We start from the raw sequence: 63,301 nt of genomic DNA, 5'->3' as shown, positions 1-63,301 counted from the left end.
ATTTCTGATCCAGTAAAAATCCAATCCGATCCCTTTTCATTTCCTAATTTTTAGATTTTTTTTTTGCCCCTTCCCACATTTTTTGCTTTATGGGGCACATCTAAGTGATGTGCGCGGCTACCGGGAGTGATGTGGACACCAGGGGTTTCATCGATAGAGGTCTGCATTAGGGCTGGCTAAATTCACACCCATATCAGTCGCAACCGATGAGAACAAGGTTTTCCCTTGACTTGGCCAAAAATTATATATATTGACATAGTTTATACTTTATATCATCTAACTGGTTTGAGTAGAGCGCCTACACTACAAGAAAAACCCTATTCAACGACGAACATTTGCGATGAAAAAAACCCATCACAAAGTGCCATCGGATTAGCGAGAGAATGATATTCGTCGGTAAAATATCATTTATTTCTGATTTTAGCGACAGAAAATATTCTGTCGATAATTCGTCGCAACGTAGCGATGAATTTTATTCTGTCGCCATATCCGTTATAACTTAATGACGGATCAACTACAGACTTATTTTGTCACTGAGTTATTGCCAAATAGCGATGGCTTAGCGACGAAATTTGGCTATCACGAATTCATCACAAATTTCCCTGTAAATCCCTAATTTTTCCCCCTTTCTTTATCTTTTCTGTTTCCTCTCCGCCGCGTCTCCCGGGCCCGCCTCCCATCGCCCCCTGCCTCGCCTCCCGTCGCCCCTCTGGCCCGCCTCCTGTTGCCTCCCGGCCCGCCGGCCATCACCTCCCTTCCCACCGCTATCGACCCCTTCCCGCCTCCCGTCGGCTTCCGGCCGGCCTTCTGTTGCCCCACGGCCAGCCAACCATCATCCCCCTTCTCGCCGCCTGTCGACCCCCGACCCGCCGCCCCCCTTCCCATCTCCTCTCACCCCCCTTCCCGCCTCCTCTTGCACCCCAGTCCGCCTTCCCTTGGCCCCCCTTCTCGTCGCCTGTTGACCCCCAGCCCGCCACCCCCCTTCCTGCCTCCTCTTGCCCCCCATCCCGCCTCCTCTTTCCCCCCAGCCCGCCCCCCTTGTCCCCCCTCTTCGGCAGCCTTGCCGAGCCCCTTTCACCGGGCACCCGACCTTGGCCGACACCCCCGTCCGGACATCCCCTTTTTCCCTCTTTTTCGCTCGTGTTCCGAACATCCCTGACACTTTTATCCCGTCTCCGACGACCTCGCAGGTAACCCCCCAGCTCGCCTCCCCGTATTGTATTGTATATTTGTGCTTCGCAGATACGTTGCTGCGCCAAAGACACGCGAAGCTTAGTGCTAAGCATCGCATATGGCTAAAAATGCAATGCAAAATCGGGTAAATACCCATGGTGAGTAAGTGATGCAAGCACATCACACGTTATTTAATTTATTGGATGCAACATTTTTCACCTAATTGTGGATATCTAAGACTATTTTGATGGAGTTTGGAGATCATGCTAAGCATGATTTTAATATATGAGTAGAAGTGTTCTTATTTTTGGAGTACGGATTTCATGCTCAGCATGATAGTAGTTAGTGGGATATTATAGTGTGTTTGATGCAGGCACATGTTTGATATATGTTTTGATATGAATGATTTGAATGTATTGCAATGTTTGATGTTTTTGTATTCATGCTTGCACGAAGTTATTTTTTATTTGATTATACCATCCATGTGGAATTGTATCATGATTTTATTGTTCAAATGAATGTATCCTTATATGTAATGTGATTTCAAATTTCTAAATATCCTCTTGATGTGTATAAATATGATGTGATGATGTATTGCACACAAAAATCTATGTATTATTAAGATTTTTTTTTAACTAGTGATGATAATACATGTAATATTATAGGACAAAATGATTGCAAACCGTGAATGGATGTATCATAGGATAGTTGATAATGAGGTGTTGCATGAATATATAGATGGTGTTGACAGTTTTATTGAATTCGTAATGGCAAGTGTCAGTACAGTGGATCCCACCGGTCGGATCAGATGCCCCTTCATGATGTGAAAGAATAATAAATTTGTAGAACCTCATGGCATTAGACATCACCTATAGAGGAAAGGTTTTGTTAGTGGTTATCAAAATTGGACACTTCATGGTGAAGACTTTTGGAATAATTTTGACGTACGGGTGGATGTGGTGCACAATAATATATATATTAATTTGATATTTGATGTTGTAGGACCAAAAATGGGTTCTACTGTGGGACATAATGATGCACCAACTAGGGTAGAAGAAGAAACAACAAACGATGCAGCTAGTACATTTTATGGCTTACTTAGAGATGTTGATGAACCACTGTGGAATGGTTGCGAGAGTCACACTATCTTGTCTGCATTTCTTCAACTATTGAATTTAAAGTCCGAGTTTAATTTTAGTCAATAATGTTTTGACCGTCTGTGCTCTATTGTGAAGAGTATGTTGCCCAAAGATGAAAAATTGTCACAAAATCTCTACTGTGCGAAGGTTATGGTTAATGCTCTAGGTATGGGGTATCAAAAGATAGATGTTTGTTCCAATCACTGCATGTTGTATTTCAAAGATCAAGAAAATAGCAGATCATTTTCATCATGTTGACATCCTCGGTTCAAGCTAAAGACAAAGGAAAATGGTAGCACAAGATCAAAAGAAGTGTCATATAAGTCACTCTACTACTTCCCTCTCACCACTAGATTGCAACGTTTTTATATGTCTTCGAGAACAACAAAACAAAAGATATTGTATGCAAATAAAGTTCGACATGATAAAGACAAGTTCACACATCCTGTTGACGTAGAAGCTTGGAGGCACTTTGATCGTACTGATCAGAACTTCGCTTTGGAAGTGAGAATTGTTAGGTTAGGTTTATGTACAAATGGATTTAATCCATTTGGGGGTAGATCAACTTTATACTCATGTTAGTTGGTATTTGTCACCCCATACAACGTACCTCCAAGCTTGTGTATGAAGCGTAAAAATATTTTTTTGTCTCTATTGATCCCTGGTCCGACGTCTCCGAGCCAAAATCTCGATGTATATTTGAGGTCATTGATTGATGAATTGAAAATACTGTGGGATGACGGTGTTCTCACATATGATGCCCACAAAAAACAAAACTTCAATAGGTAGGTTGTTGTTCTATGGACAATCAGTGACTTCCTTGCATATGATATGCTATCTGGTTGGAGCACACATGAGAGGTTAGCATGTCCGTACCGCATGGAGGATACAAAATCATTTAGATTGACGCATGAAAAAAAGTCGTGTTGGTTTGATTGTCACCGTCGATTTCTACCCAGTGATCATCCGTTCTAACGACAAAAGAATGTGTTTCAAGCAAGCACAAGTAAAATGAAAGGTCCACCAACAAGGTTGTCTGGCATAGAGATTTTAAGAAGATTGTGATACTTTTCATGTGAATTGACATATGCTTGTATGCCAATGCCCTTTATTGGATTTAGAAAGAATCACAATTGAACAAAGAAATCTATATTTTGGGAACTAGCATATTGGCCAACCTTATTGATATGACATAATTTGGATGTCATGCATGTAGAGAAAAATGTGTTCGATAATGTGTTTAATACAGTAATGAATATGAAAGGAAAAACAAAGGATAATCCGAAGGCACGTATGGATTTAAAAGTGGTATGTAAAAGACCAGAATCTAAACTCAAAGAGTACAATGACAAAGTACTGAAACCAAAGGCAAGGTATATGCTTGGATCAGATCAAGTAAAGCTTGTATGTCAATGGTTGAGATAGTTGAAATTTCCAGACGGCTACGTTTCTAACATTGCTCAGGCTGTGAAGATAGATGAGGGACAATTATATGGGTTGAAGAGCCATGATTGTCATGTCATTATGCAACGGTTGATACCCCTAGCATTCCATGATATGTTAGACAAACTTATATGAGGGGTAATGTCAGAGTTAAGTAAATTTTTTAGAATATTATGCGCAACAGAAGTTGTAATATCTGAGGTAAAGAATCTCAAGAAATCTGTCGTAACTACTATTTGTCAGCTAGAGAAAATATTTCCACCAATATTTTTTAATGTTATGAAACATGTGATCATACATTTGCCATATGAACTTAGGGTTGGTGGACCAGTGCAATATCGGTGGATGTACCCATTTGAAAGGTATATGTTTATTTAAATTTTTCTTTTCAATGCTGTTGAGAAATTTATTGTAATTCAAGATGTATATTGTTGAGAGATGCATGTTTGACCTCAAAAAAAAGGTTCAAAATAAAGCAAGAGTAGAGAGTTCTATTTGTGAGGCGTACACCTTAGAAGATTTCAAATTTCTCATCTATGTACTTTGAAATTCACATTCCAACATGTTACACATACCCACCTCGTAATGATGATGGAGAATAATTAACTGTAATTGACAAATTGTCTATATTTCAACCACTTGGGCATGCATTTGGCAGTTGCTGGTCAAGACTCTTGGAAGATCGAGAGCAAGACGCACATGTTATATCTCTATTGTCTGATGGCACATGCATGGAAGAATGTGATCCAAATGATATACGAAGTGGATGGACGCTAAATGAAGAAGAAGAAGGTAATGACAAAGAGGAGGAGGAAGAAGAAGAGTATGAAAGTCAGACAAGTGATGATGAATCATTCACGAGCTAGTGAAATACATCTTGTAATATATACCTGAATGATCTGAATGATTAGAATGATTTGAATATATTGCAATCTATAATATTGATTTGAATATATTGAAATGTATTGCAATGTTTGAATGTATTGCATGTCTGGGATATTTTTTTAATTGATTATGTATGTTCGATAGGTATAGAGTTATGAATTGAATGCACATGTAACTTGTTAGAATTATTTGAATGTATAGCATGAAGTTTTTTTCAATTTGATCTGAATGATTATAATAATTTGAATGTATTGAAATGTATTGTATTGATTTGAATATATTGAAATATATTGCAATGTTCGAATGTCTTGCATGAAGTTTTTTTCAATTTGATCTGAATGATTAGAATAATTTGAATGTATTGAAATGTATTGTATTGATTTTAATATATTGAAATGTATTGCAATGTTTGAATATCTTGCATGAAGTTTTTTTCAATTTGATCTGAATGATTAGAATGTATTGAAATATATTGTATTGATTTGAATATATTGAAATGTATTGCAATGTTTGAATGCCTTGCATGAAGTTTTTTTTTAATTTGATCTAAATGATTAAAATGATTTGAATATATTGTATTAATTTGAATATATTGAAATGTATTGGAATATTTGAATGTCTTGCATGAAGTTTTTTTTTAATTTGATCTGAATGATTTGAATGTATTGAAATGTATTGTATTAATTTGAATATATTGAAATATATTGCAATGTCTGAATATATTGTTAGTACATTTTTATTTGTTAGAATATGGTTCGTTGAGGACACACTTGTCGAGCACCCAGTGGTAGCCAGTCTGAGCCTTCATCTTCACGGGCTCCTTCAATAGGTATATCATTTAAATAATTGTATACTTGATTAGTTGAAATATACATTATGTGAATTTCTAACTCATTATTCTGTGGGTGCTGTTTCGCTTACACATGACCCACCTACGCTGGATGCTGGATCTTCTCAGTGTGTCCCACGACAGGTAATTCAAATAGTGTATATCGATGGTTGACCATAAGTATTTCATTGTCACTTGTCTAATATTTAACTTATAAAAAGTGTATATTGACAGTCGATTGTTAATATATATCTTTTCATGTGCAGTGCGAGGTTTGAGCATCAAGAAGTAACACGAGGAATTACGAAGTCATTACTGCATCATCTTTCAGGACCGGTAGCGCAATGAAAAGAGTACCGGAGAGTGGTATTGGACAGATTAATTTTCTCATTCTTGGTATGCAATCATTTATCATAACAAGAAGTCTTTTATATTTATGTGTGATAACTTTCTAAATGTATTTGTAGGTTTCCCACCGCTTCACGACTGCAAACAAGGAGAAAGACGCGAGGGTAGTGTGACAAAATGTGGTTGCCAATCGTTTTGCCGGCATGTTGCACAATATGAAGACTGCAGTAAAACAAGCAGCTGGTGGGATAGATGATCCACTGCAGTGGAAAGGCCATGGGCCTCCTACTGTCAGGAGAGATTATTGGGAGGGCATGTGCAACAAGTGGGCGAGCAATGAATTTCAGAACCACTCAGCAAAAGGCTGCACAAAACCGAGCAGCGATGCTCGATGCACAACTACACGCAGGTGAATGTAGGACTTTTTGGAGCCAATAGAAGAAAATGGTAACTCATCAATATATATATATATATATATATATATATATATATATATAATGTCAAATTTGTAAGTATTTTTGCATACTTATTAATCGATTTTTTTGATCATGTAACACTGCAAGAAGCAGAAAAAGGAGGCATTGTGTCTTACAAGGATGTGTTTGTTGAAACACATAAAAGTAAGAGCACGAGAAATTTTGTATCAGAGAAGGTGATAGCGACAACAGTATTATTTATTGTATTAATAAACATTATAATATACAAGTTACTTTGAATTATGTTATCATAAATATTATAATTCTTAATTATTAATTCATATTTTAATTATTACTTTATATGAGTCATACGAGCAGCAAATGATACAACGATATGACAATGACTCTACTCAACATCCGACTTTTGATCCCGCAGCATGGGTGACTGCTACAGCTAAACCCAAAAAGGGTCATGTGTTTGGGTTTGGAAGTAACATGAACACCACACAAGTCGTTGCCTTCTGCAGCCCGGGCTCACAGAGTTCTCCCGCCAGCATCAACTTCCAATGTTCTATTGACCCTGCTATGTCTTGGGATGGTGTCTGTCAGCGTCTTGAGGACAAAATGCAACACTTTTTAAATGAAGTCATTCCCAACATTGTCCGTAATGAGTTGTGCAACTTTTTTCAGGACAAGGGAACTTCATCTGCATTCAACATGAGCTCAGGTGCCCGTCAAGTATGCATGATTGAATTACTATAAATTTTTGCTTATAATTTTGTTAATGTTCTTCAGTTTATTACTAGTCTATGTATCATTCATTCAGCCATTTACTTTGTTACATTAGATTAGGTGGATTGCATATAAGTTATTTTATTATGTTTTGTTTATAAATACTAACATTTTGGTTCTCTTTTGTAGGATGCTGGAGATGATCAGCGTAGAGGAGCTGATGGAGGCATGGAGGGAGGGGCGGATCGAGAAAATAACGAGGATGATGCCCAAAATCTTGGCAAGGATTAGATTTTTTTGTTTAATTTGTTTGACAAACATGTAACTAATTATAACTTTGCAATGATTGTACTTGGTTGTTAAAGTTTGCTTAACTTAGCATTTGTGTTTAATTTGTATGTATTTTTTATGTGTACTATTTTTTTACAAGCAGGATATATGAATTGTACGAGAAATTTTTTTCGAGTTTCAAAATATTTCAAAAAAAAATTAATATTTTTATTACAAATTAGCGGCGGAGTAGCGACGGATATTATCCATTGCTACTCCGTCACCAATTTGAAGGAGGCATCGGTTTGCGACGGAATTTAAACCGTCGCTAATGTTCGTTGCCACATTTCGACAGGAATTAGCGATGGATACTTATTTGTCGATAAATAGTAGCGACGAAAATAGCGACAGATTAAATTACGTCGCATAACCAAATCGGTCTCCATTTAACGATGAATTCGTGACGTACATCATCCGTCGCTAAGTCATCGTAATATAGTGACGGATTGATGCCAGATAAATTCTGTCACAATTTAGCAACTAGGGTTATGCGATGGGTGATATACGTCGCTAGTCCATCGCAAAGTCCGTCGCAAAGATGTACAACGACGGATTAACGACGGACGAGCGACATATAGAATCTGTCGCCAATACACATTTTCCTTGTAGTGCTACTGTTAAATCAAATTTATAATCTAGAGAGAACCTCGTAGGTTTTTTATTAATGAGTTTTACTTTTTTTTGGGAGAGGGAGAGAGAGTTTATTAGAATTAGGGACGTAAATGGTTTGGGTACAACCCGATACCCCAACCCCAATCCAAGTCCATTAGGTGGGATTGGTAGTTAATTAAATTTGGATCCGGTTACTAATCAAATCCAGGTTAGGTATTAAGTTTTGCATTCAAACCGAACCAGAATCCAACTAAAAACCTGACCCAATTAAGTGTAAGCAGCTGGTTTTAAGCTAGTTGGAACCGGGTTTGGTTTTATCTTTTATCCGAATCTGACTTCAAACCTGATTAGTCGGACTTGGTAATGCCTAAATTCGAACTGTTTACATCCCTATTTAGAATAAAGTAGTTCATAGATGGCTGCAGCTACCAGGAAGCAATTATACAGCAGCTAAAATATATGTACGGGTCCCATCATTTGACATATAGGTAAAGGATTTCATCTTACATTCAATCCTAACCGTCCAATCAATGGTTAGGATTGGTCTACATTTTCATTTGGATGTTGATGATCATAGTCATCTCATCCAGATGCTTCATCATCTGGACTAGTACTTTATAAAGTATTCGGACCACACAAAACAGCAAGAATCACTACCGCATACAGCATTTTTGTGTGTCGAAACACAAAACAGAGAAAATTGCTAACACCTAAAATGAATTTGTGTGTTTTGTGTGGCCCGAGTATTTTGTAAAGTACTTGGCCCCGATCATTGGATCTGCGCAGCGGACCTGTGGGTTTCAAACTCGTGACATCCGATGAGCCTACTGATGTTCAAGAGTCACCCTTATAAGGCTGGTTCTTCATAGCTAACTACCCAATTGTGGGCTTGGATTTTCTACATCTCCATCCATGGGATGATTCCACCATGTTAGCAATTTTCTGTGTTTTGTGTGGCCCGAGTATTTTGTAAAGTGCTCGGGCCCGATCACCTGACCTGCTGAGTGCACCCGCGGGTTCAAACTCGTGACATCCCACGAGCTTAGTGATGTTCAAGAGTCACCCTTATCAGACTCATCCTTCATAGCCAACTGACCAATTGTGGGCTTGGACTTTATAATACATCTCCATGGAATGATTCCACCAACTTAGTTTGCCTGAGTAAAAAAAAAAAAAAAAGTTGGTTTTAGTTTTAGGGCATCCCATGGGGTTTGGCTCAATGAGACACATTCTGAACTGAAATTGTGGTCTAGACACTTAGGGCGTGTTTGCGTGTCAAGGATAGTGGGTTTGTTTTCTGCGGAAACGCATCGACGGTCGTGCATTTCCACGAGGCTCACAGTGACAACACAAACAACAGAAACCTGCGTTTTCGTGGAAAACCCTTGACAGGCTTGTCATTTTACACGCTGGAGGTGGGTTTTCCGTGGTAACGGTTCCCGTGGGAGGGGGGTTCCGATTCCATTTCCGCAGCAGTGAAATCCACTAAAGGGGGTGCTGCGGAACCCCATTCAGTGACATGCTAACGCCTCCTTAGAGTGAGACATATCTCAATCCACGAAAGAGGGTGCCGAGGCACCCCATTCAGTGACATGCAAACGCAGATAGTACATGGACAGAAAATATGAATAGGCCAAAATCTGGCAAACTACAATCTTAGCCTGTGATTTGCGAAACAATGAAACATAACTCAGATGGTACATGGACAGGAAAAATTGCCGCAATTAATAGCGTTATGGCCAACCTTTTTTGTTTTTCTGTCTGAAACAGGAATAAAGTAGCAGCAAGAGGCTCTTGTTAGAGTATAACTGTAAGGAGTGGTCCTACTGCTACTCTTCAACCCTCCCTATACATCCCTTATCCATTTTTGGAATCAAGCATTACCCCACTCCCATCTCCCCTAGAATCTAGCCCCAACTCTATATTTACCTCCTTTTCCTTCCCTCCTCAACCCCCCCCCTCTCTCTCTAAAATATGACCACAGAGCATTAAGAGGTGAGGACAGATGACAAGCAACCATTTGTGAGGGTAGAAGCATTTCATCATTATGAGAGCTGCTTGTGGATTCTTCATCTGCTCTATCCTGCTTGCATTCTTCAGTGGCTCTTGTCTCATGAGTATTATACCAAAGATCATCTCTTTATTTTATTCTCTTCCATCTTCTTATTTCTGATTGGAAGTTTGGAACTCTTGTGTGTACTAAACCCCAGTATCTTTTGCTTCTCTCTATTGCACAGATCCTTCCAACACACATCTACACCAAGTGCCGCAGAAGGAAACAGCAGGGCACTCGAGAAGCAGGAAGTTGGTCACATATGGTAATCATTTTTCTTGCTTGATTATGAATTTAGAATCACAGTCACAAATCTCAGTATCGGGATTTTCTCAGCAAAGGAAAATCTTGCGAGAAATTAAAAAAATTTGTTTTATCTGACAAATATGAGTATATTTAAATTTAAAATAGAATATATGAGAAAATATAGGAAAGGCACTAAATATACAAAAACATGGTGTTAGTAACACGATAATGCAGCAATAAAACCGTGATATTTTCAAAATAGGCTGCATTTCAAAAATATCTCATATTTTCTGGAATGTATCGGATTTTTGAAAATCTTGCGACAAAGTTCGCAATATTTTGGAAAAAACAGCGATATTTGCGACTGTGTAGAATCTAATTTCATATGTCTGCCACTCTCTAAAGGTTCTCACTGTTTCTTTGACACAGGAATGTGCACTAACAGAGACATAAGCATCTCTCAGATCAGGGAGTCATCAACAGGCATCCCACAATACATAGTCCAGATTGTGAACACTTGCATGTGTGGGTGTGCACCCTCAAACATCCACCTCCACTGTGGCTGGTTTGCCTCTGCCAAGATTGTGAATCCCAGGACATTCAAGAGAGTCTCTTATGATGATTGCCTTGTGAATGAAGGTAGACCCCTCAAGAACAGTCAGGTCATTAGGTTCACATACTCAAACTCTTTCATGTACCCTCTTCAATTCAAATCTGCTAGATTCTGCTAAACAATAAAAAAAAGTTGTTTTTCATTAGGTTTTTTTGGTAAAATTCATCCATTTCCAGCCTACCCACAAAAGGAAACAGAATAGACACAAACAGTATATAATTTTTCTGCTTTTTGACAGGCCTACTGTATGTAAGAACACACTTATGTGTGCACTATGACCATGAATTATCAATATTTATTATTGTTGTTATCATAAGAATGTTAATATGCTGAATATCAGATGTCAAAAGCTGCCATTTTTCTCACTGGATGTCTTAAAAGAGTAAGAAGATTAACTCTAGGCTCAGCAGACACACAGGTGGCAGAGTTGCAGATTTTGTTGGTGGATGAATTATTCTTTCAATTTTTTTTCTTTCTTCTTCTTTTTTCTGAGTTCTAGAATTGAATTGTCGGCCAAAGCCGGCTCTTTTTGTCATGGGTGATTGGGGCAACTCAGAAGCGTGTCAGTGTGGTTTGGTTGGCTAGAAGCAATACACCCCTGTGTAGATTCCTAATGGGAAAAAGGAAAAGATAAACAATTGATATGCAACTGATTCAATACAGAAATTTCTAAAATACCAACTTGGATTTGTCCAGTAATTTTGAGATTATTGTGCTGTTTGACGCTTCTACTGCACTTGTTTAACAAGTGCCATACAGGAATGCAAACGGTCCGGTGTTCTTCCTGAATCCAACTCATTTGCAACCCTAGAGACATACAACAGCCCCAAGGGGGGTTGGCGTAGTGGGGTTTGGGCAAAGGATGAGGTTCGAATCTTGCATGCATCATATTCTCTTGCATAAGCCGAAACCCAATATAAACCCTTGGGTGAGGGTCCTAGCCCTAGAGTTTTGAGGCCCGAGCCCAGCCTGACCAGTTACAATCAGGCTCGGGTTGGGCCCGACCTGACTTTATTGAAGCTTGGGCTTCACTTTGCAGCCCGAGCCCAACCGGATTCGGGCCAAATTCCACTTTCATAAGATGTTTTAGTGATTTTACATTGGTTAAGGATGGCACAGCCACCAAGACAACCCATCCTGAGGGTGTGTTTTCAAAGTCAGACTAATTTGCAGACAGCCGTCTAACTTATCAGCTATTTACAAAAAAACTGCATAATATTTGAGGTTAGTAAGGTTTAAAATGATATTTTTTGTTTCTTTTTATAGAAGAGTTCATCTTATGTCATTTTATGGTCTTTTTGTTATACAAATCATCAATGAATGAGGGCATAAACTACAAATGCAGGCAATGGTCAATTGAGTGATTTTAGTACCATTGGACCAATTTTAGGAAGATAAATTATAAAAGCAGGTAGCAACACGTGATTTACTGAAATGTTAGGTGCTTTTTTTAAATATCTGATAAATTTTGTGGATTTTTGTTAAATTACTCATAAAGTTATTTAAGATACCCCTGAGCATTTATGCAATGTGGCTGTAAAGCTTGTGGCAACTTTGTCATTTCCTTGAACTAGGAAGGCCTAAATTAATGAGTTCAAATATCACATATTGGGTTTAATTAAAGATAAATGGTCTGTAATCTGGATTATGTTTGTCACAGTTTTTTTTTTTTACTCAAAGAAACCACTCCAAGCACATAGACCTAACCCCACTGGCTCAGCCTGCCATACTTACGGTCTCTGTTCATGTCAGCGTAAAACTCCGAGGGCTTACCTCTTAACCCCATAGAGTCGCCAAGCTTAGGCTTACACAAAAGGCGATGCCCATGGGATTTGAACCTTAGACTGCCCATCAAACGGTCTAGGCCCCCATCCAACTACGACCAAACCCCTTGGGTCAATTTGACACAGTTCTTTTAGAGTGACCTCCATGCATGACCAGTGTCACCCATGAGTTAACAATGTCTAAACCTTTTTATAAATTGTAACCTTTCTATCATAAAGCAACAATCATTTTGTCAATAATGAAGCTTAATTTCATGATCAGGTTGATAATTCCAAAGCGCAGTTAAACTGCCCTGACCCCTAAGTTAGCCCACGACTTGAAAATCCCCAGCTCAATTCTGGTTTCACATTGACTTCAAAACATATTCACAAATATTGCCAATATTTTGAAAAATATTGTGATTTTTCAATATACCCATATTACCCAAAAAAATATTTTCAAAATATTGCCTATTTGAAGATTAATATCACCTTGCTATCATGATATAATTAACATGCTAGAATGACTTTTGTAGACTTTTTTTTATATATTCATTATGTTTGTATGTATATTTATATGCATTTTAATTATATGTATACAAATATTTTCTGAAGGTTTTCCGAAAAGCTAGTTTTTTCAAAATACATGACATTTTCTCTCGCATGTGTTTTTTTTTTTTTTTTGAGAAAGAGGTTTGTAACTATTCTTCAAAATCCAAGTGTGCAATGACGATGGAAGGGGCGGCTAAAGAGAAGTTGAGGCCCTAGGCATATTTCATTGGCCGACCATATTTCTCTACATATAATTTTTTTCATTGGAGGCCCTTAGCATATGAAATATAAGCGTTATGTATTTTTTTCATTTAAGGCCCTAGGCGGTGGCCTCAAATATCAAAGAGGCCAGCCCACCCTAGTCGCTCACTACATCTATGCAAATTAGGATTTTTTTTTCCCATAAAGGATGGAGAGACCACCCTTGATGTAAGAGACTTGGTCACACTAGATTCTCCCGGCCATATCTACGAGAGGGTGTTGCGTGTGCACCCCCGGAACACACACAGCTACAGTGCATGTTTCAGGGTCCCCACTGAGCGTCGTGTGCCGCTTACATCAGCCTGCAGGATGTACGACAGTATGCGGCTGCCCCATACATCCCACTGAGTGTCACGCAATGCTCAGTGAACACCTAGGAACATGCACTGTAGCTACAGTGCGTGTTCCTGGGGAGAACATATAACCTGCCTGCCATATCTACGATCACTTCTTTGTTGGCGTAAAACCATGATGCACCCTTTACCCGTGGGATTTGAACATAGACCTTTCGTTTAGGGGCTTAGCCCCCCTCCTACTATGCCAAACCCCTTGGGGCTATGGAAACTAGGGTTTTACTAGAGCTTTGTCAATGCTAATTCAGAGTCAGATTGTTTCTCGTGTGTTTAAGGTTCTCTTGATCCAGCAAAGAGAAAGCCAGTGCTTAAGGTTATGTTAATTGTTATAGCATTGAGTCCTTGGGGTCGAGGGGTAAGCTCTGACTCTAACATGGGCAGAGATCGTAGTATGGCAGGCTGAGCTAGCGCGGCTAGGTTTATGTGCCTGAAGCGGTTTCTATGAGTAAAAATAAAATAAAAAATTATATCATTGAGGTACAAATAGGGGTGTCAACGGGTCTGGTTTACCCGGACCCAACCCAAACCAAACCCTATAGGGTCCATGTATGGTGATAAATAAGAAGACCCGATTAAGACCCAGGTCTGGACCCAAAGGTTCAATTAATACATGGACCCAACTATAGTTTGTGAAATTTTATACCAGACGCAGACTCGACACCAGAATTCGAATATGACCCATAATTTTTAAATATAAAAATGATAAAAAATATGGTTTTACCAGGTATGGTCCGGGTTTGGTTTATGTAGTTCTTATCGGGTCTGAGTATGGTTTTTCTTATAGTAGACCTGGATCGGAACCAAAAGCGACCAGTTGACACCCCTAGGTACAAAGAAGAAAATTTATTGAAAACTATGGGGGTAGTAATTTGTCTCTATCGGTGAGGAGAAAGCATGTTTCCTTTTCCTTGCTGTTGCAGAACGTTAGCATTGGGTGTGCAAATCGAGGGGGAATAAACAGAGACAGACTAGAAACCCTAATTCTCTTTGTTGGGATACAACCACCCTTGTAAACCAATTCAACCATAGTTTTATAAACCTTTGTGCCTGGTGCAGACTTGATAAAAGTTTAAATCGGCAATATAACGTGCTTTAATTCTCTTGAAAATTTGAAATTTTCTGTTTTTCTCGTATTTTTTTTGGTATAATACTAAAATTTTGTTTTTTCTTAATATGGCTGATAAAAACAAAACTAATGTGATAAAATTTGCAATATTAAAAAAAAGGCCATGCATGATCTTTTAAAATAACAAGATATTTTGAATGCTTTAAAATGCCGGCAAAATTGTACGATAATTTAGATAATATCGTGATATTTGTCACATTGGTTGGACAACGTACACATAGGGGGTGTCAACGGTTCGGGTTTACCCAGACCTGACCCAAACCTGACCCAAACCGGGTCTGGGTATGGTGACAAATAAGAAGACTCGGTTAAGATCTGGGTTCGCACCCGAAGGTCTGATTAATATATGGGCTCAGGTATAGTTTGTGAAATTTTATACCAGACCCAAGCCCCACCTGTTCCGATTAAGACCCGTAATTTTTCAATGTAAAATGATAAAAAATATTATTTTTACCGGGTATGGTCCTCGTCTGGTTTATGTAGTTCTTATCGAGTCCGGGTATGGTTTCTCTTATAGTAGACCCTCTTAGAGCGGAGTTCCCATCGATACCATACTCAAAAATCTGATCCAAATCTGGTTCTACCTGGGTTCAAACCAAACCCGATCCGTTGACATCCCTACGTACACAGAGTTGTACAAACAGCCACTCAAGATATTGCTCCATAGCTTTCAAGATTTCCAGCAGGGAATAAATACCAAAATCGACGTCAGCTCATAGTCAAGGAAAGGACTCAAGCTAAGCAATTGAGGGACAACTTTACTTGCTGCTTTTGTTTTCATTTTGTCATGTCTGGTTACAAGGGAACATCTAAGTTCAAATTTCCATACCTTGGCTTTCAAAAATAGGATGTATAATAATAATAATAATAATATTATTATTATTATTATTATTTGGGCGAAGGAGAAGGTATATTATGATTATATTAGCAAAATATTCATGCTGGTCATAAAAAAGAACTAAGATATATAGCAATGCTAATCTGCTATATCATCGTTTTAAGTATAACTATTATAATGATTTTTTTTTTCATGAAGGACGGAAAGACAGCTAAGTGGTATCCATAGTGACAAATATCCTGAGATTTATGAAAAAATCTCGTGATAATTTCATGAGAAATTGCCTGAATGTTGAAAACTGTAATTTCTTGTGAGATTTTTAAAATATCGTGAGATTTATGAAAAAACATATATACCACAATTTAAACATGATATTTACGTTTTAAATAGCTACTTATCATGAAAAACCAAATATTTTTATTTTTACTTTTTTTATTAATATTTTATTATAAAAATAATTTTATATATTTTAATTTATTTTTTTTATTACCATTTTTTTTCCAAAAATGCTAGATTTATGAAAAAAAATCAATTTCTAGCAAGTTTTTTGAAAAATGAGATTATGCCATTTTTCACGTTTGTCACTATGGTGGTCATGCATGCAATGAGCAGAGAAAACGTGGATGCAGATGTACGTGGTTGGGCTTGGGAGCTTACTGTTGGACTATGTGGCCATAAACCACATAGTTCGGCATCATCCACGAACAGGGCCCATTCGTGGATGTGCATGGACGGTTTTACAAAACTGTTTTTTGAAAAACTAAAGTCTATCCTTATCTAAAATTTTTGTCCACCGTGATTCTTTCCCGTTTGGCGCAACTGCTCGCCGAGGTTGAGAAAATCCAAGAGTAACAAATCTATAAATGGCATAGCTCGGCATACAGAGAAAATACATCCAAAAAAGCACAGAGATCTCTCTTGAAGCAAGCCTCAAAGTTAATCCATCATCTCCCCTTTTCTTCTTTTCCTTTTTTTAGTCTTCTTCATGATCAGTTCACACTGTGTTTGAGTTATTGTTGTCTTCATACTCCATTAGTGGTATCAAAGTCAGGTTCAGGTCCTCAACCACAGCCGGCAAAAGACTCGGCTTGAAGCAGACGAACCCACTATCGGTTTCTACACTTCAGTGACTAAACACCTGCAATTTGGATTAGCGAATACATGTGAGTTCTTTTTTTTTAGGTTAAAGGGAAAACCCTTGAACTGTGTGTGTGCGAATCTGCACACCTACGTTTTTATTTACCCTGCACATTCTTCTGTGTAGACCCCGACATACTAAGGTCATCAATCTATTCCGACCTGCAAAGAAAATTTGTTTGCATTATTTGACAAAAAAATCGAAAGAATAAAATAGAGAAACTGAAATGTTAAAGCATGCTAGTATGATATAGAAAACATGTTTTCCATGAAATTATTGTTAGTTGTTTACTTTCCTGCCCGCAATCACAACTAAGTTACAAAAGTATCACAATAAACAGAAGGAAAACTAAAATAAATTATATATATATATATATAAGAGAGAGGAACGTTGTGTTGTCGCCAGAAGGTGCTCTGGCCGACGCTGATTTTTCCAGCGTCACCCTAAAACCAGTGCCTCTTCTTTGGCAGCGTTTTTCATCCTAAGCCTCTTCTCGGTACCTCTCTTACAGATCAACATCTGAGACCGGCTGGAAGACAACCACCGGCATACACCTCACAGACTAAGTTTCAACCTCGAAAAAAATAAAATAGAATAGGAAAAACTCATCGAAAAACATATCGCCAGACCCTAGAAACCCAGAAAACCTCAAACTGACAAAAAATGGGTTTCTCGAAGGTGTTTAGAGTTGGGTTTTTCTCTGTGTGTAGCCTGCGACGAGATTTGTAAACCCAATCTATCTGCAGACCGGGGTGTCGCTGAGAACGACCGAGAAAAAAAAACTCTGGCAGCTCTGTCGTCCCAGAGAAAATCGAGAGAGGAGAGAGAGAAAACGAAAAAAAAAGTTCTAAAAACTAAAGAAGGATATTTATACCTAGACTGAGTAAAAGGATTGTCTTACCTCTGAACCTTTTGGGTATTTTTAGAAAAACGGGTTGAATTTTAAAATCTTTTAACCAGCCACCTTTTTCTTTTTCAAAATTTCTAAAAGCGGTTTGTGTGGGTTGAAATTTCGTTAACAATTTTATTTTTTACCAAAATTGCTTTTAGGTACCCAGGATTTTATGAAAATTACAGAAAGAGGTTTGTTTCTTAAAGACACTCGATTATCTTCTAAATCTCTGAAAAGGGTGCATTCTTTGTTCCGAAATTCATTTTTTTACGGTCTAAGTTTGTGGATTAACTCATTTTTTCTCCTTTGTTTTTCTGTCTAATTGTTGAACTTATCTAAAATTAATAGTTTTAAGAAAATGGCCAACCGAGTGTGTGCATCTGAACTAGCCAAAATTGATGAGTTGAATGAAACAAACGTTGCTATTTGGAAAATGCATATTCCCTTAGCCCTTATCTTAGAAGGACTAGAGTACGTCATAAATGCCCCTGTTTCTAAGCCTGAAGAACAACCAACAAAAGATGAAAAAGATAAATATGAAAATTTTTTGAAGGGCGATTTAATGGCTAGAACAATCATGCTTACCTACATAAATGATGACCTAATTAAGGTTTTTGAAGACTTCACCTCAACCAAAGAGATGATGGAGGCGATTGCTGCAAAATTAATATGATACAGCATCCGAAGTCCACATCCAGTTATTGTTAAAGCAATACAACTCATATAGAATGAAAGAAAGTGAAAGTGTAGTGGACCATGTTAATAGGATGTGTTAGTTATGGCTAAAGACCTAGTCGTAGCTGGAAACATCATTCCAGACCATATGCAAGTATCCACTATCCTTAATAGCCTACCACCCTATTGGAAGATGGTAACTACGACCCTTAGGTTAAACTCTAAAAACCTTAACCTAACCAAGTTGCCCCTGTAGTTAGCCATAGAATAAGAACATATGGACAAAGAGAAAAAGTCTGAGTGGTTGATTGCTCAAGATACACTCACCAGTAGTCGAGTACATTTTAGAACCAACAACTTTAAGAAGAAAGGTAATGGCAAGTTCAACAAATAACAGGGCTCAAGTTTTCGCAGACCATAGAGGAACAACAACCCCTAAGCCAAGTGCTTCAAGTGTGGCAAATCCGGTCATATCCAGAGGAACTGCAGGACCAGGTTCCCAAACAATAAGAATTGTAGGAACAATAACAGATATAACAATGACAACCATAAGAAAAATGACAACAAAGAGGTTGTTTGTGTTGTTTCAGAGTGCCACTTTGTGAATGAGGAGCTTTCAGGGTGGTGGGTAGACTCAAGAGCTACACATCATATAGCCAAGACCATTGATGAAGTTGTGGATCTAAAAGAGCTGAAACCTGGTGAGCATAAAGTCTATATGGGAAATAACTCCTATTGCGATGTGCTAGGAGTTGAATCCTATAAATTGAACATTGGTGGAACAAGTGTCTTGTTTAATGATGTTCAGTATGTACCTTCAATGAGAAGGAATCTAGTGTCTGTGCCAGCCCTCACTGAGAATGAATTTGAGGTCAGGTTTGTTCCTGGCAAAGTTATTGTGGGTAAACATGGTCGAGTCTTGTTTGAGGGTAAGTATGTAAAAGAACACAACATATTCAAATTATGTGACAATAAAGAAACTCTTTTTGTCTATATTGATTATGCCTTTAGTGTTGATGTAAATACACGGCATACAAGATTAGGTCACATAAGTATTAAAAAGATGAAGAAAATGGCTCAACACGGCATTATTCCTGCTTTTGATGAGTCTCACTTTGAAAAATGTGAGTCTTGTATATATGGAAAGATGACAAGAAAATCCTTTTCATCTAATGTTGTTCGAGCTAATGAATTATTAGAAATAATACATATAGACATCTGTGGACCATTCAAAGTCCAAACTCACAGTGGTATGTTATACTACATAACATTCATTGATGATTTCTTGAGGTATAGATACTTGTATCTTATCAGACAAAAATTTGAAGCACTCAAAAAATTCAAAATATATAAAAGTGAAGTTGAAAAACAACTTAAAAGAAACATAAAGAAAATAAGATCAGATAGAGGCGATGAATACACCTCCAATGAATTCTGTAAAGATTTTGGCATTGATAGGAAAAGAACCATACCAAGAACACCACAACAAAATGGTGTTGCTGAAAGGTATAACAAAACACTCTTGAACATGGTCAGATCCATGTTGGCAGGAGCACAATTACCCAAAGTATTTTGGAGAGAAGTTGTGAGTATGGCTATGTATACAATGAATCGTGTTCCCGGCAAATGTGTTCCAACCACACCCTATGAAAGATGGACTGGCATGAAACCAGAGTTAGGCCATCTTAAGAGGTGGGGATCTGTAGCACGTGCTAAGATTCTAGAACCTACTATGGATAAACTGAATAATAGATCTGCTAGATGCATTTTTATTGGCTATCCTAAAAGATCAAAAGGCTACAGGTGATATCATCAAATATTGGGATTGATTGAGAGTAGAGATGTAGAGTTCCTTGAAGAACTCAATAATGAATCCAGTGATCCAGTTGATGACTTGCTTGATTTACTAGATGATGATGAGTAGTTAGACAATGAACCAATTGCAAAACAGTTTGATAATAAACTAACTGTGGAACAGTTTGCAATGGACCAACTGATTCTGGTCCCTCTACTTCTCAAAGATTGAGTGGTCATAAAAGGTCTAGAGCTCCTCCATCTTATTTGGATGATTATTATGTGTATTTGTCGGATGAGCTATGTTATTCTGTAGACCTATATGAAATGACTGATAACTTGACATATTCTGATGCAATAAAATCACATGAAGCATCACAATGAAAGAAAGTCATGGATGAGGAAATCGAATTCATTGAAAAGAATAAGGTCTGAGAATTGACCAATCTTTCTGAAGAAAGAAAACCTATTGGATGCAAGTGGGTTCTAAAAAAATTATATAAATTTGATGAAACCATGAAAAAAATTAAGGCTAGATTGGCTAAAGGTTTCTCCTCAAAAAAGGTAATTGATTACACGAAAACATATTCACCAGTGGCTAAGTTTGCATCCATAAGGATAATTTTGTTCATAGCGGCTTTCTTCAACCTTGATGTATGGCAGATGAATGTCAAAATTACCTTCTTGAATGGTGACTTAAAAGAAACCATTTATATGGTTCACCTAGAGGGGTATGTCACAGATAGTGACAAAGTGTACAAGTTAAAAAAATCCTTGTACGAACTTAAACAATCACTAAGACAGTGGTATTTGACTTTTCATAAAGCAATAACCAAGATTGGATATGTAGCCAATCAGTTAGTCCACTGTGTATGTTTGAAAAAAGTAGGAGTCACTTTTGCATTCTATCATTATACGTAGATGATATATTGTTGACCCAGAATGACAATGAAATAATAGTCAACACAAAAAGTTGGTTGTATACTAACTTTGAAATGAAAGATATGGGTGAAGCCTTCATATATTTTGGGAATTAAAATTACCCAAAACAGAAAATCAAGAATTCTCAGCTTGAGTCAAGAAAGATATATTGACTATATCTTAAAGAAATATAGAATGCACGACTCAAAACCCATTGGTACTTCTGTCACCAAAAGAGTGAATATGAGTAAAAGTGACTGCCCAGGAGAAGGTCAACAGAGATTGGATGTGCCATATGCGCAAGCTGTTGGAAACTTAATGTGTCTTATGTTGTGTACAAGACCTGATATAAGCTTTGTTGTTAGTCTTGTAAACCGATATCAGAGTAATCCTGGTTGGCCTCACTGGCAAGAAGTTAAGAGAATAATCTGATATTCGAAAGGCTCAAAGGGATTACAGTTGCGCTTTCAGTCTGATAAACTTGATTTGATCGGATATTCTGATACAGACTTTGTCGGTAGCAAAGATGACAGCAAGTCCACCTCTGGCTATATTTTCTTGTTTGGAGGAGGTGCAATAGCCTAGTATTGTAAAAAGCAAGGTTGTGTGGCCTTGCATCCTCAAGAAGATGAGTATATTGCATGTAATGCAGTCACAACCTTTACAGTATGGATTAGTAGGTTCATAAGTGATTTAAAGATAAATCTAGTAGTTGAACCTGTACAATTATTTTGTGATAATCAGGCTGACATTTTCTTAATGAAAAGTGGAGCTGATAGCTCAAAGAGCAAACATATAATGGTAAAATATCATTACATACATGACATGATTGAACGAAATGAGATAATTGTTGATTATCTACCCACGTCGAATATGGTAGTTGATCCTCTTACAAAAGAAATTCCTGAAGATCTATTTACAAAGCATGTTGCTCATATGGGTTTAAGATATTTTTGTGATTACGCTAAAAATTCTTAAAGGAAAAAACTGCAATCTTTAGATAGAAGGCCACAAAAGTGAGAGCAAACCCAACAGTTTTATCCAAAACACTAGGGCGTGTTTGCGTGCTGCAAAAAGCTGGGGCTTTTCGTGGAAACAAATAGCTTTTGATGTGTTTCCACGGGGCACATCGTGGCAATGCAAATGCGGGGCTCCCTTTCTTCGATATAAAGGAGCCCTAAAATCAACGTATGACTCCCTCTTTCAACAGAAATGTTTCTCATTGGAAGAGAAGGTCTGATTCATTTATTGCGGAAGGAGGCTCCGTGCGGAATGAGGCACCAAGCCGCCTTCCGTGACAGTCCAAACACCCTCTTAAGGAGCAACATGCTTAAGGGGTAAAATATATATATATTATATATATATATAAGTCTGATTTGTTTATTGTGGAAGGAGGCTCGATACAGAATGAGAAACAGAGCAACCTTATGTGACATGCAAACACCTCCTTGAGGAGCAAGATGCTTAAGGGGCAATATATATATAGAGAGAGAGACTATGCGCGGAATGAGACACAGACTTCTGTGACATGCAAACATCACCTTAAGGAGCATATATATATATATATATATATATATATATATATATATATATATATATATATATATATATATATATATATATATATATATATATATATATATATATATATATATATATATATGGGTTAATCTAGCATTAAACTATTTATGTTTAATATTAGATAAGTTCAATCATATTTTAATGATTAAAATACCCTCAAAAGCGGTATTTTTAAAAATACGTGGTTACTTTTTTGGGTCAAAAAGGTAAATTTAATGTATTCATAAAGTTTTTTTTTTTGGGATAAGTATCACTCTTTAAGAGTATTTTAATTATTTTCATAAGTTTGAATTTATATAATGTTAAAAAGAACTAGTTTAATGTTAGATTAACCTATATATAAGAAAACCCGTAAGAGTGAAGAGTTAAATGCTAGACGAGTGTAAAACATGTGTCCAACATTAATCTCAGACAATTAACGTTGGTCATGACCACCGCTAATTGTCATGTCTAAGAAGAAAAATGATAATTAGCTAAGGTCACAACAATGGCTAATTGTCATGTTTAATTAAAAAAAATGTTCATCATTGATCAACACAGATCAACAATGGACCTTTGTTCGATAATAGTGGATGATTTGCACCTAAAATATATATATACATATATATATATAGAGAGAGAGAGATGGGTCCGTGCTAAATGAAACATGCTAAATAGGTTTTTCTGCTCTTTAAATATTTTTTTTTCTTGTGACCTCCTAAATGTGTTGGGCATGGCCGATTTACAAGGAATCCACCCCTGGATCATGTGTTTTGGAATAAAAAAATGATATTTGAAGCCTCAAAATTTTGTAAATATTTTAGACCATTGATTTTTCAAACATTATAAAAACCCACCCATGTGTCGGAATCAAACACTTCAAGAGCTGATCCCTATAAAATCAAATACATAGATCACATCTGAATGGTCACAATTTAAAAAATAATGAGAAAAACCTGAAAAACTCATTTAACACGTTTCATTTAGCATGGACTCATTACTATATATATATATGGGGTTGGGTCTAAAATGAAGGCCGAAACCAGGCCCATAGCATGCTGGGCCGGGCTAGTTCGCATGCTGATGCCCACCACTAATAGGCATAGAATGAATCTATACAAGATTGTAAGACCTAACCAGGTATTGTATACCCAAAGTAACATGATATGGTCATACTAGGACAATCAAGATCTACATCCAAATCTTATCCGATCCAACACAACGGATTCAACCACTTTAACAGGGTTATAAATATTAGGGACACAATCAGTTTGGATCCGAGACTAACTTACAATATCTTCTAACCAGGTATCCCTCGACCCGAGGGGATGCTACATTCGGATCCAGGCACAGGCCCCGAATATATACTGAACCTACTCGGAGCCAACCTCTATTTTTTTAGAGGATATGTCTATCTATATAATCTAGCTGGGGCTGTCTCCAGAATTGACCCATTAACAGCCTCAATATCTTTTTTAAGGGGGTTTTGTTACACTCTCACTCAAGAGAAACCTCTTTGAAAGAGCCACTTTAGAGGAAATGTGTTTAACCAGGAAGGGAGCTATAAACCCATTTTGATAGGAAATCCCCTTTTTACATTTATTATATGTATTATATGGGTCTTGCCATCTATTTCTCATATATATGTTTGTTTCTCTTTTTGAAGGAAAGCCAGCCTCTTTTCCAGGAAATTACATGAATCAAATGCCTTATAAGGCATGTTTGTGCATCCCTTTTCGTGGAATTGGTAGATATGAAAAAAATGGAGGTAGCCATCCAAAGGGAGAGCGGATCCTATCAAAAGCTGGGTGAGATTAGCAATCTCACCCTGTTTACAACCACATACCCCACCCCTTTGTACTACAGCCAAAATAACAATAGACCCTTAGATGCAGTCAAATTCATTCCAATTTTTTCCTTGAATTCTTGTGTAATGTGTTATCTGTTCGCCTACTCGGATCAACCTGAAATTTTAAATAAAAAAAAAAAAAAGCTTAAAGCAACTTAATGTCTCATATTATTCCACAGATCTTTAACCTATCTCTAGCATGCAACATACATAAAGCATATAAGGTTATCATTCATATTGAGGCATGACAATTATGCATTTGACATGAATTGATTTGTATTTTTAATTTAAATTATTTTTGAATTTCACGGTATGCTTGCAATCATTAAGTGATCATCCTGATTCAATTCTTGAGGCATCATTCAACCATAAAAAAAAAAAATTAAGAGGCTTGCACCATAGTCCAAAAAAACATAAAAGTCTGTTTCCACAATAAGAAAATGATCCTCCCTTTGAGTGAAAGCTGATCCTGTCAAAAGTTGGGCGTTTACAACCACAAACCGCACCTCTCTGTATTGTAGCTCAGTACAGGTGGGACTTGCAGAGGAGTGGGGTTTATGGTTGTAAACCCTGGGTGAAATTGCTAATCTCATTCAGCTTTTGACCAGATGGACTCTTATTTAAAGGGAGATTTCAAATTTTCAATACAGGAAAAAACTTCATTTTTACTTTTTCTTTCTCTGTCTGTCTGTCTCTTTAGTTTTTTGAAGTAAATCAGAAAGCCATCCAACTTTTGGGCTATTTACAAAGGTTGCCCAAACTTTTGTTTATTACATTTAACCACCTTTTTTGTCCACTTTGTTTGAAGGTCACTCTTGATCATAAAATCTCACAATTGACCATTTTTGCCTCCTTAAACAAAGGAGACTAAGATATGATATTTTTAATAAAAAGAAGAAATGATAAATTTAACTGACAAAGAACTAAATGGCACTCACTTTTGGCACAATTCCGTGTTTTGGCCTAGACTGAAAAAATGACATGCATGGTCAATTCACAACTCAAAATATGACAAATTTATCCAATCAATTTTTTTTTTTTACATTTTCGTCGCTTGAAAAATTAAGCGCCTTAAGTTGAACTACTTATCTAAGTTGCCGCGTGAAAAAATCAAGCACCATGTAAGTTGTCGGAAAAAATCATAAGTCACGATTTCGACCAAACAAAAGAGCAAAATTGTCAAGAGAAAAATAAATTTGTTATGTTTGTCCTATTTTTCTAGTTTGTGATCAGTTATGGTATTGTGCTAAAATTTAGTGCCATCCTTGTCCCCATTTGACTGAAAAATTTAGCACCATTCCGTGTTTTGGTCAAGGTGGTCATTTGACATGCTTTAAGAAAAGATACAAATTACAAAAAGGAACCCAATTTTTTTTATATTTATAAGAAACAGTTTAGTCTATCTCACGTTTGGCCTCGTACTTTTTTTGTTGCTCCTACTTCATGCTTGGTCTTAAAAATTAAAATAAAGTGACTGACCATTTTTTTAGAAAAAAAATCGATTAAATTTTCCTGACCTTTCGTTTATTTGACACAACAAAATTATTCAAAAATATTTAAACATTATACATAATTTAAGTTGATATTTTGAATGTAGTAATAGCAGTAAACTGGACAACTTTGTGACAAGTGAGTCTTTTCCAATTTGCTTAATCAACTAAGTATTTTCTTAAATCTGGTAAGTTGACTAGTTTTTCATAATATACTTTCTTCTTTTTAGAAAATTCTATTTAGAGGTCAATCTTTTGCACTAATCTAAAAAAAGCTCTACTTTTCTGAAATTACTGACATAAACCATAGATTTCTTAAAAACTGTCAAGTAGGGACTCAGATTAACTTCCATCTAGGGATGGCAGTGGACCGGAAGAAAACGGGCCCCGCCTCGCCTCGCCCTGTTTGGACTGAGGATAGAAGACATAAAACGGGGATGAAGGCGGGGATTGAGGTTAAAATCAAAATCCGTGCGAGGATGGAGGCATGGACTTACACTTTTCCCCACCCCGTCCCGTCTCCGTCTCCGTCTCCAATCCCTGCCCTGCCTTGCCTTGCCCCGTTTGAACAGGGGACAGAGGACATGAAATGGGGATGGAGGGCAGGATTTTGAGATGGGGCAGGGGCGGAGTCCACTGCCATCTCTACTTCTATCATCTTGAATTTTGGTTTCCTATACTATCCTTTGAAATTGAAAAATATTCATTCATCTTCATAAGAAAAAAAAGGATAAATACTTTGAACATTTGATTATGAAGGTGCAATAAAACGTGATTTAATTACCTTGATTTAACAATAGATAATAATAATAAAGGTAAGCTTGTGTTTGGCAGTTTATAAGAAAAAATAGGCTTATATCAGATAATTAATTACAAATTGTGAAGCCCATATTTGGAATTAAGGGTAAAAAGATGGGCTTATAAATGGATTTTTTCTTTTTTTTAATAATCTATGCCGTCGTCTACCATGCATGCCTTGTAACTGTAGGGCGTGTTTGATTCCTTGTCCAGGTTAAGACAGAACATCTTGCCCAGGACAATTGTCCTTTCCAGGACACATTGTCCAGTTTGTCCTGGGCAGAGTTCCTTTTTCTGTTTTTCAAAAACTGTACCGTCCCCACCATTCCAGGAGGGGGTGGTCGGTAAAAAAAAAAACAGTGTGCCATGCATCGGCTGTTTGATTGGGGTGGCATAACGTGTGTCAGCGGTGTCCCCTGCGATGCGCAATCAAATGCACCTGTGAGGTCGGAACCAATGCACCAAAGGGAATATTGAAGTCAATTCATAATTTGTGTGCGTAGATGACTTAGCTTGACCGAAAAAGGGCATTTTGGTCATTTGGCTTTGACCACAAGCTTCATGTCCCCCCCCCCCCAACAACTCGTGTTGGGCTCGGCTTGGCTCGGCTCGGCTCAGGTCAGCTCATGTAAACTTGTTAGGTAATAATAAATAGAATGGTAAAACATGCTTAATGAAATGCAGAGTGTTTTAGGGTATTTAGAGTTTTTTCACAATTCTGACCACACACATGTTTGATTTAGTAGGAAAGGATGCCGGAATTATGTATTTTAAATGAAAAAAAGACAAGGGGTAAGCCTATGGAGCATCACTCTGTTACAACTATTGTACATAAAAGTTTTGTCTGAAACCGGATCAGGATCTATGGATTTTTTAAGCCAGGTCTAGATCCATTCAGACCGACTCTCAGCATATACTGGACGTTTGACTTTGTTAGCCCTCATGTAGGGGTGTTAATGGGTTGGGTTTGGTTCAGATTTAAGTGTAACCAGACCCAAACATGAATTGAAACGATGGTACTATGTTGATCATTTTTATATTGAAAAATAACAGATCTTAATTGAAACTAAGGTGGAGCCCGAGTCTGGTATGAAATTTCACAAACCATACCCAACTTTATATATTAATCGGACCCTTCAGGTCCGACCCGGATTCTAATCGAGCCTTCTTATTTATCACCAAACCCTAATCCTATAGGATTTTGTATGGGTCGAGTTCGAGTCAAACCAGACATTGACACAATTACCCTCACGTAAGAAGCCATAACAATTGACAAACCCAACAGTACAGGATGGAGGAGAAAACAAATATATAGAGCCAACATTTTTTCCTTATTTTCAAATATGAGTATTAGATTTATAAATTTCTTGATATAAACCTTTATTTTTCTGAAATTTGTCAAACAAAAGTCTTCCTTATTGTTGTCTATTCAATTCAAAGTTAAATTAGGTATCAAATTACAATAATAGCCTTTATAAACAAATGTTGAAGTGATGAATTTAAGCTTTTCTTTTCTTATGAGGATGATTGAATATTTCTCAATTTCAAAGGACAATATAGAAAAGCAAAAAAATTACTTTTCTTTTTTCAAAATAATGGTGTTAACCTTAGGTCCTAATTGACAGTTTTCAAGAAACCTATGACCAATATCAGAAATTTCAGAAACGTAATGTTCATTTTTCAGTTAGTTATTTATATTATATGACCGATTTGCATTTTTCAGCTTGGTCTCAAGAAAAATGTCCTTTTTATATTATATATATTTTATTATGTTATTTTTTGAAAATGTTATTTTAATTAGTTATTTATTTATTGCAGTCAAACGCTTTACCAGTAAAAAGGACAGGACATATAAAAATTGAAAACTTTACAGATACACGGCTGACCTCTGTGCTATTTACAAATACGGACTAACTTTTAAAATTTACGAATGACCTGCTAGGTTAACAAAATAATTCATAAAGACACAATTGACATAACTTTGGAGCTTGAACTTTAGTAGTTTTAGTTAGACTTTGGTTAGGTCATGCTCAAAGGTAATTTTACCATTGAAGCCTCTCTTCTACCCACAACTGTTTCCACCAGATTACTGAAAAAATCTGAATGCTCTTGTAGCACTCACTTTTTTCTTAGGGATGGCAGTGGACCCAGGCCGGGGCGGGGGACAAGGTCTCCAGCTCGCCCAGACTCAAAATTCTACCCTCCATCCCCGCCTCCATCTCTGCACATGTTTTTATTTTAACCTCCATCCCCGCCTCTATACCCGGTCCAAACAGAACAAGGCGGGGCGGGGCCTCGTTTCCCCTCGGTCCACTGCCATCTCTAAAGAAGGATAGGGAATGGGGCAGGGCGAGGGAAAGCATAAGTCCATCCTCGCACGGGTTTTGATTTTAACTTCCATCCCTGTTTCATGTCCTCCATCCTCGATCCAAACGGGGCGAGGCCGGGCGGGGGCCACCCCCCCCCCCAGTTCACTGTCATCCCTACTTTTTTCAAGGAGCATGACTCCTTAACCACCAGCTCAACAGAGACTGAAAAATCTATTTGCTAATCTCCAACATGATCAAGATAAGTATGTATCGGCAGAAAATCGATATGCTTTACCCTTGAATTGATTACTTTTTAATAAATGTAAAAATATTTAAAATTACTTTTAATATTATTTTAATAGCTTTAACATGTGTCATTGACACATAATATTTTTTGGTACTGGTATCGGCCGATTCACCTGAATCGTTGGCCAAACTATACCGATACTGACAACATTTGTCACAGTCTCACACAATAAGCAAACCTCATTTATCTCTCTCTCTCTCTTGCCGTATCCTAGAATTTTACCCAATATCAACCAGGGGGAATCACCATATAAATTATGGCTGTCATAAGCATATTGACAAATATCGCGAGATTTATGAAAATCTCATAAAAATATCGTGAGATTTATGAACATATCACAAAAAAATTACCCGAAAGTTTAAAAATGATAATTTCTCACGAGTTTTTCATCAAAAACATAGATATTGCATTTAAAAAGCAATATTTATGTTTTTATCGGCTGTATATAATGAAAAACCATGTGGTTTTTATTTTTGAACATTTTTTACTTATATTTCCTTGTAATTTTTTCTATATTTTTATTTCACAAGAATGTTCAACCATTTAGTTCACACTTCACAGACCTAACCCTCATGAGAGTTTCTTCACAGCTTGTGGATTCTTTTAGTGTTGCCAAGGGCAAGTAATGAAATATGAGATTTGGTTCTAACCTAAACAAGTAGGTGAAGGAGAATGAAGGATACCAACATGTTACCATTTCTTGTCTACAAGATAAGGAGCAAAAAGATGATGACGAGCCCCAAAGGGGTGTTTGGCGTAATGGGATGGAGCCTAGGCCGCTAGGCAGGCTGTCTAAGTTCAATTTTCATGGGCGTTACCCCTTGAGTAAGCCGAAGTGTGGCGACTCCTAGGGGCAAGGGGTAAGCCCATGGAGTTTTACGTGGTAAGAATAGCGATTGTAAGTATGATAGACAAAGTCAGCATAAGCATTGCTTGTCTTCCACCACCATTGCCCCTATATATATATATATATATAGAGATAGATAGATATATATATATAGATAGATAGATATATATATATATATATAGATAGATAGATAGATAGATAAAGAGAGAGAGAGAGAGAGGTAGCAAGAAGTAGGGGTGTCAACAGGTCGGGTTTGGCTCGGACTTAGGTAGAATCGAACTAGGACCAGATTTTCGGGTATGAGGTCCAGACGCAAGTGTAATCAGGTTTACTATAAGAAAAACACCAATAAGAACTACATCGACCATACCCGGTAAAACCATATTTTTTAACATTTTTACATTGAAAAATTGCAGGTCTTAATTGAAACTCAGGTCAGGTCTGAGTCTGGTATAAAATTTTACAAACTATACATGGGTCCATGTATTAATCGAACCTTTGGGTTCGAACCCAAGTCTTAATCGGGTCTTCTTATTAATCACCATACTCGAACCCTATAGGGTTTGGTTCAGGTCGGGTATGGGTAAACCAGGCTGGTTGACACACCTAGCAAAAGGAATGTATTTTGAACGCTATCTAAGGGTAGAACCATATTTTGGCATAAGTTAACCAAGGTCAAAGCTTTAAGGTTAGAACATGAGGTATTTGAAAATTATTTTGTTAACCTAACCGATCATTTATAAAATTTCAAAAGTTTGGTGGCCATCACCGCTAATTTCTCACACCTATTTGCATGCCGAGTGGATAGGCTCCCTACCTCCTACCTTAGGCTACCCCTTGACAATCGGTTGATTCGCGCTTCCCATTGGTTGCCGGTTCTGGACAAAATTGAGTTCGTAGTCATGACTAAGCAAGTATCTTTCTTGAGCAGGTAGGCTCACTCTAATCAAATTGGTGCTTTCGGCTCTTCCCTCCCACTTTCATGACAAATTTTTTTTTGAGATAAAATAAAAAAATGGCTACAATTATTAATAAAAATTTATTTCATATGGACAAATCAAACTATTTGCTGCAGTCAGGGTTGGGCTAAGACTGGGCTACAAAAATGGATAAAAAACTATTTCATATGAAATTAGGGCTAGGCTAGGACTGGGCTTTAAAAAAAATAATTAACTGGGCTGGGAGGCAGGACTAGGCTACAGCCCAATTCTGCCCCCCCCCCCCTCAGCTCCGCCTATGTAGTAAGGGGAAGGGGAGATGGGCATCATCTGGGATACAACTTCATTGGCATCATGTTTGGCACCAATTCATATTGGGCCTGAGACCACTGGATGGCGGGCGTTATGATTGTACCTGGACTTATTCCCTTGTAGGTGTAGGGATGGCAGTGGACCGGGGGACAACAGGGTTCCACCCCGCCTCGCCCTGTTTGGACCGGGGATGAAGGTTAAAATCTATCCCCGTGCGGGGATGGACTTAAGCTTTTCCCCGCCCCACCCCATTCCCGTCCCAATCCCCATCTAGCCCCGCCCCGCCCCGTGTCCAATCCTTTAAGGGATGACTATAGATTAAGGGGAAACGGGGGCACGCCTCACCCTCGTTTGGACTGGGGATGGAGGTGGGGGTGGAGGTTGAAATCCATCCCCGTGCAGAGATGGAGGCGGGGATGAAGGTTCGGATTTTGAAATGGGGCAAGGGTGGAGACCTTGTCCCCCGCCCCGGTCCACTGCCATCCCTATGTAGGTGAGTACTTCATAGCCTCTTCTTGTCTTGCATTCGGGGAAGACGGGGCTGACCGCCTACCAAGGACTTGCGTGTGGGCTTGGGTTTTGGACCCTCAAAAAATTATAAAGATTTTGGATCGTTGAGTTTTGGAACCTTATAAAAACCCACCCATGTGTTGGAATCAAATGCTCCAAGAGCTAATCCCTGTAAAATCAAGTACCGAGAATATTTGTACGATCAAAATTTAAAAATAAAACAGAAAAAGCTAAAAAAAACTCATTTAGCATGTTTCATTTAACAAGTTTTCCTTGGCTATGTTCTAAGGTACTTGACACTCAAGTTGAATCCGTGCTAGCTTTATTTGACCAATTTGACCCTATGAATGCATTCAAATACTTCATTTATTAGGAAATGCATTTTGGTTTGAACAATTGAATAAACACAATTCTTTAATAGTGTTTTTTTTTAAATGCAAGCTAGGGTTAGGTGGACCCCTACCAGAACAACAGCCACGAGATTCGATCCCCGGCCTTCAGCTTGATACAGGACCCGCTTACCACATAGGATACCACGTCGATATAATAGTGAAATTTTGACGTATTGTACACCGTTGAATTTTGTAACCCTTACAAAATCTACTTATACAACAAGATGGGATGATCTAAGACATGTTTTTGTACACAAAATACTAGAGAGTAAGGTACACTCAAGGGTAGCCAATATTTCCCCTGTATTTGTTGTGCTTGTGTCTTTGTAAGTAAGGGGGTAATGTTTGCTACCCTCGTGGGGGCAAGAAACCCCTTAGTGAAAAAATGTAATCTTTTATTTGTTTTTAGTTTTTTTTTCTCATATGACTCTTCAAATGTGGGAGTGTCGATGGATCGAGTTTGGTTTGGATCCAAGTTAAACCATACCCAAACCTGATTTGAGACAATGGCACTGGGTTCGGACCCAAAGTCCAATCGAACCCATCATAAGATAAGTCATACTTGGATCCTATAAGAATTGCATAAACCAGACTTCTGGTAAAATAATAAGTTTTTTATATTTTTTTCATTGAAAAATTACATATGTTAGTCGGGTCGGGCCTGGGTTTGGTATAAAATTTCACAAACCATAGCCAGTTTCATTTATTAATCAGACCCTTCAAAGTCAGACCCAAATTCTAATTAGACCTTCTTATTTATCACCTACCCCTAGCTACGGGTGTCAACGGGTCGGGTTCGGTTTGGACCCAAGTAAAACCTGACCTAGCCCTGGATTTTGGGTATGATATCGGTATTGAGAAACAATGTTTTGATGATGAATATGTGATGTGATATTGATAAAATATGATGTGTTTATGCTTAACATGATGATATATAAAATGTTATATTATAACTTGATATGATATGATTTGCTATGTATCTAACGTGTATTTGATGCAAGGTTCTTTCACTAAAAGAATAGTGAAGACTATATGATCACATGCAACATTTGAAGCAATCATACTTAGATTCTGAAGGATAAGCTTGATTGGCCAAATCTTCATAAAATCTCTCAAAGATGAAAATCTTCATAAAGACTCTCAAAGATGGAGATGATCGGCTACCTCAAGAATGTTTTCTTCTTTAGAGTCATTTATAACATAACCTTCATAAGCATGCATATTTCATATTACAGTATATGTTTTAATCTCATTCAATAAACATATAAGTCATTTATATACAAAAAGACAAGTTTTCATAAAAAATAACCGTTGAGTATGTGTTGTATTATTTCAAAAAGACCTTTTAGAACAATCATTGTACTTCTTAAAGCATTTATGAAAAAGACAAATTGACAAGATATAAAAAGCTCATGATTTTTAAAGTATTTATGAAAAAAGACAATTATTGATAAGACATAATAGCTCATGACTTCAAAGCATTAATTGTACTTCCTATAGGCATTTATGAAAAAGATAAGTTAACAAGATATAAAAGCTCATTATTTCTAAAGCATTTATGAAAAAGACAACCACTGATAAGACATAATAGCTCATGATTTCAAAAGCATTTATGAAAGAAAAGATAAATTATGAAAAGATGTATTGGTTCATAATACACAAATATTTAGGTAAGAAATTTTGGTTCATACTTTAAAGCATTTATTCAAGAAATGACTATTTGAAAAATAATCATTACTTTAAATCACTTAAGCATTAATTGTATTTCAAAATAATTAATTGAAGAAATGACTATTTTTATTTATAAATTACTTAAAGCATTAAATGTAATTTCAAAAATACTCACTCAAGAAGTGACGACTTGTATTTGAGAACATTATTTATTACTTAAGCATTAATTGTACTTTCAAGTATTTATTCAAGAAATGACAAACTTATAGTATAAGTCTTATTTTTAAAATACGCAAACATTTAATATACTTCAAATCATTTATTTCAGATATGACGATTTGTAAAAAGAATCATTTTTTTTATTATGCATTTAATGTACTTCAAATATGACGATTTGAGAAAACAATCATTATTTTATTTTACATAAACATTTATGACTTAAATACATTAATCTAAGAAATGATGACTTATGAAAACGTGACATAGTACACACATTATTACATTTTAAAAGATGCACAACCTTTCATAAAAAGGATGTTTTGAGATGACTAAGCATCTCATATCAAAAAGGACAATCATTTCAAATGGTATTTTAAAAAGACACGACTTTTTGAAATCCTATAGATACAGACAAAAAATGTGTTATTTATATAAGAGTTTTTCAAAAAACACATAGTGGATTCAAATAGATACACTTATACGACACACAAAAAAAAGCATAGAAAAGAAAGAGAAAGAGAAAGAGAAAAAGACAAGAAAAAATCTTTGACAAAAATCGAGTGTGTGTTTGAGAAATAGCAAAAAGAACATTGTGTTCTCCTGAGTGATTATTCTACCTATTTTTTAAAGAGAGAACATTCTGTGAGAATCTTCAAAAGAGTGATATTTCAAACATGCATTCATCTTTTGCATAACATTATGAAGGTTCTATAAGAAAGTGTTGTAACTTTCTGTTGGTGTGTGCTTGTATTATTTATCCTTGTTGGATTTAATAAGGAGTAAATAGTGGATTACTCAAGTGGTAAGACTTGAGGACTGCATGTAGGTCACTAACTTGACTGAATCAGTATATATCTTGTGTTGACTGTGTGGTGCGTGTGGTGCTTGCAATTATTTTTAATTCCTGATATGTAATTAATTTTACTATTCAACCCCTCCCCTTCACCCCGCCTTCTAGTGAAATTTCAATCGGGTCCAAAATCAGGTCTAATCGGACCCATCATAAAAGAAACCATACCCAAACTTAACAAGAACTATATGAACCAGACCCGGGCCATACCCAATAAAACCATATTTTTTATCATTTTTACATTTAAAATTTGTGGATCTTAATCAAAACTCGAGTTGGGTATAAAATTTTACAAACTATACCCGGGTCCAGACTTGGGTCTTAATAGGGTCTTCTTATTTATCACCATACCTGGATCTATAGGTTTTGATTGGTGTCAAGTCTGGATAAACCCGACTCATTGACACCCCTGACCCTATAGGGTTTGGTGCTCGTGAGGTCCCAGTTAAACCCAACCCAACCCATTTGCACTCCGATTCAAATGTGATCTACATATTAAGATTAACAAAAACTGACCTTTGAATTATGTTTTCTGACATATATTTCAGATTTTACGAGGGTTGAAAAATCAAAGGTCTACAGTGTGCAAAAATTTCAAACCTCGATAAAACACATTTATAAGTGACAAAGCTTAAGGTTCAAGGAGGTCGATTCTTTCTATTTTGTCATTGACTAATGTTGCCTGTATCGGCCTATACGTATCGTATCGGCAAAAATCTGATGGATCAGCTATTTTTTAATAAATATAAAAATACTTAAAATCAATTTTTAATATTATTTTTATAGTTTTAACACTTGTGCCGTTCTGATTGATACAGAATATTTTCAAATTATTTTTCAGCCAATTCACCTGAATCGTTGGCCAAACGATTCAGGGCCGATACCAGACAACACTGCCCGAGACACAAGAAGCATGGTCTGACCGGTGACTACAATAAAAGAGGGAAGATCAGGTGCAATCACATTGTACACTTTGAGTGCCGCTCCACCTGGTCACCCTCCACATCTTTGGCTGACAGTCTGTTACAACGGCTCAACAGCAGATGGAGAGTAGACAGATTCAGTGGCACAGTCTAACTGTGCAATGTGATTGCACCTGATCTGCCGTCACAATGAAAAGGCATTTTCGTCTTTTTATTGAAAAAGTAAAAATATTAAAAAATAATAGAAATCGTCTGGCGGCCAGTTTCTCTCTAAAAAGCTCTCCAAACACCTCCTCTCTGTCCAACCATGGCGGCTCCTTCATGTATGAGTGTCTAATGACGCACATCACGTGACACATACGTCCATCCATCCATTAATCTGTCGACCATAAAAGACTTTGATCACACGAAGATGACGAAGAGGGTGGTGATGATGGGTGGTATGGTGATGATGATGATGGTGGCGGTGATGATGATGATGGGGAGAGTGGAAGGACATAACGATGCGGGGGAGGTTGACCACTGCGAATCGAACCCAGAGTACCAGATACAGGCGGACTACAGTGTGGGGCTGATCGACGTCGATGGGCATGCCGATGATTGGAGCGATGTCGATGGGTTCTCCTTCCCTCTCCTCCCTGCGTTGGATCCAGATGAGGATAAGGAGTATCCTGGAGGGTCCATCACTGTCAAGGTAGAGAGAGAGGATGGTTTTATTTCATTCGGTGTTTTTAGTGGGGTTCTGAGATTTGTTGAATTGGGTTTGGCTTTGAATATTGTTTTCCTTGCTGATAATTGAGAGAGAGAGAGAGAGAGAGAGCTCTTTATTGGGATTTGATTGATTCTGGTATTTGTTTAATTGGGTCTGCTTTTGGATATTGTTTTCCTTGCTGATAATTGAGAGAGAGAGAATGTTTTTATTTCATTAGCCTTTTAGTTGGGTTGCCTGATTATAGGATTTGTTGAATTGGGTTTCCCTTTGGATATCATTTTTCCTTGTGTGTGTGTGTGTGTGAGAGAGAGAGAGAGAGAGAGACGAAAGAAGAACAACATTAATACTCATGAAGATCAACAAAATGTTGAACCCATGAACCGAACACAGAAGAAACAAAACTAAAATATAGAAAAAACAAAGCTAAAGAAAATTGAGAGAGAGATGATGTTTTTATTTCATTTACCTTTTAGTTGGGTTTGCCTGATTATGGGATTTGTTGAATTTGGTTTCCCTTTGGATATCATTTTCCTTGTTCAAAATTGAGAGAGAGAGAGAGAGAGTTTTCTTTTTGTTTTTTCTTTGGGTTTTGAGTTAGATTTGCTTAGTTTCTGGGTTTGTTGGTTCGGGTTTGGCTTTGATTTGTCACTTTGTTTTGATGGCCTTTCGTTTGGTGGTTTCAGGCTGTGCACGATGGTAGAGATGTTTTCTTTATGCTGCAAGTCAGTGGGGATTACGCATATGTAAAAGGGTGAGCCTCATCCCCTTTCTCTTCTCCTCTTTTGGTTCACGTGGTTTTTGGTGTTTAATTCGTATCTATGTGGCTTTTCTTTCTTTTTTGTCTTTTGGGTCGTATTATTTGGTGCTAAAGATATGCCTTGCAAACTATACTTAGCTGTTCCTGTGGCAAGAAGAAGAAGACACAATTCATTTTACTAAAGAGCAGAATTAAGAGCACCCTAAGTGGGGACTTCAAACGAGAACACTAGGCTGTAATGCTTAAAATATTAAAAAAGGAACAGGAGGCATCATTGCCTTTGTGTTCATGCCCGCTTATCGGATAGACATCACTCAAAATCAGTGCAAATGATGTATACGGCAGCCATCCAAGAATCCAAATGAGAATTTTGATCTGCCTCTAGAGTTCATCCATTCATCAAGAAACAGCCGTTAGTGCTAATAATAGTAGTTCTGCTAATGCTTTCTGGCCAATTCTCGGATAGAGCTACTGGACTCCCCTCTTGTAACCACGATGCCAAATGTTCCTTATGAAATTGAGAGTGTATACCTATGTCACATAGGTACGGGTACGGGTACGGGTACGGGTACGGGTACGGGTACGGGTACGGGTACGGGTACGGGTACGGGTACGGGTACGAGTACGAGTACGGGTACGAGTACAGGTACGGGTACGGGTACGGGTACGGGTATGGGTACTTGTATGGGTACGGAGGATACAACAAGGCAATTTCAAAAAATGCGGGTACGGGGACACAGCTATATATATTAAATATCATATAAATACAAAATAAACTGAATATAATCTAAATATATATGCTATATCTAAAATATATATTATATACTGAAAATATAAAGTTATAAACTGAAAAATATAATTATAAATTATAAATTGAATACAAACTTGTATGTACGGAGGGTAAAATGGTGTGTCCAGGTATTGACATGGGGACACGCATGTCGATACGGGTTAAGAGGGCGAAATGGAGTGTCCGTGTGACATAGGTGTATACTTGTTAGTCTTGGAAATTGCAGACTGTGCAGCATATGTTTATGAAAATGCAATAGTGATTTCATTTGCTATGTGGTTTACATATAGCTGCTTTTTCCTTTATTTATTGGTTTTTATTTTTTTACCTTATATGGACAAGTACGTTTGTGAATCTATTCATAGTGAAGGCAAAGGCTACCCTTAGTTTGCCTATTTTCCTGTCAAGCTGGAACCAAAGACTAGTTAATCTCAGTTTGCCAATCATTAAAACCTCTATCTTCCTTTTTTTCTGTAATTTCTTCTGAAATATGAGCGTTGATTACTTATGCTTCAACATTTCCCAAGTTCACGGCACTCAGCAGTGATTCTTTCCCAAGTTTCACATTTTCTAATTGCACTTGTACTTTGTGTGCTGTTTTGAGATTTATTTTGGATTGAAAGTTCTAAAACATCTTTAGTAAACTTTAACATCAATGAAATCTAGCAGAACTTATGCAGGTCTCTATGAATATTTGAAACTAAAAATAAAAGTTTCAAACCTAATATGACTAATCTCCCAATTGATGCATAGAATTCCACAACTTATTACACAAGTTTTTCTCTTTTCGCCTTGCAGTTTAGGTGTGTGCCAGTGATATTTCTGTTATTCAGTATAGTTTCATTAATTGTGCCTTCAGTATGAATATTGGAAAGAAAGTTCTATATTGAATAAAAATAAAGACGATGGTGAACAAGTTCTTTTTAGAAATTCAAAAATATTAATTCTGCAGTTATTATTCTTCCTTGTTTTCTATTTCTTGTTAATGGTAAACCATATCATGCAGTATAATTGTTATGCAACTTTTGAGGTATTGGATCAACATCTTTTGTTGGTGTCATTTAGTTCAAACTCTGCATATCGTAATTATCATCATCATCATGCCTTATCCCAACTACATGCAGTCCTATTTCTCCACTCCTTTCTATCCAGAGCTACAACTTTGGTCACTTTAAAATCCTTCATATATATATATATATAAATGCTGTGTGCATGTTTCATTTGTGTATATCCAATTATTTTTTTCTTATGAAGCATGCATCTTTTATGTTTCTTCTCCCAGTTCTTTTGAAGTTGATGTGGAATGACAAGGATGACACAACCATATTCTGCCATGGAAGGATATCAACATTGACTGCAAGATGCTCTTCTAAATCCAAAATATAGTCCTTGTTCTTGTTTGGATTTTAATCCAAAATATATATTTTGTTTCCTTTTGGATGTTGCAAGTGGGAAATTTTCATAAGTAAATGTATTACCAAATTTCAGCTGATTTTTCTTGGCACGGTCATGCTAAATTGTACATGTTTCTGATGGCAGTGACAAACATAGATGCCCATCTGTTGCTCTCATGTTTCAAGTAGGAGAAAATGCTACATATCACAATGTAAGTTCATTCATGGCAATTTTTGTTTCTTACTTTCCTAGAAAACTTTAATGCTGCTCTTCTTACATGTTTTTCCCCCCTAGAGTGTCATTACTGTGTATTTTGGCTCATGTTCTTTTAGGGGGGTGTTTGTTTCTCCCCCTTTCATATGAAAGAGGGCCTCTTTTATGCAGGGGATGAAACAAACACCCCCTGGGAAATATGTGGCAGGGCCCACATATTAATGCCAAATCCATGTTTTCTTATGAAAACCAAGTCCCACCTCCCCTTATTGTCATGTAGAGATGGTTTCAAGAAGCTTGCTTTTAACCATGATGACTTTTCTTTATCTGCCATATTACTTCTTTTGGGATATTAACTCAAAAAGTGCCATCCCACAAGATGGGTGGCTGTGAGCACATGCCAGATACATGTACCAGCAAAACATGTCGAGGTCATGAAGTTGACATCATGCACTTCTCCATTGGAACAGCTGTGCCAGGACGGCTTTATGGTGGCAATTATCTAGATAATGGAGAAGGGACTGGAGGGGACAGGTAGAGGTTATGTTTGAGTTTACGTACAGATCACATATGGTAGCAACAACCACATGTTTAGTTATTTGGGTTCCACTAAAACTTCTTATTTTCCCCAAATTGATAGGTTTGGTCATTTGGTTGATCTATATTCATGGAATCCGCATTGTCGGTATCTTGATGGAAAGGGCCCCTCTGGTAAGTTCAGCAGATGTGCTACTAATCATTTCACTTTCTTAATTTTGTTTGTCCACCTAATCGTATCTGCCATTCCTAAATATCATCAATGGGATGAATGGATTTCTAGGGTTTGACTAATTATGTTCACTACTTTCTAATGAGTAGGGTGTATCATGTTGGGTTAAACCACCACGTTGTTGGTGGTTACCCACGATGTGGGTAACGCTTCCCCACATGAATGTGCTCCTTCCGTTAAACCTGCAATCAGAGGGAACAGTTACTCAATCGTTCCCATTTTGAGCTTATAAAAGGGTTTCATGAGCAACCCTTTGAGTGAGCGCAAATATACAGAAACAATAAGAGGGAAGAGGTCGACTCACCGGTAGCATTCGGAGGCCTGCGCTTGTGGTGGCTGCAGACCGGCTAAGTTGAAGATTGACCCTATCCGGCAAGCACAGCAGCTCCATCAATGGCGGCATCAGGTACGCATGCGCTGTATGTTTTGCTATTGCAGGGGCTTTTGTCGGATCCTATGATGCACCGCTACCGGCGCACCAGCCCGCCGGAGGAAAACCCCAATCGACCCATCTTTGGGTTATGGGCCCACACCCCGCTTCCGCTGCAGGGTGTGCTCTGGGTCGTCCAGCAAAGCAGGTCACTGTGGGGTGACGTTGCTGCTGGTCACCGACGCATGTCGCCGGCACCGACGACTGTTGCCGTTGGGCGACAGACAGACAGATTAAAAAAAAAACCGTGTTACCTCTGTTTTTGGGGTTTTCTGTCAGCGAGGACACCGTCGGAGTTTCCTTCTCCATCCGCCATTAAAAGGCTGCAGGAACCGTCGCCGGCGACTATTGAGTCATCGGATTTCTGAAGGCTTCTGCGTTTTTGGCCGGCGGATGGCTGCTTTCGCCGGAGAAGAGGCGCCATCAGCGGCGGCATTGGTCGTCGACTGACAGGCGGCGTGGGTCGCCGGTGGGCGACATTGGTCGTCGGCAATGGAAATGGGGAAAACCCCTCTTTTCTGAAAGATCGGGGTTTTCTGCCCTTTTTTCAATTTTTTTTATCGGGTCCGGTACTGGGTCGGATATGGATCCGGCCCGGATCTTTTAACCCCGGGTCTGACCCGGATCTAGCTTGTACCGAGTCAGACCCGGATCTGGTTAAACCCCGGGTCTGACCCGGATCCGGTTCCTATCGGGCCGACCCGGATCCGGTTAAAACTTGGGTCTGACCCGGATACAGTTCCAGCTGGGTCCGACTCGGATCCGGTTAGTACCGGGTCCGACCCGAATTCGGTTTGTACCGGGTCCAACCCAGATTCGGTTTGTACCGGGTCCGACCCGGATTCGGTCTGTACTCGGTCCGACCCGGATTCGGTCTGTACCCGGTCCGACCCGGATCCAGATCATACCGGGTCTGATCTGGATCCAGTTTAAGTCGGGTCTGACCCAGATCCAGTAGGGTCCAGGCACTATTTGGCCTGAACCGGATCAGGGACTGATTCGGCCTCCTTTCGGGACCGGTTCAGAGCCATTTTTGACAGGTTCCTTCCAGTTTCTCACTGGTTCCGAGATGCTAAGACCATGTTTTCTTAAATATAAGAAAATACAGGGATTTTGGCATGTGGTTATAGGGTTTTTATGAACTTTTGTTCATACTTGACCCGGTTTAGACCCTTGGATGACCGGTTCGGGGCCGTTTCAGACCGGTTTATAGTGCTTTAAGACCGGTTCGTGATACATATGACTGGTTTATTCAGTTTTAGAACCATTTCGAGGGTCATATGTCTGGTCCATTCGGTTTACAGACTATTTTAAGATATTATTTTGTATATCATATTGACATTAAGGATAGTTAGATAACTTAGTGTATTCATGTCACCAAAGTGACTGAATGCACGTATATTGTAAAAAATGTTGTACTATCATATGGTTTTAGTCAATATTATTGTTGTACTTAGATTCATGAAACGATAGACGATCCAAAGGTAGTTTTATCGTGTTTAGAATTTAAGTAGGGTAGAATAAGGTAAATGTGTCGAGATACATCACACATGAGTATCCAAAGGTACCTTGTTTGATGGTCTAACTTCATAAGAACTTTAGTTTCACCGAATATGGTCGGTAGGCGAAGTGGTTTCGCGTGTCGGAGCTCTTACCAAAGTAGGACTCCGATGACCCCCTTCACTCGCCTGGAAAGAAGCACATCAAGAGCCTTTATTCTTTTGTTTTTTCTATTAAAGTTTAGTCTCGTATGAATACTTCTTGATACGTGTCTTTTGTCATGCAGTTTCTAGTTCTGTGATTTTAGATGGCTCAAGCTCTATACATTTTCTTGATGGATCTAATTTTAGTGATTGGAAAGAAACAGTTCTTTTTGCATTAGGGTATATGGATCTAGATCTGGCCCTAAGGATAGATGAACCCGCTGCCCTCACTGATCAGAGCACTGTTGATTAAAAGATTGCTTTTGAGAAGTGAGAGCATTCGAATAGGCTTAACTTGTTACTTTTGCAATCTAAAGTAGCTAAGAACATTCGTAATGCTATCCCACAATGTAGAACAGTGAGGGAATTCATGAATGTCATTAAGGCACAGTTTGTGAGTTCAAACAAGGCCAGAGTCAGTACCCTGATGTCAAAACTCATATCTATGAAATATACTGGAGGAGGAAACATTCGTCAGCATATTTTGGAGATGAGGAACATAACATATCAGCTGAATGACATGAAGCTCACCATCTTTGATTCTTTCCTAGTGCATTTAGTCCTAACATCCTTACCCTTGGAATACAGACCTTTCAAAATCTCGTACAACACATATAATGATGAATGGACATTTAATGAACTCATGTCCAAGTGTGTTGAAGAAAAAGAGAGGATGAAAGGTGAGAAGATGCAGAGTGCACATATGGCTTCTCATACGTCCAAGGTAGGACCAAGGAAGAATGCATTTAAGAGAAATGCTAGGAAGAAGCCAATTGGGGATAAGTCATCCCAAGACAAGCAATCCAATACTGCTCTCATAAAGTGTTTCTTTTGCAAGAAGAAGGGACACATAAAGGCAGATTGCATAAAGTACAAGAAGTGGTTGGAAAAGAGAGGTAATTTGTCATTTGTTTCTCATGAATGTAATTTATTACAATTTCCTGAAAATAGCTGGTGGATTGATTCTGGTGCTACTGTTCATATTTCCAACTGTCTACAGTTGTTCCTGAGCAGAAGGGAACCAACAATGCATGAGAAAAGCATCTATTCGGGAAACAAGATGCATTCACATGTGAAGGGTGTTGGAACATGCAGGATTACTCTAGATACAAGCGTAGTTTTAGATCTTCATGATGTCTTTTATATTCCATCGTATAGTAGAAACTTAATTTCAATTTCAAAGTTGGATAAATTTGGATATTGTTTTAAGTTTGAAAATTCCAAAATGTTCATATTCAGAAATTCAATTGAAATTGGTTCTGCATCAGTTTATGATGGTTTATATAGATTGAATGTGAAGATCCAAACTCAGGAGTCTCTGACTTCTGAATACGCATTGGTTGGAAATAAACGTAGCATGACAGATGATAAATCTTACATTCTTTGGCATCGAAGGTTGGGTTATATCTCTGAAAAGAGAATAAAAAGACTTGTAAATGAAGGGATCTTGCAATCTCTAGATTTTACTGACAATGACCCATGTGTTGATTGCATAAAGGCTAAGCATACAAACACATATAAAGAGGGTGTCAAACGCAGTAGTGAGATATTAGAAATAGTTCATACGGATGTATGTGAACCGTTTTTCCCTTGTTACACAGGCGAAAAATATTTCGTTACCTTTATTGATGATTATTCACGGTATATGTATCTCTACTTGATTTTTGAAAAATCTGATGTTTTTTAGATGTTTAAAGAATTTAAGAAAGAAGTAGAGAAACAAACCGATAAAGTTATTAAGATAGTCAGGTCTGATAGAGGTGGAAAATATTATGGTAGATTTACTGAGATGGGGCAAAGGGAAGGACCATTAGCGTGATTTCTCAAAGAGGAAGGCATTGTGCCTCAATATACCATGTCTGATAGTGCCTATCAGAATGGTGTAGCTGAAAGGAGAAATCGTACGCTTAAAGAAATGGTCAGGGCCATGTTGAATTATTCAACACTTCCCATAAAGTTGTGGGGTGAAGCCTTAAGGACTGTTGTGCATATTTTGAATAAGGTTCCTACGAAATCTGTACCTAAAACTCCTTACGAGCTGTGGACAGGTAGGAAACCATCACTGCCTTATATGCACATATGGGGATGTCCTGCAGAGGCTAAACTGTATACCCCCACATTAAAGCCTTTGATCCAAGAACAACCAGTGGATATTTCATTGGTTATCAAGAAAGATCAAAAGGGTACAGGTTTTATTGCCCATCTCATTCACCACAGATTGTTGAAACGGATAAGGCAAAATTCCTAGAAGATGATTCAGTAGGATTGAGTGCACTTCAAAGCCTTGGTTTTGAGGAAGTACAGGATTAAGTTTCGTCACCTGTTAAGGAAAACATCGAAAGATACCATATTATTATTCCTAATGATGATGTGGTTGATCATTCGATTGTTAATGCACAAATCTAAAGTGAACCTATTGTGGACAATGCGGAAGAGCACGAACAGGATGATCATGTTCAATCTGAGCCTGAGGAACGACCTGTTTGGAGATCCACAAGGATTAGGAGATCTGCCATACATCCTGATTATGTAGTGTACCTTCAGGAGCTTTGTGATTTCATAGATATGGATGATGACCCGTTGACTTTTATGGATACTGTTGAAAGCAAACAATCTTCGCACTGGATAAAAGCCATGAAAGAAGAGTTAGACTCTATGGCTAAAAATCAAGTGTGGGATTTTGTCATGTTATCTAAAGGAGTAAAGCCCGTAGGGTGTAAATGGGTCTTTAAGACCAAGAAGGACTCCAAAGATAACATAAAACAAGATTGGTTGCTAAAGGATTCACACAAATAGAGGGCATTGACTATAATGAGACATTTTCTCCTGTCTCAACTAAGGAGTCAATGAGGTTAATTTTGGCCCTCGTAGCTCATTATGACTTAGAGCTACATTAGATGGGTGTGAAAACAACGTTCCTCAACGGGGATCTGAATGAAGAGGTATACATGGAACAACCTTTTGGTTTCTCTGAAAATGATCGTTTGGTTTGCAAGCTTAACAAATCAATATATGGACTTAAAGAGGCCTCCCGACAGTGGTATATTAAATTTTCCCAAGTCATTATGACTTTCGGGTTTACAGAAAACATTATTGATCAATGTATATACCTTAAGGAAAGTGGGAGTAAGTTCATTATATTGATGTTGTATGTGGATGACATCTTACTTGCAACCAACAATATAAAGTTACTTTCAGAGACAAAACAGTTTCTTGCATCACATTTTGATATGAAAGATATGAGTGAGGCTGCTTACGTTCTTGGCATTGAGATCCGTCGAGACCGAGCAAAAGGTTTTCTAAGCCTCTCCCAAAGATCCTATATAGAAAATGTGTTAAAGCGATATGGAATGGAGAATTGCTCTCCTAGTTCTACACCCATATCAAAAGGTGATAAGTTGAGCCTAAAAGATTGTCCACAGAACGATATTGACAAAGAACAGATAAGTGCTTATCCATATGCATCAGTTGTTGGCAGCTTGCAGTACGCGTAAACATGTTCTCAACCAGATATTTCTTTTGCAGTAGGGGTACTTGGCAGATTTCAGTCTAATCCAGGTTTACCCCATTGGAAGGCTGCCAAGAAAGTCTTGCGGTATTTGCAAGGGACAAAAGACTATATGTTAACGTATCATAAAGTTGATCACCTCGAGGTCATTGGCTACTCAGATGTGGATTTAAGAGGATGCCTTGATAGTAGAAAGTCTACTATTGGGTACGTCTTCTTACTTGTTGGGGGCGCGATCTCTTGGAGGAGTGGAAAACAGACGACCACTGCTGCCCACACCATGGAGGCAGAATTCATAGCATTGTACGAGACTACTTCGCAGGCTATATGGTTAAAGAACTTCATATCACAGTTAAAGGTGGTCGATTCCATTGGGAAGCCACTGAAGGTCTACTGTGATAATGAAGCTGCAGTGTCCTTTTCGAACAACAACAAAAGTACTACGTCATGCAAGCATATGGAATTGAAGTATTTTGTTGTTAAAGAAAGGACGGAGAATCATTTAGTGCATATTGTCAATATTGGTACCAAAGAGATGATCAATGATCCTCTTACTAAAGGGCTAGCACCGGGATTATATTCCGAACATGTAATGAGGATGAGATTGTTAAACTTTTTTTGACATATGCATATAAATAAAGTGATCACTTTCAGTTTTTTGATTCTCATTATGGTTGTTGTCAATCTCCTAAGGATTAGAGATTCAACTAAGGACTTTTAGAATAGAATAAAAAGGTCATTCTATTCATCAAGTTATTCCCATAAGGTTTTCTGGTTAAAGGGTTTATCGTCGGAACAAGTGGGAGAATGTTGGGTTAAACCACCACGTTGGTGGCGGTTACCCACGATGTGGGTAACGCTTCCCCACATGAATGTGCTCCTTCCGTTAAACCTACAATCAGAGGGAACGGTTACTCAACCGTTCCCATTTTGAGCTTATAAAAGGGTTTCATGAGCAACCCTTTGAGTGAGCGCAAATATACATAAACAATAAGAGGGAAGAGGTCGACTCACCGGTAGCATTCGGAGGCCTGCGCTTGTGGTGGCTGCAGACCGGTTGAGTTGAAGATCGACCCTCTCCGGCAAGCACAACAGCTCCATCAATGGCGGCATCAGGTACGCATGCGCTATATGTTTTGCTATTGCAGGCGCTTTTGCCGGATCCTATGATGCACCGCCGCCGGCGCACCAGCCCGCCGGAGGAAAACCCCAATCGACCCATCTTATCACCGATGATACACCGGACGAATGCGCAGTGATCAACAACGCAGTTTTTTTCGGAAAATGTCCTGGACCGCCGGTAAATGTCCGTTTTGCGGAAAAAATATGTAGATGCCTCTGGTGTGTTCGCCGTCAGGGGCGTCCAGTGTTACTCCCGATTCTATAATATCTTTTGAAACTATGGAATAAAAAAGTAGCTATTTGATTTCTTGAGAGACAGAAGCTTTTGTCATGCAATTTATTGCTCATAATATATTAATGGTAGTTTCTTTTATTCTAGGAAATGATTCTAGTGCGCAAAATGACTGGAAGGGAGCATGGTGGCATGGCAGTTTTACCTCTCACTCTGGTAAGCATTAGTTGTGAACTTTTTATTTTCTGGTGATTCCCTCTTAGATATGTCATGACTTGTAGGAGATGCTAGTATCATTCAAGTTAAGTTGATCAACGTACTAAAAGTTATGGAATATTATCCTTGACAATCTTCTTATATTCAACCTTCTGAAGGAGAAGAATTTTTCTGGGGCATGCACTTTCAATTCTGTTTCTATCTCAACCGTTGCCAACTTTGAAAAATCCCTATTTCTTTTTCATGCAACTTGAGCAGTTATGACTGCTCAAATCATCTCACAGATTTGTATTTTTCTGTAATCCTCGTAGCTGTGTGGAACACATTGCCTCCTGCATCATCAGCATCACATTTAATTTTCTTCATCACTTTTTAATCTGTATTGAATTTATCCATATATTTATACATTCAAATTTGATATACAATCTTATATGAGCTGTCCTTCCTCTTTCATTTGAAATAACACTGATTCCCGTGGTCTTGAATATATTTTTTCCCTATGGCTTCTCTTAACCATTTATCTTGCCAACTTTCATGCTTGGTCAAGCTGATCTAAGAGGTTTTTCATTAGGCTATCAGAACCAATAAAAACATGTTTTCATGTGATCTCGTCTTATCATTTTATTAAGTTTGTCTCAATGTGTTTGTTTTATATAACACATTTTTTATTTGATATCATCTTGACACATTTTTTGGTCATGTCTATTTTAGCACTTGTAGTAGCTTCAGCATAATTTGATAAAGAGTCCTGGCCTTGAAGATGATCATGACTGAGGCAGAAGTTGAAATGCAAAATCCATCCACTTGTAATTTACTTGATGCACCTATATCTACTTTTTATTCAGTGTAAAGAAAGATAGGTTCGTCAATACAACATTTAGAAGCAAAGATTAAAATGATAGACCTGGGTTGGGACTCAGATAATGGCCCTTGCCCAGTTATAGCAATAGGGACAGATACCAATATGAATCCTGAGGTGGTTTTAGTTGCACTCAAATGATACATCCAGCAGCTCTATTCTGACTTCGGTCAGACTTGATTAAGCTAGAATATCATACTTCATACTTGGCTGCTCATTCAAGATATCACCTGAAACCATAAGCTTAATCCTGATTCTTTCTCGTCCACCAGAGTTTTGCAATATTTCACTTCATCCTTGTCATGCATGTGTCAACCTCCAGTTTATTCACTATCTTACAATATATGTGTCTGTCTAGGTTTTGTTGAGGAAGACAGCCCATATTCAACAAATGGCCAGAAAGGCACCTACTATTTTGAATTCTCAAGGCCCTTAAGGACAATGGATCATTTTCAACAGGTAAGTTTGTGTGTGTGTGTGTGTGTGCATGCGCGCAGCCAGCAAATGTAAAGTGTGATGCTTATGCTTATCATGTGTTGTCACAACTTGAAACTGTAGGACGTTCAATTTACGGTGGGTCAAACTTCAAAGTTAGCAGTTGCATTCTGGTATCCGGTCGATGGGAAACCATGGAGTGGGTCCCAGCACTATTCTGCCAACTGTGATTGGGTGCCACTTGATATCGCCTTACCATCTGCCGATACTACTACAAAATTGTCCTCCAGCCATTCTAGTTCAGGAGATGCAGTGAGCACCTTCTCTCTTCTCTTCTCAGTGTTGGCGTTCTGCATCTCTGTTTTTGTTGCATGTTGGGTTAGGAAGTCTAAGGCTATGCCCTTCACACCCATTGACCATCTTTAGTCTCTCTCTCTCTCTCTCTCTCTCTCTCTCTCTCTCTCTCTCTCTCTCTCTCTCTCTCTCTCTGTTGTAATTTAATTATTTTGGACTGGACAATGAATCTCAGAGGCACTTGTGGAAGGTAATCGAACGCTCGTGGATTACCAATTTACCATCTCTTGCCAAACCCTTTGATTTGAAATGAAATCCGAATGGAGATTTTCTCTGCCTGACCAGTGAACACCATCTTCTCATCCTTCATTCATTTAATTCTGTGAGAGTTAGGGCGGCAGAGAGAACGATCAGCCTAGATTTTCAGAAAAAATAAAGTATATTACACCTTCCTGAAAAGGTGGCCAGGCACTCTGCTAGTGTAAGAGGACCAAGAATCGCAGCTGCATAAGCATCTCCTACATGAAGCCTACACCTATCCATGATCATTTGGAAATATATTTTATATTTTTATGTATACTGATGCTTTCCTGAGAAGAACCGGATTTTCAGAATATCTCGAGATTTTTCTCACCAATATTTTAAAATTACATATACCGATGATTGCACGCACCTTACCAGCGTCGGCATCCTTGATTCCTGAAAGCATTTCTGTACCATCTTCAGTAACAAGTCCTTGGGGGCAAAAGGTTGCTCAGGTTTACTTCCCTTGTCTGTCTCCAATGCAATCCCTCCACCCTTTCCTCGATGTCTTCATTAGATTCATGCTTCAAGATCCATAACAGGAATTTCTTTCCTCTGATCCGCACCCACTGACAGGGAAACTTTGTCCACATGTACCGTTGCAGTCGCAGCTCCAGCTTTAGCTACATCAGCATAACTCTGAGCCTCAACAGTAAGGTATATCATTAGCTGTCCTTTAACGAAGGAAACCCTTCGTCGGTACTGTAGAGAACCAAGAGATGCAGACCCTCCACCCTTGAGGACGAACGTCCTTTCCGGAATCCATCTACCCCTCGATCCTGTTCTCTAGAACTGATTTCGTATGACTCATTGACAACTTTTTCCTTGTCTCTCTAGGGTAGCATTCAAATGGTTGACTGGTTTTTTTAGTACGAGAGCAACTTTCCATTACAACAACAACAACAACTACTACGCCTTCATCCCAAAACAATTGGGGTCAGCGATATGAACCAACAAAGAAAATCATTCTGGGTCTTCCACATGAATCCTTCTCCTCCAATCATTTCTATTCAATGTCATGTCCTCGGTGAGGTTCAAAGCATTCATATCCTTTCCTATCACCTCCATCCATGTCTTCCTAGGCCTACCCTGACCTTTTTTAACTAATATATTTTCCCATTTCTCCATCCTTCTAACTGGAGCATCATTAGGCCTTCGTCGAATATGTCCAAACCACCGTAAATGATTCTCTCTTATCTTATTTTCAATGGGTGCAATGCCTACCTTCTTACGTATCTCCTCGTTCCGAATCTTATCTTTTATTGTATTTCCACACATCCATCTCAGCATACGCATCTCAGCTACACTTATTTTTTGAATATGATGTCTCTTGGCAGCCCAACATTCTGTACTATATAGTAAAGTGGGCCTAATAGTCATCCTATAAAACTTTTCTTTCAACCGCAATGGCATTCTACGATCGCACAACACTCCAATTGCACTTTTTCATTTCATCCACCCAACCTTTATCCTATGATTTACATCTCCATCAATTTCTCTATACTTTTGAATGATAGATTCCAAATATTTGAAAGAATCATCCACCGGTATTTCTTGCTCACCAAGCTTCACTACACTCTCATCACTACTTCGTTGCTTACTAAATCGACATTCCATGTATTCTGTCTTACTCTTACTCAACTTAAAACCTCTTGTTTCCAATGTCTGTCTCCATAATTCTAACTTAGCATTAACCCCAGCCCTAGACTCATCAATCAAAACAATATCATCATCAAACAACATACACCACGGCACATTTTCTTGAATTGATCTCGTAAGCTCATCCATCACTATAGCAAATAGGAAAGGGTTTAAAGCAAATCCTTGATGTAACCCAACCGTTATAGGAAAATTGGTTGTCACCCCTCCACAAGTGCGGACATTGGTTACTACTCCTTCATACATATCTTTACTTATACTAATGTACTTGAGAGAAACACCTTTCTTCATCATTGTCCACCAGATAACATCCCTAGGTACTCTATCGTAAGCCTTCTCCAAATCAATAAAAACCATATGCAAATCTTTGTTTCTCTCTCTATTTCTCTCAATAAGTTGTCTAAGAAGATGTATAGCTTCCATAGTTGATCTTTTAGGCATAAAACCAAATTGATTCTCCGATATCATGACAACCTTTCTCAACTTAGACTCAATCACCCTCTCCTAAAGTTTCATAGTATGACTCATGAGTTTTATACCACGATAGTTTGTGCAATCTTGTATATCACCCTTATTCTTATATAGAGGCACCAAAGTACTCTTCCTCCACTCATTAGGCATCTTATTTGTCCGTCAAATCTTGTTAAAAAGATTTGTCAACCATTCTAAACATTTCTCTCCCAAGCATTTCCAAGTCTCGATAGGTATACCATCTGGGCCAACTGCTCTTCTTGATTTCATTTTCTTCAAAGCCTCTGCAATTTCTTTCTTTTGAATCTTGCGCATGAAGTCACGATTCATCTCATGAAAAGGAATGAAAAAGTCTCCAAGATCTTGAGCATGACTTTCATTAAATAGCTTATCAAAATAATCTTTTCATTTCTCCTTTATCTCCTCATCTTTGACTAAAACCCTTTGCGTTTCATCTTTGATACATCTAACCATACCCAGATCCCTCGATTTCCTATCTCTCATCTTTGCAAGCCTATAAATATCCTTCTCGCCCTCTTTGGTATCCAACTTGTCATAAACCTCCTTATATACCTTATCTCTCACGTTCCGAACTATTGTTTTAGCTTCCTTCTTTGCTATCATATACTTCTCCAAATTCTCATTATCACGACTTTTACTTAGATTTCTATAACACTCTCTTTTAACCTTAATAGCTAATTTGACATCCTCGTTCCACCACGATGTATCCTTACCTAGCGGTGCACCGCCTTTAGACTCACCCAATACCTCCTTATCCACCTTTCTCATGCCACCCGCTATCTTATTACACATAGATTCTAAATCCTCCTCGAGACACCAATCAACTTCCTTAACTACCCGCTCTACAAACATTCCTTGTTTAGCTCCTTTCAGTGCCCATCACTTAATTCTAGGATCTATCATATGTCTATCCCTTTTGCGGCATTGTCTAATTCTAAGATCTAAAATTAAGACTCTATGTTGTGTAGCTACACTTTCTCCTGGTATAACTTTACAATCGATGCAACCCCTATCTCTCTTTCTAAGTAGGAAAAAATCTATTTGACTCGTATTAACCCCACTTTTAAATGTTACTAGGTGAGACTCTTTCTTCCTAAACCAAGCGTTTGCTAAGATCATATCATAGGACAAACCAAAATCTAAAATCCTTTCTCCACTTTCGTTTCTTTCTCCTGTACCATAGCCTCCATGGATACTCTCAAATACATCCCTACTAATGCCTACATGCCCATTAAGGTCACCGCCGATGAAAAGTCTTTCTCTATAAGATATTCTTTGTACTACTCCATCTAAATCTTCCCAAAATTGACGCTTAATGGAATCATCTAAACCTACTTGAGGTGCATAAACACTAATAATATTAATAATATCCGTACATAATATTAATTTAATAAGTAAAATCCTATCACCCTTCCTACAGACCTCAACTACATTATCTATAAACTCACGACTCATAACAATCCCTACTCCATTCCTATTCTTATTTATTCCTGTATACCAAATCTTATATCCCCAAGGTTCTATCACTTTTGCTTTCTCACCTACCCATTTGGTCTCTTGTAGACATAAAATATCAATTTTTCTCCTATACATAACATCTACTAACTCTACCAACTTATCAGTTAAAGATCCTATGTTTCAAGTAGCTAACCTAATTTTATGGTCTTGGACTAACTTCTTTACCCCCACCCGTCCAACAAAGTGAGGGAACCCTTGCCTATTTGACACCACACCTGGGCGCCAGTGTGATGTGTCGCTTCCGGGCGACGACCTAGCAACCCTTGCTTATTTATCACTGCCTCCAGGCCTATAGAGTACAGCGCGTCGCTCAGTAGGGAACGCCCCAACGAAATTCTCATATTGGTTCATATTCATAGGGTATGACTAAGTTTTTATGTTGGCTGTCACACCGCAACCTTCCTCCTTTATCCGGGCTTGGGACCGTCCGTGTAGGCGGAGTTAGAGCAACTTTCCATTGTTTTTTGTTAATCCTCATGACCCATCCAAAGTTATACTATCAATGGGCATACATGGTGCTTAGTACTCATCTACACAATTATAAGGCAATTAAAATTGATTTTGTCCTCTCTTTGATCTAGCACATATGTTGAGTATGAATCTCTACCTGCTGGGGACCTACATGACACTCATAAATTCTACACAAAGATGCTATATATTCCACTACATGTATGCGTAATTCTATATATTCCCACTACATCCATATTTGACTCTATGCTTACGCACCACATACAAATTTAAACACATCCTGAAGTTTCGTCTTGCCTATGCTGCATTTTCGATATTATGCAATAACAAGATTACATTTCAATTGTGTCCTTGACAGTTTATAAGATTACCTAACATGAAAACACATGGAGCAGCATCTTTTCTTTGGTGCCTGTGTCAATTTTTAGATAAAAACAAAAACATCATCCTGGTTTACTTGTATTGAAGCCTTTTCCTCAAGGTACCAAGTTATTGAAAAAAAATATATTCACAGCAGATCGGGTGAGTCTAGAGGGTAAACCCTTAATTCAAATATTTGGAGCAATGTTTCCTAATAACATGTTCTCAAGCTTGGAAAATTTCTAGATTATTGAAGCTTACTTTTTTCTCCATTTTGCCTAGAACAACCATTTCTTCTCAAATGTCTCCTTACCATGGCCAGCCATTTCTTCTCAAATATTTTAAAATAACAAAAATCCATCTATGCTCTTTTGCACTGTGAACCAAGGCAATGATCTTATTTGTTTTCATTAGTGATGGTAAAATAGGAACTTCTCATGATAATTTTATTGCCTTCCAGAATATTGTCTAAGAAAAGTCAAGCCGAAGTCCCTATGTGACACTAGTGAAAACTTAGCTCTAGATTCAGGATTGTTGAAAACACAGTACCTTACATGGAATTTCAGTTAAAAGTTGGTCTGAATCAGAAAATTTCACATATTGTTTTTACAGTAAGTGATCCGGAAAATGGTTATTAGTGTTTTCTCTAGCTAAGATTTATATACTGGTTTATGGAGTATGGAGATTGTGGTGCCTTTCATTTTAGAATGTGGCATGTTCCATTTTTTGTGCTTTATGATATTTGTAGTTAATTTATAAGGGCAGCCGAATCCATTCAAGTGCTTTAATAAATAAACAAACCGTTTGAATACAAAATTGACATGACACTACTTCCAAAGGCCTCCACATACATGACCTTTATTTAAACTTCATGGACAGGGTAGAAAACATACCTTATTAAGAACATTAATATATAGAAGAGCACATGATGCTCTTCAACCAGGCGATACATATAGGTGATTCCTTATATAGAACCACAACTTAGCCACAGCTTTATTACATCATCATTTATTTGAAAACACAACTTAGACACAACTTTATTACGAGAGGGTGGTGTATGTTCGCCCCCGATGATTCACTGAATCCCACGTCTGTGTTCGTGGGTCTGAATGAGCACCACGTATACAAGCACATGGGGCTCGTATTCCCGTGTATGTTGACATCACTTAACATTGGAGTTGGTGTGGTTGCAAAGACTTAAGTACCCTTTCTTGCTATTCTTCTCATAAAGCGATGGTTTAAGAAAATGACAAAAATGCCCTTCATTCAAAAAAGAAAAAACAAGTAGTTTAAAAAAGGACAAACATGTCCTTCATCCAGAAAGTCAAGGATGATGTTGACTCTTCAAAGTCTACCCAGCGAAACGAACCTTAATCGTTTCGCCGATGGTGATCCGGCGAAACGATGGTGAGTCGGCAATCCGATGGTCATCCGACGAAACAAACCTGAGCCATCACAAATGTCTATTTGAACTTTTCATCGTCATCTTCTTCTTCTTCCTTCTCCGTAAAACACTGTAAAACCCTCTCTCTCTCTTTAGAGAAGAAATCAAGGGAGGCAAAGAGTTCCCCCTGGAGAAGACCATGAACATCAACCATCTCACTCTCTCTCCCTTCTCTCTCTACTTCTGTGCACATCCAACAAACGATCCAACATTTCTCCATCAAACACCGACTGACCTGCACACTGACTGTAGCATCGTTCAACTTGATGAGTTGTGGAGTCTGATTTAGAGTTTTTGCCCTTACAGGAGTAGGGTTTGGGGGCTCCTCCCAGCGTGGGTAGCATAATTCAACTTGGAGAGTTGTGGAGTCTGATTCAAAGTTTTTACCCATTCATGTTTTAAAGCATTAGATTTCATGTTTGAACATCCACGCATGTGCAGTTTGCTTTCATCATGTTCAATTGCTTTCTAGATTATACTTTGAATTCTGGTGCATTTTAGATCTATCGATTTGTATATAACCAGAGCTCATTTTAATCTCAATTTTTTACTTAAACTTCATGCATATGTCTTCATGCTCTCCACCAAAAATCAGATCATTCTGAGTTTGTTTGACCCATTTTAAAAATCGAGATTCAGAACCTGCTATTTTGCACCGTCAGGATTTTAGCAGAATCAGGACCAACTTGCGGGAGTGATTTCTCCCTAACCAGAGATGATCTTTCTGATCCATAAAAAGGGTTGTTTTCTAAATTAAATCTAGTTTGTTCATACCATATTTCAGTGATTTTTATGGTGTTTTCATACCAGTTTTGGGTCGAAAATCATAACCCTGTCACCTTGTGTCATTTTAACGGCTTAGATTTTGATCCATTTTGTTTGAATTTTATTTTCCTAATGGGAGATTATTTTTCAATTCTATAAAACGGGTTCTCTTTGTTTGTGTGTCTAGTTCATCCTTGTAAATTTTCAGAATTTTTTATGGTCAATTACTATTTTATTTTGATTAAATACCAGAACCTTGTATCTAGATTTTATAAATGTTCTGATTTTGGCCCCCATATCATGACTGTTGTAGCACTTCTTCAACAAATCGCTATTTGATTGGCAATTTTATTCAGCAAATCATTGTTATGATTTTTTGGGGTCTCTAAAGAGTCTCTACTATGATTTGTAGTATTTTGGGGTCTCCAACGAGCCCCACAATGATTTATAGTGTTGTCCGATCTTTTAACTACGATTTATAGTGCTTTCGGGTCTCCAACGAGCCCCACAGCGATTTGTAGTGTTTTTCGGTCTTTTAACTATGATTTATAGTATTTTCTGGTCTCTAACGAGACCCACAACGATTTATAGTGTTGTTGGACCTCGCTATAGCGATTTGTAGTGTTTCTCGCTAAACACTACAGTGATTTGTGATACAAATCGCTATCTGAATCAGGACCAACTTGTCAGGGCCATATCTCCCTAACCAGAGATTGGATTTCAAATCCGTAAAAATTTGTGTCTTCGTTATGGAGTCTAGTTTATTCCTGTAAATTTTCAGCGATTTGAATCTAAAACCAGACCCTTATCAGTCTGCCTTATTTGAGTGACATAGGTTTTTAGTTCATTTTGTAAGAGTCATATCTCCCCAACGGAAGATCATCTTCCAAATCTTTAAAAAGGGTTTTCTTCCTCTATGTGTCTAGTTTATATCTGAAAGTTTTATAACTTTCTAGGCTCATTTGATATTTCAAACATGTTAAAAACTGAGACATGTTATTATTCCCTTTTAACTGAGTGGATGGAAGTTAATTATAACTTGTTGGAGACATGTGTCGTTGGAGACCCAAAAATACTACAAATCATAGTAGGGACTCATTAGAGACCCAAAAAAGTCATAACAACGATTTGCTGAAAAATATTGTCAATCAAATAGCGATTTGTTGAAAAAGTGCTACAACAGTCATGATATGGGGGCCAAAATCAGAACATTTATAAAATCTGGATACAAGGTTCTGGTATTTAATCAAAATAAAAGAGTAATTGACCATGAAAAATTCTGAAAATTTACAGGGATAAACTAGACACATAAACGAAGAGAACCCATTTTACAGAATTGAAAAATGATCTCCCATTAGGGAAATAAAATCCAAACAAAATGGATCAAAATCTGAGCCGTTAAAATGACACAGGGTGACAGGGTTATGGTTTTTGACCCAAAACTGGTATGAAAACACCATAGAAATTGCTGAAATTTGGTATAAACAAAATAGATTCAATTTAGAAAACAACCCTTTTTATGGATCGGAAAGATCATCTTTGGTTAGGGAGAAATCACTCCTGCAAGTTGGTCCTGATTCTGCTAAAATCCTGACGGTGCAAAATAACAGGTTCTGAATCTCGATTTTTAAAATGGGTCAAACAAACTCAGAATGATCTGATTTTTGGTGGAGAGCATGAAGACATATGCATGAAGTTTAAGTAAAAAATTGAGATTAAAATGAGCTCTGGTTATATACAAATCGATAGATCTAAAATGCACCAGAATTCAAAGTATAATCTAGAAAGCAATTGAACATGATGAAAGCAAACTGCACATGCGTGGATGTTCAAACATGAGATCTAATGCCTTAAAACATGAATGAGTAAAAACTATAAATCAAACTCCACAACTCTTCAAGTTGAATGATGCTACCCACGCTGGGAGGAGCCCCCAAACCCCCCTCCTGTAAGGGCAAAAACTCTAAATCAGGCTCCACAGCTCATCAAGTTGAACGATGCTACAGTCAGTGTGCAGGTCAGTCGGTGTTTGATGAAGAAATGTTGGATCGTTTGTTGGATGTGCACAGAAGTAGAGAGAGAAGGGAGAGAGTGTGAGATGAGGTTTTACCCCTCTCCTGTAAGGGTAAAAACTCTGAATCAGGATCTACAACTCATTTAGTTGAATGATGCTACCCACGCTGGGAGGAGCCCCCAAACCCTCCTCCTGTAAGGGTAAAAACTCTGAATCAGGCTCCACAACAGTCAATGTGCAGGTCAGTCGGTGCTTGATGGAGCAATGTAGGATCGTCTGCTGGATGTGCACAGAAGCAGAAAGAGAAGGGAGAGAGAGAGTGAGAGGGTTGATGTTCATGGCCTCCTCCAGGGGAGATTTCTTTTTCGGATAATCCTGCAGTGCAAAGACTGGGTCTTAAATAATCATCTTTGGGGCACTTAAGTCTTTACAACCACTTCTTTTCAAGAATCATCATTTTTTTGCACCAATGGAGGAAAGGGTACTTAAGTCTTTGCAATCGCATCAAACTTCAACGCTAATTAATGCTGACAAACATGGGGATACAAGACGCACATGGTTACATACGTGGTGCTCTTTGGAACCCCCGAACATGAGATGTAGCTAACTCCCCTGTTCGGGGGGGGGGACATATAACGTGCTTTGCTTTATTACATCTTCATTGACTATAGGGAAGGCATCAGTGCTTTGGCTTATGACAATGGTGGATACATAAGCATTTGCGTCGCCAGCCCCAACCACGACATTCTCCAGACACAACCCTCTCACAGAAGATACAATGACAACGACAATCTTGGCCTCTGTGACAAATTGGTCGTCGGCTCAATTACTTTGAGCAGAGTCAGTGTCTATGTGGGGGTTGGTGTGGGTGGAGGTCATGGGCTTCAGCACCTATAATATCTGCACCCAAAGAAAAGCATAGGGTTAATAGTGACGCTAAAAGTTTTGAAATTGTTTCTAAGACTCATGCATGGGGCCAACTTGATCGAAGCAGCATGAATTGTTGCTCGATCAATGAGAGGCAATATGTTTGTCATAAATATCTGTGGGCATGAGGACGCATGAAGCGAGTTCGACTCACAAGTTAAAAAAATAAAAATAAAAAAATAGGGTACAAGGGCATATATTTTTTATATTTCTTAATCAAAAAAAATTTATTTTTGATGTTTTTATCAAAAAAATGCATTTTTAATTAAAAACTATCATAAAAGTCTAAAATAACATTAAAAATTAAAAAAGTTAAATGTCAAAATGAAGGTTATTTCAGTGCATGTCTCGGCATGTCCAAGTGTGTCCTCTCAGGTCACGAGGGACACACAGGGGCGGCTCAAGAGAAGTTGAGGTCCTAGGCATATTTGATTGGAGGCTTATATTTCACAATATATTTTTTTATTGGAGGTCCTCATCATTTGAAATATAAGCGTTATATATATATATATATATATATATATATATATATATATATATATATATATATATATATATATATATATATATTTTCATTTGAGGCCCTAGGCAGCGGCCTCAAATCTCAAAGAGGTCGGCCGGCCCTTGTGACACACCCCAAAAATGGAGTGTCCCAGTGAAATAGGTCAGTCTTTTACTTCAGCAACCATATATGAAAGACATCAGTGTGAATTGTTATCCAATTGGATTATGGTAGCTTTAATAGTGCCAATTATCGTACTAAATCTAGACCATTTATATCTTTAATTGGTTGCACCATGTATTGGTTTTCACCACCTTGGTATTCTACAGGTCAATTGAGGCAAAACAAACTCTAGGAGCAAATTTGATCGCTTCTCATAGTTTAAAATGCCCACAAATTTTATGAATCAGTATCCATATTCATATCCTCTAAAGATGTACACGATACAATGGAACAGTGGAAATAAGAAACTCGAATGGCTAAAGAGGAGGCTAACAAACCAAAGGAGTTGATTAAAAACTCGCCGGAAGAAACCAAAAGGATAAAGAAGAACAAGGTCACCAAAGTGGCTACACCGAGAGACTTTGCCAAGTTGGTTAGCGATGCAATATTAGGCATGCCAAACAGGAATTTATAGCATCTAACATTTGACTTTCTTAATAAACTACTACCGTTCTTTGCTTTATATATATATATATATATATATAGAGAGAGAGAGAGAGAGAGTAATGTGTCCGTGCTAAACCAATTGGCTGCTAAATGGGTTTTTGGGGCTTTTTTCATTTTATTTTTAAATTCTGACCATACATATGTGATCTATGTACTTGATTTTAGAGGGATCAGCTCTCGCAGTGTTTAATTCCAAAACATTGGTCGGTGTTTATAAAGTTCAAAAAATCAGCGGTCCAAAATCTTTGTAAATTTTTTAGGCTCCAAACATCATTTTTTTACGGTAAACACATGATCAAGGTGTGGATTCTTAGTAAATCAACCATGCCAACACATTTTTGGGGCCAAAACCGCATAAAAAGCACCAAAAAGCTCAAAAAATCCATTTAGCATGTGGTTTAGCACCAAATTGGTTTAGCATGGACTCATTACTCTCTCTCTCTCTCTCTCTCTCTCTCTCTCTCTCTCTATATATATATATATATATATATATATATATATATATATATATATATATATATATATATATATATATATATATATATATATGCATGGTGATGCAAGTTGGTGCCGGTAATTCTTATTATAATTTGATTTCTAGTTGTTCTAACATTCGGTGTATATGTCCAAGACTCAAGTACAGTTTTGTACTTGTTTTCTTAGTATTAAAATAGTTAAGGCTTGCATGGGATGTTTGAACATCTAAAAATTGAATTATAATAATGATAACATGCAACCGTTTTTATTGTGATTAATAATGAAAACCAATCATGTTGGGTTTTGCCTGCGCATAAATAATAAACAGCAGGAAGGCGTACCTGATGCAGCCATCGGTGAACCGGGATCGATGGCTAGCGGTGGCGACTGGAGTAGGGGAAGCCGCTTGTGGTGGCTAGAGCAGAGGAAGGCTTCTCCTCAGCCCTACTGCGGCCCTCCACGAGCGCAGGTTGTCGTATGCAGTCGGTGAGCAGGACATGTTCCCTCCCCCGTATGAAAAAACTTTTGAATGGAGTGGTAAGCAAAGAAAACATGTTGTCTCTCTCATTTTTCCCTGCATTTGTCTTATTTGGGGGTCGCTCATGATACCCCCTTTATAGGCACAGAGTGGAAACGGTTTGCATAACCGTTTCCCCTAATTTTGTGCGAGTTTATCGAAAGGAGCATCTTTCGTATGGATGTTATTCACATCATGGGTAACCACCACCACTTGCGGTGGTTTATCTCAACATTCTCCCACTTGTTCCGACGATAAACCCTTAACCAAAAAACTTTATGGGAATGACTTGATGAATAGATTGGTCTTTATAATCTATTTTATAGATCCTTAGTTGAATCTCTAATCCTTATGAGATTAACAACAAACAAGTAATAACAAAAATCAATGAACTGAATGTAATCACTTTATTAATATGCATATGTCAAAAAGAGTTTAACAAGCCCGTCCTCAATACATGTTCGAAATATAATCCTGGTGCTAGCCCTATAGTAAGAGGATCAGCAGTCATCTCTTTAGTACCAATATTAACAATATGCACTACATGATTCTCTGTCATTTCTTTAACAACAAAATATTTTAGCCTCATATGCTTGCATGATGTAGTACTTTTGTTGTTATTCGAAAAGGGTATTGCAACTTCATTATCACAGTAGACCTCCAGTGGCTTCTCAATAGAATCAAACACCTTTAACTGTGATATGAAGTTCTTCAACCATATGGCCTGCGAGGTAGTCTCGTACAATGCTATGAATTCTGCCTCCATGGTGTGAGCGAGATCGCGCTCCCAACAAATAAGAAGACGTACCCAGTAGTAGACTTTCTACTATCAAGGCATACTCCTAAGTCTGTATCTGAGTAGCCAATGACCTCGAGGTGATCAACTTTATGATATGTCAACATATAGTCTTTTGTCATTTGCAAATACCGCAAGACTTTCTTGGCAGCCTTCCAATGGGATAAACCTGGGTTAGACTGAAATCTACCAAGCACCCCTACTGCGAAAGAGATATCTGGTCGTAAACAACTCTGCGTGTATTGCAAGCTGCCAACAACTGATGCATATGGATAAGCATTTATCTGTGTTTTGTCAATATTATCCTGTGGACAATCCTTTAGGCGCAGCTTGTCACCTTTTGATATGGGTGTTGAACTAGGAGAACAACTCTCCATCCCATATCGCTTTAACACCTTATTTATGTAGGATCTTTGGGAGAGACCTAAAAAACCTTTTGCTATGTCTCGACGGATCTCAATGCCAAGAACATAAGCAGCCTCACCCATTTCTTTCATATCAAAATGTGATGCAAGAAACTATTTTGTCTCTAAAAGCAACTTTATATCGTTGGTTGCAAGCAAAATGTCATCCACATACAACATCAATATAATGATCTTACTCTCACTTTTCTTAATGTATATATATTGATCAATAATATTTTTTGTAAACCCAAAAGTCACAATGACTTGAGAAAATTTAATATACCACTGTCAATAGGCTTATTTAAGTCCATATATTGATTTGTTAAGCTTGCAAACCAAACGATCATCTTTAGAGAAACCAAGAGGTTGTTCTATGTATACATTGTCATTCAGATCCCTGTTAAGGAATGTTGTTTTTATATCCATCTGATGTAGCTCTAAGTT

General features: G+C 37.9%; 1 protein-coding gene across 3 annotated transcripts; it reads left to right on the top strand.

Annotated features, from left to right (window-relative positions):
* The first annotated feature begins 36,373 nt into the window (after positions 1–36,373).
* Positions 36,374–60,647, top strand: LOC149820644 (uncharacterized). 3 transcript variants are annotated; one of them, XM_089982744.1, is made up of 8 exons: positions 36,374–36,801; positions 37,503–37,570; positions 39,906–39,972; positions 40,354–40,508; positions 40,615–40,685; positions 47,886–47,954; positions 49,172–49,272; positions 60,324–60,647. In XM_089982744.1, exons 1-8 carry the CDS (start codon positions 36,520–36,522, stop codon positions 60,330–60,332), a joined length of 822 nt encoding a protein of 273 aa, XP_089838870.1. In that variant the 5' UTR covers positions 36,374–36,519; the 3' UTR covers positions 60,333–60,647. The 3 variants fall into 3 exon arrangements, with proteins under 3 accessions (XP_089838870.1, XP_089838869.1, XP_089838871.1); XM_089982743.1 differs by lacking the exon at positions 60,324–60,647 and adding an exon at positions 49,372–49,880; XM_089982745.1 differs by lacking the exons at positions 49,172–49,272; positions 60,324–60,647 and adding an exon at positions 48,020–48,454.
* The last annotated feature ends 2,654 nt before the right edge of the window (positions 60,648–63,301 follow it).

Source organism: Nuphar pumila, chromosome 12 (genome assembly GCF_984573655.1).
Source record: "Nuphar pumila chromosome 12, dmNupPumi1.hap1.1, whole genome shotgun sequence".
Taxonomy (NCBI): domain Eukaryota; kingdom Viridiplantae; phylum Streptophyta; class Magnoliopsida; order Nymphaeales; family Nymphaeaceae; genus Nuphar; species Nuphar pumila.
The sequence above is the reverse complement of the archived record's forward strand: the minus strand, read 5'-3'. Positions and strand labels throughout refer to the sequence as shown.

What these genes read in the sequence shown, in the direction of transcription:
- LOC149820644 (XM_089982743.1), top strand. Translation starts at nt 36,520, where the DNA reads ATGACGAAGAGGGTGGTGATGATGGGTGGTATGGTGATGATGATGATG. An exon ending in GATTACGCATATGTAAAAGG is followed by an intron (nt 37,571 to 39,905) that starts GTGAGCCTCATC and finishes TTCTGATGGCAG; the next exon opens with TGACAAACATAGATGCCCAT. An exon ending in GAAGGGACTGGAGGGGACAG is followed by an intron (nt 40,509 to 40,614) that starts GTAGAGGTTATG and finishes CCAAATTGATAG; the next exon opens with GTTTGGTCATTTGGTTGATC.